We start from the raw sequence: 72,089 nt of genomic DNA, 5'->3' as shown, positions 1-72,089 counted from the left end.
TCCCCTTCCTGTGTCCAAGTGTTCTCATTGTTCACTTCCTACCTATGAGTGAGAACATGTGGTGTTTGGTTTTCTGTTCTTGTGATAGTTTGCTGAGAATGATGGTTTCCAGCTGCATCCATGTCCCTACAAAGGACATGAACTCATCCTTTTCTATGGCTGTACAGTATTCTATGGTGTATATGTGCCACATTTTCTTAATCCAGTCTATCACTGATGGACATTTGGGTTGGTTCCAAGTCTTTGCTATTGTGAATAGTGTCACAGTAAACATACATGTGCATGTGTATTTATAGCAGCATGATTTATAATCCTTTGGGTATACACCCAGTAATGGGATGGCTGGGTCAAATGGTATTTCTAGTTCTAGATCCTTGAGGAATCGCCACACTGTCTTCCACAATGGTTGAACTAGTTTACAGTCCCCCCAACAATGTAAAAGTGTTCCTATTTCTCCACGTCCTCTCCAGCACCTGCTCTTTCCTGACTTTTTAATGATCGCCTTCTAACTGGTATAAGATGGTATCTCATTGTGGTTTTGATTTGCATTTCTCTGATGGCCAGTGATGGTGAGTGTTTTTTCATGTGTCTGTTGGCTGCATAAATGTCTTCCTTTGAGAAGTGTCTGTTCATATCCTTTGCCATTTTTTGATGGGGTTGCTTGTTTTTTTTCTTGTAAATTTGTTTAAGTTTTTTGTACATTCTGGATATTAGCCCTTTGTCAGATGAGTAGATTGCAAAAATTTTCTCCCATTCCATAGATTGCCTGTTCACTCTGATGGTAGTTTCTTTTGCTGTGCAGAAGCTCTTTAGTTTAATTAGATGCCATTTGTCAATTTTGGCTTTCATTGCCATTACTTTTGGTGTTTTAGACATGAAGTCCTTGCCCATGCCTGTGTCTTGAATGGTATTGCCTACGTTTTCTTCTAGGGTTTTTATGGTTTTAGGTCTAACATTTAAGTCTCTAATCCATCTTGAATTAATTTTTGTGTAAGGTGTAAGGAAGGGATCCAGTTTCAGCTTTCTACATATGGCTAGCCAGTTTTCCCAGCACCATTTATTAAATAGGGAATCCTTTCCCCATTTCTTGTTTTTGTCAGGTTTGTCAAAAGTCAGATGGTTGTAGATGTGTGGTATTATTTCTGAGGGCTCTACAGCTCCAGGCTACAGCTCCCAGTGTGAGCGACACAGAAGATGGGTGATTTCTGCATTTCCAATGGAGGTACCAGGTTCATCTCACTGGGGCGTGTCAGACAGTGGGTGCAGCCCACTGAGTGAGAGCCGAAGCAGGGCAAGGCATCACCTCACCCCGGAAGTGCAAGGGGTAAGGGAATTCCTTTTCCTAGCCAAGGGAAACCATGACACACAGCACCTGGAAAATCGGGTCACTCCCATCCTAATACTGCGCTTTTCCAGGGGTCTCAGCAAACAGCACACCAGGAGATTATATCCCGTGCTTGGCTTGGAGGGTCCCACACCCACAGAGCCTCCCTCATTGCTAGCACAGCAGTCTGAGATCTAACTGCAAGGTGGCAGCGAGGCTGGGGGAGGGGCGCCTGCCATTGCTGAGGCTTGAGTAGGTAAACAAAATAGCAGGAAGCTCGAGCTGGGTGAAGCCCACCACAGCTCAAGGAGGCCTGCCTGCCTCTGTACACTCCACATCTGGGTACAGGGCATAGCCAAACAAAATGCAGCAGAAACCTCTGCAGATTTAAATGTCCCTATCTGACAGCTTTGAAGAGAGTAGTGGTTCTCCCAGCATGGAGTTTGAGATCTGAGAATGGACAGACTGCCTCCTCAAGTGGGTCCCTGACGCTGAGTATTCTAACTGGGAAGCACCCCCCAGTAGGGGCAGACTGACACCTCACACAGTTGGGTACCCCTCTGAGACAAAGCTTCCAGAGGAACAATCAGGCAGCATTATTTGCTGTTCAGCAATATTCACTCTTCTGCAGCCTCCGCTGCTGATACCCAGGCAAACAAGATCTTGAGTGGACCTCCAGCAAACTCCAACAGACCTGCAGCTGAGGGTCCTGACTGTTAGAAGGAAAACTAACAAACAGAAAGGACATCCACACCAAAACCCTATCTATACATTACCATCATCAAAGACCAAAAGTAGATAAAACCACAAAGATGGGGAAAAAAACAGAGCAGAAAAGCTGAAAATTCTAAAAATCAGAGTGCCTCCCCCGCCTCCGCAAAGGAACACAGCTCCTCACCAGCAATGGAACAAAGCTGGACGGAGAATGACTTTGACAAGTTGAGAGAAGAAGGCTTCAGATGATCAAACTTCTCCAAGCTAAAGGAGGAAGTTTGAACCCATTGCAAAGAAGCTAAAAACCTTGAAAAAAGATTAGACAAATGGCTAACTAGAATAACCAATATAGAGAAGTCCTTAGATGACCTGATGGAGCTGAAAACCATGGCACAAGAACTACATGACAAATGCAAAAGCTTCGGTAACTGATTCGATCAACTGGAAGAAAGAGGATCAGTGATTGAAGATCAAATGAATGAAATGAAGTGAGAAGTTTAGAGATAAAAGAGTAAAAAGAAATGCACAAAGCCTCCAAGAAATATGGAGCTATGTGAAAAGAGCAAATCTACATCTGATTGGTGTACCTGAAAGTGACAGGGAGAATGGATCCAAGTTCGAAAACACTCTGCAGGTTATTATCCAGGAGAACTCCCCCAACCTAGCAAGGCAGGCCAACATTCAAATTCAGGAAATACAAAGAATGCCACAAAGATACTCCTCAAGAAGAGCAACCAAGACACATAATTGTCAGATTCACCAAAGTTGAAATGAAGGAAAAAATGTTAAGGTCAGCCAGAGAGAAAGGTCAGGTTATCCACAAAGGGAAGTTTATCAGACTAACAGCGGATTTCTCAGTAGAAACTTGACAAGTCAGAAGAGAGTGAGGGCCAATATTCAACATTTTTAAAGGAAAGAATTTTCAACCCAGAATTTCATATCCAGCCAAACTAAGTTTCATAAGTGAAGGAGGAATAAAATCCTTTACAGACAAGCAAATTCTCAGAGATTTTGTCACCACCAGGCCTACCCTACAAGAGCTCCTGAAGGAAGCACTAACCATGGAAAGGAACAACTGGTACCAGCCACTGCAAAAACATGCCGAATGTAAAGACCATCGATGCTAGGAAGAAACCGCATCAACTAACAAACAAAATAACCAGCTAACATCATAATGACAGGATCAAATTCACACATAACAATATGAACCATAAATGTAAATGGGCTAAATGCTCCAATTAAAAGACACAGACTGGCAAATTGGATAAAGAGTCAAGACCCATCAGTGTGCTGTATTCAGGAGACCCATCTCACATGCAGAGACACACATAGGCTCAAAATAAAGGGATGGAGGAAGATCCACCAAGCAAATGGAAAACAAAAAAAAGGCAGAGATTGCAATCCTAGTCTCTGATAAAACAGACTTTAAATCAACAAAGATGAAAAAAAGACAAAGAAGGCCATTACATAATGGCAAAGGGATCAATTCCACAAGAACAGCTAAGTATCCTAAATATTTTTACACACAATACAGGTGTACCCAGATTCATAAAGCAAGTCCTTAGAGACTTACAAAGAGACTTAGACTCCCATACAATAATAATGGGAGACTTTAACACTCCACTGTCAACATTAGACAGATCAACGAGACAGAAAGTTAACAAAGATATCCAGGAATTGAACTCAACTCTACACCAAGTAGACCTAATAGACATCTGCAGAACTCTCCACTCCAAATCAACAGAATACACATTCTTCTCAGCACCACATCGCACTTATTCCAAAATTCACCACATAGTTGGAAGTAAAGCATTCCTCAGCAAATGTAAAAGAACAGAAATTATAAGAAACTGTCTCTCAGACCACAGTGCAATCAAACTAGAATTCAGGATTAAGAAACTCACACTAAAATGCTCAACTACATGGAAACTGAACAACCTGCTCCTGAATGACTACTGGGTACATAAGGAAATGAAGGCAGAAATAAAGGTGTTCTTTGAAACCAATGAGAACAAAGATACAACACACCAGAATCTCTGGGACACATTTAAAGCAGTGTGTAGAGGGAAATTTATAGCACTAAATGCTCACAAGAGAAAGCAGGAAAGATCTAAAATTGATACCCTAACATCACAATTAAAAGAACTAGAGAAGCAAGAGCAAACACATTCAAAAGCTAGCAGAAGGCAAGAAATAACTAAGATCAGAGCAGAACTGAAGGAGGTAGAGACACGAAAAAAACCTTCAAAACAATCAATGAATCTGGGAGCTGATTTTTTGAAAAGAGCAACAAAATTGATAGATCACTAGCAAGACTAATAAAGAAGAAAAGAGAGAAGAATCAAATAGACACAATAAAAAATGATAAAGGGGATATCACCACCGACCCCACAGAAATACAAACTACCATCAGAGAATACTATAAACACCTCTATGCAAATAAACTAGAAAACCTAGAAGAAATGGATAAATTCCTGGACACATACACACTCCCAAGACTAAACCAGGAAGAAGTTGAATCCCAAATAGACCAATAACAGGCTCTGAAATTGAGGCAATAATTAATAGCCTACCAACCAATAAAAGTCCAGGACCAGATGGATTCACAGCCAAATTCTACAAGAGGTACAAGGAGGAGCTGGTACCATTCCTTCTGAAACTATTCCAATGAATAGAAAAGGAGGGAATTCTCCCTAACTCATTTTATGAGGCCAACATCATCCTGATACCAAAGCCTGGCAGAGACACAACAAAAAAAGAGAATTTTAGAACAATATTCCTGATGAATATCGACGCAAAAATCCTCAATAAAATACTGGCAAACCGAATCCAGCAGCACATCAAAAAGCTTACCCACCATGATCAAGTGGGCTTACTCCCTGGGATTAAGGCTGGTTCAACATATGCAAATCAATAAATGTAATCCAACATATGAACAGAACCAAAGACAAAAACCACATGATTATCTCAATAGATGCAGAAAAGGTCTTTGACAAAATTCAACAGCCCTTCATGCTAAAAACTCTCAATAAATTTGGTATTGATTGAATGTATCTCAAAATAATAAGATCTATTTATGACAAACCCACAGTCAATATCATACTGAATGGGCAAAAACTGGAAGCATTCCCTCTGAAAACTGGCACAAGACAGGGATGCCCTCTCTCACCACTCCTATTCAACATAGTGTTGGAAGTGCTGGCCAGGAAAATCAGGCAGGAGAAATAAAGGGTATTCATTTAGGAAAAGAGGAAGTCAAATCATCCCTGTTTGCAGATGACATGATTGCATATTTAGAAAACCCCATCATCTCAGCCCAAAATCTCCTTAAGCTGATAAGCAACTTCAGCAAAGTCTCAGGATACAAAATCAATGTGCAAAACTCACAAGCATTCTTACACACCAATAACAGACAAACAGAGAGCCGAATCATGAGTGAACTCCCATTCTCAATTGCTTCAAAAAGAATAAAATACCTAGGAATCCAACTTACAAGGGATGTGAAGGATCTCTTCAAGGATAACTGCTCAGTGAAATAAAAGAGGACACAAGCAATGGAAGAACATTCCATGCTCATAGATAGGAAGAATCAATGTCATGAAAATGGCCATATTGCCCAGGGTAATTTATAGATTCAATGCCATCCCCATTAAGCTACCAGTGACTTTCTTCACAGAATTGGAAAAAAACTACTTTAAAGTTTATATGGAGCCAAAAAAGAGCCCGCATTGCCAAGACAATCCTAAGCCAAAAGAACAAAGCTGGAGGCATCACGCTACCTGACTTCAAACTATACTACAAGGCTACAGTAACCAAAACAGCATGGTACTAGTACCAAAACAGAGATATAGACCAACGGAACAGAACAGAGCCCTCAGAAATATTGTAGTTATTTTTAAAGGTACAATTATTATTGACTATATTCACTCTGCTTTGCTATCAAATACTATGTCTTATTCATTCTTTCTATTATCTGTACCCATTAATCATCTCCACTCCCCTCACCTAACCCCCACTACTCTTCCCAGGTGATTATCCTCCTTCTATCTCCATGAGTTCAATTGTTTTAATTTTTAGCTCCCACAAGTAAGTGAGAACATGTGAAGTTTTTCTTCCTGTGCCTGGCTTCTTTCACTTAAAATTATGATCTCCATTTCCATCCATTCTCTTGCAAATGACTGAATCTTGTTTTGTTGTTGTTGTTGTTGTTTTCCATGTTATTGGGGTACAGGTGGTATTTGGTTACATGAGTAAGTTTTTTAGTGGTGATTTGTGAGATTCTCCACATTGTTTCCCATTGTGACTATACTAGTTTACATTCCCACCAGCAGTGTAGAGATGTTCGCTGATCACTGCATCCACCCCAACATATACTGTTTTTTGATATTTTGATTATGGCCATTCTTGCAGGAATAAGGTGGTATCACACTGTGGTTTTGATTTGCATTTCCCTGATCATTAGTGATATTGAGCATTTTTTCACGTGTTTGTTGGCCATTTGTATATCTTCTTTTGAGAATTGTCTATTCATGTCCTTAGCCTACTTTTTGATGGGATTGTTTGTTTTTCTTCTTACTGATTTGTTTGAATTCGTTGTAGATTCTGGATATTAGTCCTTGTTCAGATGTATAGATTGTGAAGATTTTTCTCCCACTCTGTGGGTTGTCTGTTTACTCTGCTGACTATTCCTTTTGCCATGCAAACGCTCTTTAGTTTAATTAGGTCCTAGCTATTTATCTTTGTTTTTATTGCATTTGCTTTGAGTTCTTGGTCATGAAATCTTTGCCTAAGCCAATGTCTAGAAGGGTTTTTCTCAGTGTTATCATCTAGATTTTTTATAGTTTCAGGTCTTAGGTTTAACTCCTTAATCCATTTTGAGTTGATTTTTGTATAAGGTGAGAGACGAGGATCCAGTTTCATTCTCCTACTTGTGGCTTTGTTGAAGATTAATTGACTGTAAATATTCAGGCTTATTTCTGGGTTCTCTATTCTGTTCCATTGGCCTATGTGCATATTTTTATACCAGTACCATGCTATTTTGGTAACTATGGCCTTATAGTATAGGTTGAAATCAGGTAGTGTGATGCCTCCAGAGTTGTTCATTTTGCTTAGTCTTGCTTTGGCTATGCGGGCTCCATATGAATTTTAGAATTGTTTTTTCTAACTCTGTGAAGAATGATGGTGCTATTTTGATGGGGATTGCATTGAATTTGTAAATTGCTTTTGCCAGTATGGTCATTTTCACTATATTGATTTTATCCATCCACGAGCATGGGATGTGTTTTCATTTGTTTGTGTCATCTATGTAAGAACAACTGTTCAATAAAGATTTTTGTAATAGTGACAGCTAGTGGCATCTGTTTGTCATGAAATGATTTTACTGACAATACCCTCTAGTATAAAAGAGGTAGTTCCTTTAAACTTGGATGGTTTGCCCAGAATGACAGTAATGTGGGCTGCTGTATCTAATAAAGCTAGAAAATGTTATCTATTTGTAGAGTTCCAATGAACCACCAGAGTCATACAGAGGCAATCGTCACCGGGTGGTGGTGGGACAAGGCACAGGGATTGCCTGAATCCCTATTTGAGAGGCCATGGTGATTACCAGTTTCAGGGGTCTGGGAATTAGCCAGAGGCATAATTAGTTGGATTTGGAGGAGTGGTCTCAAGAGATCCCAGATCTGTGGGCAAGTGATGAGGACTTTTTAACATAATTTTCTTTAGTTGTTGCAATTTGGGTGTGGCCTGTCTAGTAATTCTTCACGAGGCACACAGGGACCTCTAAATTGCCAATAAACAGGATGAACTACATCACCCAGAGGTAATGGGGTAATCTGAGAGCTGGAAAAGAAAGGGAGGGCTGAATAGTCCACTTGAGGGATTCCCGTGCACTAGGAGGCAAGGTTTGTTAGGTCAGAATTGTGAGTCAGGATGGACCGAACCCTCACATTGTGCCAGCAGACCAATTTCATTCATGGCACTTAGGATGGTATAGGACATGTGAACAAGGTTAAGCAACATGATCCTGTAGTTGGATGGGGGCACCTTCAAGACCTCTCAGGAGTTATGTCTTAAAATTAGCAATGTGTTTAGTCTTCCTTCTCTGAATATTCAAAGAAATAATAGACCCATTAAACCATACCAAATTCATGGAGGAGCATGCAGGTCTTCTCAATAGTTTTCCATTGGACTTCCTTAGCAGCAGTGACCACATGGAAGAGTCAGTCAGACTCTAAGCCTTGAAAATCAGTCAGTAAGGAAAGGGCTCTGGAGTTCTTAGTGGTGGTAGAAGTTTTGGGTTCCTTATTTGAGATTTCCATAACCTCCTCAAAAGTGTTGGTCTCTTTATCAAGCCTGCGCTTGTGTTTTGGATGCCCTTTACCCTCTTTGGGTAACTCTGGCTCCAAAATATTATATAAAAACTAAGCTTGAAAGCAAAAGGATCTTTAAGTGAATTATGCGTCTCAGGATCTTAAGTAATGTTGATGAGCAGCCTCATCTCTGGGGTGATGACAAAAGCTTCACGCCTGTGTTAAACACTCTCAGTAACTAACTGGCTCCTTTCTTTTTATCTTTTGAGAAAAAATTGAGAATAATTTGAATTCCTAGACTTGTGATTTTGGGGTTTCAGCTTTTAGTTCCTGATGATCTCTCATGCTTTTTCTGGTTCTTTTTGTTGTATCTATTGAAGGTGTGCAACTCTCACCTTTTCTGTTTAACAATAAGCAATCAGATAAGAAAAGGAAATGAACGGCATCCAAATAGAAAAGACAGAAGTAAAATTACTGCTGTTTGCAGGTGACATAATCCTATATGTAGAAAACAAACTCCAAAAAGAGGACTCAAAAAAAAATCTTTAGAACTGTGAAAGCTGCTGATGCCAAGACGAAATCACTTAAATCAAACCCAAATCGAAGTAGAGCCAGCAGATCATAAGGGAGGGGATCTCGTGCTTGTACATCTGAGATAACAACTATAACAAAGACACTTTGATGGTCCTTCTGCACATATGACTATGATAACAAATATTACAAGAACTATCTGACAGCACAAAAATTCTATGTATTTCTATGAAGACATCTCCCCAGCAACAGTGTCATCAACAAGTAACTGCTTGCTCCTGCAGTGAGCCTCTGTAACTAGTAAACTTTGATTTTTTTCATCATTCCCTTTTATTTTATCAGCTTTGTAAGAATTATATTTGACTCATGGATGTTCTCTGCCTGGCTTATTTCACTTAACATAATGACCTCTGGTTCTATCCATGTTGTTGCAAATGACAGGATCTCATTCTTACTTATGGCTGGATAGTACTCCATTGTGTCTAAGTATGGCATTTTGTTTATCCACTCATCTGTTGACACTTGGGTTGCTTCCAAATCTTGCCTATTGTGAACAGTTGCTACAACAAACATGGGAATGCAGATGAGTCTTTGATATACTGATTTATTTCTTTTGGGCATACATTCAGATGTGAGATTGCTGGATCCTATCATAGCTCTATTTTTGTTTTCTTGGGGAACCTCCAAACTGTTCTCCATAGTGATTGTACTAACTTACATTCCCACCAACAGTGTATGAGGGTTCCCTTTTCTTCATATCCTCACCAACAATTGTTCTTGCATGTCTTTTGTATAAAAGCAGGTCATTTGTAACTCTTCTTTTGAGAAATGTCTATTCAAATCTTTTGCACATTTTTAAAATTAGATTATTAGAGTTTTTACTATGGAGCTGTTTGAACTCCCTATATATTCTGGTTATTAATCCCTTGTCAGAGAGGTAGTTTGCAAATATTTTCTCTTATTCTGGGGGTTATCTCTTCATTGTGTCATTTCCTTTGCTGTGCAGAAGCTTTTTTTTTTTTGAGAGGGAGTCTGGCTCTGTCGCCCAGGCTGGAGTGCAGTGGCCGGATCTCAGCTCACTGCAAGCTCCGCCTCCCGGGTTCACGCCATTCTCCTGCCTCAGCCTCCCCAGTAGCTGGGACCACAGGCGCCCGCCACCTAGCCCGGCCAGTTTTTTGTGTTTTTTAGTAGAGACGGGGTTTCACCGTGTTAGCCAGGATGGTCTTGATCTTGTGACCTCGTGATCGGCATGATCCGCCCATCTGGGCTTCCCAAAATGCTGGGATTACAGGCTTGAGCCACCGTGCCCGGCCATGCAGAAGCTTTTTAACGTGATGTGATCCCATTTGTCTATTTTTGCTTTCATTGCTTGTGATTATGGGGTATTACTCAAGAAATCTTTGTCCAGACTGAAGCCTTGAAGAGTTTCCCCAATGTTTTCTTTTAGTAGTTTCATAGTTTGAGGTCTTAGATTTAAGTCTTTAATACATTTTGATTTGATATTTGAATATGATGAGAGATAAGGGTCTAGTTTCATTCTTTTGCATATGCATATACAGTTTCCCAGTATTGTATGAGTGTCTGAAGACACAGTCATTTCCCCAGTATATGTTCTTGACACTTTTTTTGCAAATAAATTCACTGTAGATTGTGGATTCGCTGTAGGTGTGTGGATTTGTTTCTGGGTTTTTTATTCTGTTTCATTGATCTATGTGTCTATTTTATACCAGTATCACACTGTTTTGGTTACTATAGCTCGTAGTATAATTTGAAGTCAGGTAATATGATTCTTCCAGTTTTATTATTTTTGCTCAGGATGCTATTCTGGGTCTTTTGCAGTTGCATTTTTGGATTGTTTTTTCTATTTCGGTGAAAAATGTTATTGGTATTTTGATAGGAATTGCATTGAATCTGTAGATTGCCTTGCAGAGTATGGACATTTTAACAATATTGATTCTTACAATCCATGAATATGGAATATCTTCCCATTTTCTGGTGTCCTCTCCAATTTCTCTCATCAATGTTTTATGGTTCATTGCAGAGATCTTTCACTTCTTTGGTTAATTCCTAGACATCTAATTTTATTTGTGGCTATTGTAAATGGGATTACTTTTTTCCACATTGTTCATTGTTGGTGTATAGAAATGCTACTGATTTTTATATGTTGATTTTGTATCCTGAAACTTTACTGCATTTACCAGTTCTAGTAGTTTTTTGATGGAGTTTTTAAGTTTTTCCAAATATAAGATTGTATCATCTGGAAACAAAGATAATTTGACTTCTTTTTTTTTTTCCGATTTGGGTGCCCTTTATTTCTTTCTCTTGTCTAATTGCTATAGTTATGACTTTCCTTGCTATATTGAATAACAGTGGTGAGTGTGGACATTCTTGTCATGTTCCAAATCTTAGAGGAAAGACTTTCAGTTATTCCCCATTCAGTTTGATATTAGTGTGGGTCTGTCATATATGGCTTTTATTATGTTGAGGTATGTTTCTTTTATACCTAGCATTCTGAGAGTGTTTCATCATAAAGAGATCTTGAATTTTACCAAATCCTTTTTCAGCATCAATTGAAATGATTATATGGTTGTTGTCCTTCATTCTGTTGATATGATGTGTCACATTGATTGATTTGTGTATGCTAAACCATTTGTACATTCCTGGGATAAATCCCGCTTGGTCATAATGAATAATCTTTTTAATGTAATGTTGAATTTGGTTTTCCTGGTATATTGTTGAAGATTTTTGCATCAACATTCATCAGAGATATTGGTTTGTAGTTTTATTTTGTAACGTTTCTTTGTCGGGTTTTGGAATTAGGGTAATACTGGCCTTGTAGAATGAGTTCGGAGGTATTTCCTCCTCCTATCTTTTGGAATAGTTTGAGTATAACTGGTATTAGTACTTCTCTATGCTTGGTAGAATTCAGCAGTGAAGCCATCAGGTCCAGGGCTTTTCTTTACTGACAGACGTTTGCTTGGTTGGTTGGTTGGTTGGTTGGTTGGTTGGTTGGTTGGTTGGGTTTTTGTTTTTGTTTTTGAGTTTCCATTGGCATGAAATACCTTTTTCTATCCCTTTATTTTCAGTCTATGTGTCTCTTTATAGGTGAAGTGTATTTCTTGTAGGTAACAGATTACTGAGTCTTGTTTTTCCATTCATTCAGCCAGTCTATGTCTTTTGATTGGAGAGCTTAGTCCATTTACATTCAATGTTACTGTTGATAAGCAGGGATTTACTCATGCCATTTTGTTAATTGTTTTCTGCTTTTTTTGTGTTATTCTCTTCTTTCTTGTCTTCTTTTAAGTGAAGGTAGTTTTCCCTGGTGGTATAATTTTATCTTGCTTTTTGTTTTTGTGTATATGTTGTATGTTTTTTTATTTGAGGTTACCATCAGGCTTGCAAATACTATCTGGTAACCCATTATTTTAAACTGATGACAGCTTAACACTTATTGCATAAACAAACAAACATGCAAAAAGAAAACTAATACAAACTCTACACTTTAATTTCATACTCCCACTTTTTAACTTTTTGTTGTTTCTCATTATGTCTTATTATATTTTCTATGACTTGAAAAGTTGTAGTTATTTTTCATTGGTTAATGATTTAGTTTTTCTACTTAAAAGTAATTTGCAACCACAGTTACAGTGTTATACTGTTCTGCATTTTTCTATTTGCTTACTATTACTAGTGAGTTTTGTACCTTAAGAGGATTTCTTTTTTCTTTTTCTTTTTCTTTCCTTTTTTCTTTTTTCTTTTCTTTTCTTTTTTTTTTGACGGAGTCTTGCTCTGTCGCCCAGGCTGGAGTGCAGTGGCGCCATCCCCGGTTCACTGCAAGCTCTGCCTCCTGGGTTCACACCGTTTTTCTGCCTCAGCCTCCTGAGTACCTGGGACTACAGGCGCCCGCCACCACGCCCGACTGTTTTTGTTTTTGTTTTTGTATTTTTAGTAGAGATGGGGTTTCACCGTGTTAGCCAGGATGGTCTTGATCTCCTGACCTCATGATCCAACCACTTCGGTCTCTCAAAGTGCTGGGATTACAGGTGTGAGACACGGTGCCCTGCCTACCTTAAGAGAATTTCTAATGTCCTTTGCTTTCTGATTGAAGTACTCCCCTTAGCGTTTCTTGTGGGACAGGTCTGGTGTTGATGAAATCCCTCAGCTTTGTTTGTCTGGAAAAGTCTTTATATCCTCTTCATGTTTGAAAAATATTTTTGGTGAATATACTATTCTAGGGTAAGTTGTTTTTTTTTTTTTTCCCCTTAAGCACTTTGAATATGTCATGTGATTCTTTTTTGGCCTGTAAGGTTTCCATGGAAAAGTCTGCTGCCAGACATATTGACACTCCGTTGTATGTTATTTGTTCTTTTCTTTTGCTGCTTTTTTCTTTATCTTTGACCTTTAGAAGTTTGATAATTAGATGCCTTGAGGCAGTCTTCTTTGGGGTGAATATACTTGGTGTTTGATATGGTTTGGCTGTGTTCCCACCAAAATCTCATCTTGAATTGAAACTCCCACAATTCCCACGTGTCACTGGAGAAACCTAGTGGGAGGTGATTGAATTATGGGGGTGGGTCTTTCCTGTGCTGTTCTCTTGATAGTGCATGAGTCTCATGAGATCTGATGGTTTTAAAAATGGGAGTTCCCCTGCACAAGCTCTCTCTTTTGCCTGCCACCATCCACGTAAGACATGACTTTCTCCTCCTTGCTCCTCCTTACCTCCCACCATGATTGTGAGGCCTCCCCAGCCACCTGGAACTGTAGGTCCATAAAACTTCTTTTTCTTCCCAGTCTTGGATATGTCTTTATCAGCAGCATGAAAACAGACGAATACAATGTTCTATAATCTTCTCATATATGGATATTGATATATTTCTCTAGGATTTCTCTATTATTATCCCTTTGAATAGGCTTTTTATTCCTTTCTCTCTCTCTACCTCCTCTTTAAGGCCAATAACTTAAATTTGCCCTTTTGAGGCTATTTTGTAGATCCTATAGGCATGCTTTATTATTTGTTATGCTTTTTTCTTTTATCTGTCTCCTCTGACAGTATTTTCAAATAGCTTGTCTTCAGGCTCACTAATTCTTTCTTCTGCCTGATCAATTCTGCTATTAAAAGACTCTGATGGATTCTTCAGTATGCCATTTGCATTTTTTTTTTCAGACAGAGTCTCACTCTCTCACCCAAGCTGGAGTGCAATGGCATGATCTTGGCTCACTGCAACCTCTGCCTCCTAGGTTGAAGCAATTCTCCTGCCTCAGTCTCCCAAGTAGCTGGGATTACAGGTGCTTGCTATCATGCCTGGCTAATTTTTTGTAATTTTTAGTAGAGATGGGGTTTTGCCATGTTGGACAGACTGGTCTCAAACTCCTGACCTCAGGTGATCCACCCGCCTTGACCTCCCAAAGTGCTGGGATTACAGATATGAGCCACTGTGGCCAGCCTGCCATTTGCAATTTTTTTTTTTTTTTTTTTTTTTTTTTGACGGAGCCTTGCTCTGTCTTCAGGCTGGCGTGTAGTGGCACGGTCTTGGCTCACTGCAACCTCCGACTCCTGATTCAAGTGATTTTCTCCTGCCTTAGCCTCCTGAGTAACTGGGTTTACAGGCACGTGCCATTACGCACAGCTATTTTTTGTATTTTTAGTAGAGACCGGGTTTCACCATGTTGGCCAGCATGGTGACCTCAGGTGATCCGCCCATCTCAGCCTCCCACAGTGCTGGGTTTACAGGCATTAGTCACTGTGGCAGCCATTTGCATTTTTTAGCTCCAGAATTTCTGCTAATAAATGTGATTTTAAAAAATTATTTCAATCTCTTTGTTAAATTTATCTGATAAAATTCTGAATTCCTTCTCTGTGTTACATTGAATTTCTTTGAGTTTCCTGAAAACAGCTATTTTGAATTCTGTCTGAAGGGTCACATATCTCTATTTCTTCAGGATTGGTCCTTGGTACCTTATCAAGTTAGTTTGGTGAGGTCATGTTTTCCTGGCTATCTTTATGTTTGTAAATATTCATCAGTGTCTGGGCATTGAAGAGTTAAGTATTTATTGTAGTCTTTGCAGTCTGGGCATGTTTGTGCCCATCCTGTTTGAGAAAGTTTTCCAGGTATTCAAAGGGACTTGGGCCCTAAGTCCAGTAATACTCTTGTTTATGAAGACTTGCAGAGGTACTGCCTTAGTGGTCTTGGATAATATCCAGAATAATTATCTATATTACCAGGCAGAGACTCTTGTTCTTTTCCCTTCCTTTCTCCCAAATAAACAGAATCTCTGTGTGTACTGAGCTGCCTGAAACTAAGGCGGTGGTAATGTAAGCCCTCTGTGGCCACCCATCACTGGGGCTGTACTGGGTCAGACCTTGATATGGTTTAGGTGTGTCCCCAACCAAATCACATCTTAAGTTGTAACTCCCATAATCCCCACATGTCATGGGAGGGATGCATTGGGAGGTAATTTGATCCTCGAGGTGGGTTTTCCCATGCCGTTCTCATGATAGTGAATAAGTTTCATGAGATCTGATGGTTTTATAAATGGGAGGTCCCCTGTACATGCTGTCTTGCCTGCCACCATATAAGATGTGGCTTTGCTCCTCTTTTGCCTTTCGACATGATTGTGAGGCCATTACTGGGTATATACCCAAATAATTATAAATCATTCTACTATAATGACACATGCACACGTATGTTTATTGCAGCACTATTTACAATAGCAAAGACTTGGAACCAACCCAAATGCCCATCAATTATTGAATTTAAAAAATGTGGCACATATACACCATGAAATACTATGCAGCCATAAAAAAGAATGAGTTCATGTTCTTTGCAGGGACACAGATGAAGCTGGAAGCCATCATTCTAGCAAAGTAACACAGGAACAGAAAACCAAACCCTGCATGTTCTCACTCATAAGTGGGAGCTGGACAATGAGAACACATGGACACAGGGAGAAGAACATCACACCCTGGGACCTGTTGGGAGGTAGGGGGCAAGGGGAGGGAGAGCATTAGGACAAATACCTAATGCATGTGGAGCTTAAAACCTAGATAACAGGTTGATAAGTGCAGCAAATCACCATGACACATGTATATCTTTGTAACAAACGTGCATGTTCTGCACATATATCCCAGAACTTAAAGTAAAATAAAGAAAAATAATTAAAATAAATGTGGTGTTCCTGTGAGGGTAATTAATGATGTAAGATTCTATTCTGCCATCTTGCTCCACCCTCTTCTAAACTTTGTTTTAAGACAGTTTACATAAACTTTTACCTTTAGTAACTTCTCCTTTGCATAATTAACCTCCTCACATATGCCTATGATCAATGATAGCATGCATATCCCACATTATAACCTCCTGCTTATTTCCAAATAAATGTTTTCTTTGGAGAGCCACTCTCTCTGATGTTACTTTAGGTTAACATAGTGGGGTGTCAGAAGTGAGATCCAAGCAAGCTCACCTTGCAAGAAATTGGCAGCCCCTGGAATTGTGTACAGTATCCACCTGAGCTTCTTAGGCTCTCTGCATCTGTTGAGTTGCCTTCTCACCTTAGTGAATCTCCTCTGGGATTCTTGAACTTCCTCCTTTTAATTAAGTTTTTTTCTTTATTTGGTATCTGATTGAGATAAGGCTGCTTTAGTAAAGGACCTTAAATCCCTCTTGGGACTATAAAGACTTTTATGTCTTTTCTGGTAAATCTCTTCTAGTATAAAGTTGGCTTATCTTTCTGGTAAGTACACTTGGTTTAAGTTTTGGTTACTTATGCATGTTTGTAAATTATTTTGTCCTTTTACTTTTCTTCTCTCTCTCCTCACATGTTTCTGAACATCTTTCAAAAGCGAAGATAAGCATATTAAGCTGATAAGATTTTGTTTTGGCACATGAGTGATTAATAAGAAATGAAATGAGATTCTTCAATTCTAAAGCATACAACACTTTCAGGAACTCCAACTGGTTATATGTTCAAACATTATGGCCCTTCTTAGTGCACATTTGTAACGCAATGAACAAATTTCACCAAAAATAACAGAGAATTCCCATGTCCATATCATCCAATCATTCAAACTTTTCAAAATTGTTTTTCTTAGCGCTATATTAGAAAATTATGTCTATAAAGTTAAACAGTCCAAATGAGATGCCCATTCTTAATTGTCATCCTGAGGCTTCAAAATGCATTTAGAACACAAGCATTACTTCACTGCAGAATACTGTCTCAAAGCTGACTGAGTCTCTTTCTTCTCCAAAGACTTCCTCTTCTCTTCCTACAACTCCTCCTCTTCTTTATTCTTCTCTGGCAGAACGTTTATTTTTTTCAAAACTTCTCAGGTACTAACACAATTCTCTTCACAGCCACCAACTCAGATTTTTATACGTGAAATTTCTAAGATGTTAAAATATGCTATTCTGGCATATTGACTATTTAAGTTAAAGACACTTGAGGGCTGGGTGTAGTGACTCGTGCCTGTAATCCCAGTACTTGGGAAGTCAAGGTGGGAGGATCACTTGGACCCAGGAGTTCAAGACCAGCCAGGGCAACATGGAGAGACCCTATCTCTATTAAAAAAAGAGAGAGAGAGACTTGAAAAATAGTAGGCACATAAAGATCACTTTGACCTTCATTCTTTTTTTAAAAAAGCAGAAGATAAACTTCCCATGTGGAAGTCAGCCTCCCTATACTGGAAGAAAAGGCACATCCTTATCTTCAAGAACAACACATATACACCTTATTAGAATAACACAACTTTTAGGCCTCCTAGTAGTATTTAGTCACATTTTTAGAGTTTACTATTCTTTGTCCAATCCAGCATATTAGTAACTGACTCTAACTGCTTCTTTGGGGCCTTTACTTCTTTATGTGCTCCCATGCTACATAAAATTTGTATTGAGTTTTTCTCCTGTTAATGTATCCTATGTTAATTTAATTTTTGGACCTAATTGTGACCCTAAAGGCTGGGACATTTCACTTACTCTAGAGCCTTCAGATGAGACTCAGGAGCCAGTTACAGAGGCTCATACTTGGCTCACTCTTTCTAGACTTTCTCCAAGCTACTCAGAAGACTGAAGCAGGGGGATCACTTGAGGCCAGGAATTCAAGATCAGCCTGAGCAACATAGTGAAACCCTATCTCTAAAAATACCAAAAACAATAAAAATAAAAAAGATGTGAACCTACGAAAAGTAAGAATTCAGCTTTCTTAAATCTTTATCTAGAATGCCTGGTTGAGAGAAAAAAAATGTTTAAAATTTTGTCTTTATTTTTCTAAATTTGGACTAAGAATAAAGAAATACATTTGTATAATTTTTTAAAATTTTAACTGTTATTAATATGATTTCAGGTGCCCATTAGTTATTGATCCACAGCCTCCCAGACATAGTCCTTGTTTTCCTTGTCTCTATTTTTTGTGTGATTTTTTTCTAAAGAAAAATTATAGTATACCTATTACCATATTGTAGCCCCGTTTATTGTCTTTGAGTTTTTGTTATTTTACAATCTGGACTAAATCTCAAACTCTTCTAGTTTTCTCTAATTTCTCACTACCATAGGTTTCCATGGCCATTCAATTTGTTTAGTTGGTTGCCTGTAAACCTAGATCCATAGCTGAGAACCATTATACAAACTTGAGTTATCATGTTGTGGTTGTATTATTCTTTTAAAACTTTGTACCTGTTGTTGGTCAAATTTCTACAGACATACAACACCTATCAGAATAATGTCAAGCACTTCAAAAGAATACTTCCAAAAACTATGGAATTGACAAAATTGAACTTGCCAGTGAACTCCAGGAAAACTTAGCCTGACAGCCACTCCTTATAGACCTCCTTGTTGCTCAAATGTGGCCAGAAGAATCTTGACATTGACTCAGAATTGTTAGCTATCATCCTTCCCTTCCAATGTGGGACCAGACCAACCAGGACAGGTCGATTCCAGCACTGAAGGACAATTAAAACCTAACTACAGATTGATTTAGCAGCAACACTTTCAGAGAAAGGTCTTGATCAAAAGGGGAAAATATAAAAGCTGCCTATGGCAAAATTGAGTCACTTATGTCACACCCAAGGCTGCAGAGCTGGCAGATCATGAAGGAGGGGCCTCATGCTTGTATGTCTGAGCTAAGAACTATTACCAAGACTCTCTAAAGGCCTTATGCACATATGCCCATGGTAACAACTATTATAAGAACTCTTTGAAAGCATAAAAAATTCCAGATAAATTGCTTCTATGAAGACATCTTCCCAACGGCAATTAGTGTTACCAATGAGTAATCACCAGTCCCTGCAATGGGCTTCTGTGACTGATCAACTTTGTTTTAAGACAGCTTGCATGAATTTCCCCTTTTTGCCTTAATAGCTTCTTCTTGTCCTAACATCTTTGAATATGCCTATGATCTGTTCTAGCAATTGTATCCCAGATTATAATTCCCTGCTCATTCCTGAATAAATGTATGTCTTTGAAGAGCCACTCTTTCTGTTGCTTTTAGGTAGACAAAACTTATAAATGAATTCAGTAAAGTTTCAGGATACAAAATTAATGTTAAAATATCACTTGGATTTCTTGCATCAATAACACACTATCTGAAAAAGAAATCAAGAAACAAACCTATTCATGAAAGCATTAAAAAGAATAAAATAGCTAGGAATACATTTAACCAAGGAAGTGAAACACCTACATACTGAAAAAATTCATAAATATCCAGTGTTTATGGATTAGGAGAATTAAAATTGTCAAAACGTCTATACTACCCAAAAAGGTCTACAGATTCAACACAATCTTTATCAAAATTCCAAATGCATTTTTTTGAGAAACAAGTCTAAAACTTTTATGGAATCATAAGAGACCTAGAGTAGTCAAAATAATCAAGAGAAAGAAAAACTTGGTTGGAGAAATCATACTTCTTGATTTCAAATTATATTATAAAGCAATAGTAATCAAAACAGTATGGTTCTGGCACAAAAACAGACACATAGCCCAATGAAACAGAATAAACAGTGCAGATATAAATTCAAAACTTATAGGTCAACTAATTTTCAACAAAGGCAGCTCTTCCTGATTGGTGCTTTTATCAGTATGTGGTACTAAAATCCATAGTTTCAGTACTGCACATTAAGATCACGAGTTTCTAGCTTTCATTTTTTTCTTTATTTATCTGAAGATATTTTCTGAGGAATTATTCCAAGTGTAGCAGAAATTGGCCCATGGTGTTTACTGCTGCCTGCTTTATGAGTATATTCTTGCTTAATAGAAGAATGATTAGAAATTTTGTCAGGTCTGTGATGTAATCCTGAATGCAGTAATATAGAAGTCCCTGTTGTAAATCAATGTAGTACTGCCTACTAGACAAAAATGTCTCCTACTTCTGTGAATATATCTGTTCTGTCCTTGCTGATTCTTGATGTTGAGGCTGTTCCTTGTGTGATGGCAAATGTATGAGATATTTGACATTCCTATTGCTAACATTGACAAATTATCAGTATATGACTGTCTTTTACAGAAATATTGCCTGAATTTAGAAGTACTGGCCTATCCTGACCCTGACCCATCCTTCCTCACTGGGCAGGGCCTCCCTGCAGGAACTCCACCAACTCCAGCCAGAGGCTCAGGAACAAAACCCTAATCTCCCAGGGCCTGAGTCCCTAAGGGGAGTGGTGGCCACAGTCTCTGCAGAGTAGCAGACTTAGCCTTTCCTGCTGGTAGTTCTGAGAAATCCAGGCAGCCCAGATGAGTGGGTTTCCCCTCAGCGAAGCATGCCCCCTCCACCAAGGGACAGTCAAAGTGCTTCATTAAATGGGTCCCATTCACCCTGCACCCAGCTGGGTGAGACCCTCCAACAGGGATTATCAGACACCCTATACAGAAGCAATCCTACTGGCATCAGGTTGGTGCCCCTTGAGGTCAGAGATCCCAGAAGAAGGAGAGGCACCATTTTTGCTGTTATCCAGCCTCCTTGAGTGACAACTCCAGGTGTGGGAGTGAACCAGATGAATAGGGCCTAAAGTGAACCCCCAGCAAATTGCAGCAGCCCTACAGAAAAGGGACCTGACCATTGAAAGAAAAACAAACAGAAAGCAACAACAACAGCATCAACAAAACAAAACATCTCCACAAAAACCCCATCCAATGGTCAGCAGCCTCAAAGATCAAAACTAGACGGACTTATGTAGATGGGAAACAATCAATGAAAAAATGCTGAAAACCCAGAGGCCAGAGTACCTCTTCTGCTCCAAACAATCACCACACCTCTCCAGCAAGGGCACAGAACTGGATGGAGGATGAGATGGATGAATTGACAAAGGTAGGCTTCAGAAGACGGTAATAAAAAAAACTTTGGTGAGCTAACGGAGCATGTTCTAATCCAATGCAAAGAAGCTAAGAACCTTGATAAAAGGTTAGAGGAGCTGCTAGCTAGAATAACCAGCTTAGAGGGGGACATAAATGACCTGACAGAGCTGAAAAACACAGCATGAGAACTTCGTGAAGCATACACGATTATCAGTAGCCAAATCGACTAAGCAGAAGAAAATATATCAGAATTTGAAGACCACTTTGAGTTGGAAACAAAACATACAGACAAGGTTAGAGAAAAAAGAATGACAAACAAGCGAACAAACAAAGCCTCCAAGAAATATGCAACTACGTAGAAAGACCAAATCTATGATTGATTGGAGTACCTGAAGAAGACAGGGAGAATGGGAACAAGCTGGAAAACACACTTCAGGATATTACCCGAAACAACTTCCCCAACCTAGCAAGATGGCCAACACAAATTCATGAAATACAGAGGACACCACCACTAAGATACTCTATGAGAAGGACAACCCCAAGACATATAATCATCAGATTCTCCAAGGGCAAAATGAAAGAAAAGGTGTTAAGGGCAGCCAGAGAGAAAGGCCAGGTCACCACCCACAAAGGGAAGCCCATCAGACTAATAGTGGACCTCTCAGCAGAAACTCTACACCCCAGAAGAGATTAAGGGTCAATATTCAACATTCTTAAAGAAAAGAATTTTCAACCCAGAATTTCATATCCCACCAAACTAAGCTTCATAAGCAGAGGAGAAATAAAATCCTTTTCAGACGAGCAGATGCTGAGGGATTTTGTCACCACTAGACCTGTCTTGCAAGGGCTCTTGAAGGAAGCACTAAATATAGAAAGGAAAATCTGGTACCTGTCACTGCAAAAATACGCCAAAATGTAGAGACCAATGACACTATGAAGAAACTGTATCAACTAGTGTGCAAAATAACAGATAGCATCACGATGACAGGATCAAACTCACACATAACAATACCTTAAATGTAAATGGGATAAATACCCCAGTTAAAAGACACAGACTGGCAAATTGGATAAAAAATCAAGACCCATCAGTGTGCTATATTCAGGAGATTCATCTCACGTGCAAAGACACACATAGGCTCAAAATAAAGGGATGAAGGAAAATTTACCAAGCAAATAAAAAGCAAAAAACAAACAAACAAACAAACAAGCAAAACCATGTGGTTCAATCCTAGTCCCTGACAAAACAGACTTTAAACCAACAAATTTCAAAAAAGACAAAGAAGGGCATTGCATAATGGCAAAGGGATCAATTCAATGAGAAGAGCTAACTATCCTAAATATACAGACATCAGATACAGGAGGATCCAGATTCATAAAACAAGTTCTTAGAGACCTACAAAGACACGTAGACTCCCACACAATAGTAGTGAGACACTTTAGCACCCCACTGTCAATGTTAGACAGATCAAAGGACAGGAGATTAACAAGAATATTCAGGACTTGAACTCAGCTCTGGATCAAGTGGACCTAATAGACATCTACAGAACTCTCCATCCCAAATCAACAGAATACACATTCCTATCAGTGCCACATAGCACTTATTCTAAAATCGACCACATAATTGGAAGTAAAACACTCCTCAGCAAGTGCAAAAGAACTAAATCATAACAAAGAGTCTCTCAGACCACAGTGCAATCAAATTAGAACTCGGGATTAAGGAACTCACTCAAAACCACATGATTACATGCAAATTGAAAAACCTGCTCCTAAATGACTTCTGGGTAAATAATGGAATTAAGGCAGAGATCAAGAAGTTCTTTGAAACCAATGAGAGCAAAGAAACAATGTACCGAAATCTCTGGGATACAGCTAAAACAGTGTGTAGAGAAAAACTTATAGCACTAAATACTCACATCAGAAAGCCAGAAATATCTCAAATTGACACCCTAACATCACTATTAGAAGAGCTAGAGAAACAAGAGCAAACTAATCCAAAAGCTAGCAAAAGACAAGAAATAACTAAGTGTAGAACAGAATTAAAGGAGATAGAGACACAAAAAACTCACCAAAAAATCACTGAATCCAGAAGCTGGTTTTTTTTGAAAAAATCAACAGAATAGATAGACTATTAGCTAGACTAATAAAGAAGAAAAGAGAGAAAAATTAAATGACAGAATAAAAAGTAATAAAGGAGATATCACCACTGACCCTAGAGAAACACAAACTACCATCAGAGAATACTATAAACATCTATATGCAAATAAACTAGAAAATCTAGGAAAAATGGATAAATTCCTGGACACATACAGCCTCCTAAGACTAAACCAGGAAGAAGTCAAATCCCTAAATAGATCAACAAAAAGTTCTGAAATTGAGGCAGCAATTAATAGCCTACCAACCAAAAAATATCCCAGGACCAGATGGATTCACAGCTGAATTCTACCAGAGGTACAAAGAGGTGATAATACCATTCCTTCTGAAACTATTCCAAACAATTGAAAAGGAGGTACTCCTCCCTAACTCATTTTATGAAGCCAGAATCATCCTGATATCAAAATCTGCCAGAAACACAACAACAACAAAAAAGAAAACTTTAGGCCAATATCCCTAATGAGCATCAACGTGAAAATTGTCAATAAAATACCTGCAGATCAAATCCAGCAGCACATCAAAGAACTTATCTATCATAATCAAGTAGGCTTCATGCCTGTGATGCAAGTCTGGGTCATCACATGCAAATAAATAAACGTAACCCATCACATAAACAGAACCAAAGACAAAACCACACGATTGTCTCAATAGATGCAGAAAAGGCCTTCAATAAAATTCACCATCCCTTTATGCTAAAAACTCTCAATAAACTAGGTATTGATGGAACATGTCTCAAAATAATAACAGCCATTTATGACAAACCCACAGCCAGTAGCATATTGAACGGGCAAAAGTTGCTTTCCCTTGGAAAACAATTACAAGACAAGGATGCCCTCTCTCACCACCCCTATTCAACATATTATTGGAAGTTCTGGCCAGAGCAATCAGGCGAGAGAAATAAATAAAGGGTATTCAAACAGAAAGAGAGGAAGTCAAATTGTCTCTGTTTGCAGATGACATGGTTATATATTTAGAAAACCCCATTATGTCAGCCCAAAACTCCTTAAGCTGATAAGCAACTTCAGCAAATTCTCAGGACACAAAATCAGTGTGCAAAAATCACAAGTATTCCTTGACACCAACAGTAGACAAGCAGAGAGACAAATCATGAATGAACTCCCACTCACAATTGCTACAAAGAGAAGTAAATACCTAGAAATACAGCTAACAAGGGATGTGAAGGACCTCTTCAAAGAGAACTACAAACCACTGCTCAAGGAAATGAGAGGACACAAACAAAAGGAAAAACATTCCATCCTCATGGATAGGAAGAATCAATATCATTAAAATGTCATATTGCCCAAAGTAATTTATAGATTCAATGGTATTGAATTGAATGCATCAAACTATCATTGATATTCTTCACAGAATTAGAAAAAAAAACTTCTTTGAATTTCATATGGAATCAAAGAAGACCCCATATAGCCAAGACAATCCTAAGCAAAAAGAACAAAGCTGGAGGTATCATACTACCTGACTTCAAACTATACTACAAGGCTACAATAACCAAAACAGCATGGTACTTGTACCAAAACTGACATATAGACCAATGGAACAAAACAGAGACCTCAGAAGTAATACCACACATCTAAAACCATCTGATCTTTGACAAAAAAAGAAGCAACGGGGAAAGAATCTCTTATTCAATACATGGGGTAAATGGTGCTGGAAAAACTGGCTAGCCATATGCAGAAACTGGACCCCTTCCTTACACCTTATACAAAAATTAACTCGAGATGGATTAAAGATTTAAATATAAACCCAAAACCATAAAAACCCTAGAAGAAAACCTAGGCAACACCATTCAGGACATAAGCTTGGGCAAGACTTCATGAATAAAACACCAAAAGCAGTTGCAACAAAAGCAAAAATCAACAAATGGGATCTAATTAAACTAAAGAGCTTCTGCACAGCCAAAGGAAGTATCATACCTGCAGAATGGGGGAAAAATTTTGCAATCTACCCATCTGACAAAGGTCTAATGTCCAGAATTTACAAGGAACTTAAACAAATTTTCAAGAAAAAAAAAACAAACAAACAATCCTATCGAAATGTGGGCAAAGGATATGAAAAGATACTTCTCAAAAGAAGACATTTATGTGGCCAAAAAAACAGAAAAAAAAGCTCAATATCACTGATCACTAGAGAAATACAAATCAAAACCGCAATGATATACAATCTCACACCAATCAGAATGGTGATTATTAAAATGTCAAGAAACAATAGATACTGGTGAAACTGTGGAGGGAATGTAAATTAGTTCAACCATTGTGGAAGACAGTATGGTGATTCCTCAAGGATCTAGAACCAGAAATACCATTTAACCCAACAATCCCATTACTGGGTATATAACCAAAGGAACATAAATCATTCTACCGTAAAGATACATGCACACATATGTTTGTTGCAGCACTATTTACAATAGAAAAGTCATGGAACCAACCCAAATGTCCATCAATGATAGACTGGATAAAGAAAATGTAGTACATACACACTGTGGAATACTATGCAGTCATAAAGAAGAATGAGATCATGTCCTTTGGAGTGACGTGGATGAAACTGGAAGACATCATCCTCAGCAAGATAACACAGGAAGAGAAAACCAAACACCACATGTTCTCACTCATAAGTGGGAGTTGAACAATGAGAACACATGGACACAGGGAGGGGAACAACACATCCCAGAGCCTGCTGAGGGATTGGGGGTGAGATGAGGGAATTTAGAGGATGAATCAATAGACGCAGCAAATCATCATGGCATGTGTACACCTACGTAACAAACCTGCACATTCTGCACATGTATCCCACAACTTAAAGTAAAATAAAATAAATTTACAAATTTTTAAGAAAAAAAATGTGTGATACCAGCTCAGGGGGGCATGCCCAAGATGGCCAAATAGGAATAGCTCCAGCCTCCAGCTCCCAGTGTGAACAACAAAGAAGACAGGTGATTTCTGCATTTTCAACTGAGGTACTGGTTTCATCTCACTGGGGCATGTCTGACAGTTGGTACTGGTCTATGGATGCAGCCAGACCAGTGAGAGCTGAAGCAGGGTGAGGCATCGTCTCACCTGGGAAGCGCAAGGGGGAAGGGAATTCCTTTTCCTAGCCAAAGGAAATTGAGACACACAGCACCTGGAAAATCGGGTAACTCCCACCCTAATACTGCCCATTACCAAGGGTCTTAGCAAATGGCACACCAGGAGATTATATCCCACACCTGGCTGGGAGGGTCCCATGCCCACAGAGCCTCCCTCATTGCTAGCACAGCAGTCTGAGATCTAACTGCAAGGTGGCAGTGAGGCTGGGGGAGGGGCGCCATCATTGCTGAGGCTTAAGTAGGTAAACAAAGCCACCTGGAAGCTCGAATTGAGTGGAGCCCATCGCAGCTCAAGAAGGCCTGCCTGCCTCTGTACACTCCACCTCTGGGGATAGGGCATAGCTAAACAGAAAGCTGCAGAAACCTCTGCAGAGGCAAATGTCCCTGTCTGACAGCTTTGAAGAGAGCAGTGGTTCTCCCAGCACGGAGGTTGAGATCTGAGAATGGACAGACTGCCTGCTCAAGTGGGTCCCTGACCCCTGAGTAGCCAAACTGGGAGACATCCCCCACTAGGTGCCGACTGACACCTCACACCTCACACGATTAGGTACACCCCTGAGATGAAGCTTCCAGAGCAAGAATCAGACAGCAACACTCGCTGTTCAGCATTCTGCAGCCTCCGCTGCTGATACCCAGGCAAAGAGGGTCTGGAGTGGACCTCAAGCAAACTCCAACAGACCTGCAGCTGAGGGTCCTGACTGTTAGAAGGAAAACTAACAAATAGAAAGGACAATCATACCAAAACCCCATCGGTACATCACCATCATCAAAGACCAAAGGCAGATAAAACCACGAAGATGGGGAAAAAGCAATGCAGAAAAGGTGGAAATTCAAAGTCAGAGTGCAACTCCCCCTCCAAAGGAACGCAGCTCAACGCCAGCAACAGAGCAAAGCTGGACAGAGAATGACTTTGACAAGTCGAGAGAAGAAGACTCCAGTTGATCAAACTTCTCAGAGCTAAAGGAGGAACTATGTAACCAGTGCAAAGAAACTAAAAACCTTGAAAAAAGAATGGATGAATAGATAACTAGAATAATCAATGCAGAGAAGACCTTAAAAGAACTGATAGAGATGAAAATCATGACACGAGAACTACGTGACAAATGCACAAGCTTCAGTAACCAACTCAATCAACTGGAAGAAAGAGTATCTAGAGATTGAAGATCAAATGAATGAAATGAAGCAAGAAGAGAAGTGTAGAGAAAAAAGAGTAAAAAGAAATGAACAAAGCCTCCAAGAAATATGGGATTATGTGAAAAGACCAAATCTATATCTGATTGGTGTGCCTAAAAGTGATGGGGAAAATGGAACCAAGTTGGAAAACACTCTTCAGGATATCATCCAGGAGAACTTCCCCAACCTAGTAAGGCAGGCCAACATTCAAGTTCAGGAAATACAGAGAACACCACAAAGATACTCCTCGAGAAGAACAACTCCAAGACATGTAATTGTCAGATTCACCAAAGTTGAAATGAAGGAAAACATGTTAAGGGCAGCCAGAGAGAAAGGTCGGGTTACCCACAAAGGGAAGCCCATCAGACTAATAGCAGACCTCTGGCAGAAACTTGACAAGCCAGAAGAGAGTAGGGGCCAATATTCAACATTCTTAAAGAAAAGAATTTTAAACCCAGAATTTCATATCCAGCCAAACTAAGTTTCATAAGTGAAGGAGAAATAAAATCCTTTACAGACAAGCAAATGCTGAGAGATTTTGTCACCACCAGACCTGCCCTACAAGAAATCCTGAAGGAAGCATAAACATAGAAAGGAACAACCGGTACCAGCCGTTGCAAAAACATGCCAAAATGTAAAGTCCACTGATGCTAGGAAGAAACTGCATCAACTAACGAGCAAAATAACCAGCTAATATCATAATGACAGGATCAAGTTCACAAGTAACAATATTAACCTTAAATGTAAATGGACTAAATTGTCAAATTAAAAGACAGAGACTGGCAAATTGGATAAAGAGTCAAGACCCATCAGTCTGCTGTATTCAGAAGACCCATCTCACATGCAGAGACACACATAGGCTCAAAATAAAGGGATGGAAGAAGATCTACCAAGCACATGGAAAACAAAAAAAAGCAGGGGTTGCAATCCTAGTCTCTGATAAAACAGACTTTAAACCATCAAAGATAAAAAGAGACAAAGAGGGCCATTACATAATGGTAAAAGGATCAATTCATCAGGAAGAGCTAACTCTCCTAAATATATATGCACCCAATACAGGAGCACCCAGATTCATAAAGCAAGTCCTTAGAGACTTACAAAGAGACTTAGACTCCCATACAATAATAATGGGAGATTTTAACACCCCACTGTCAACATTAGACAGATCAACAAGACAGAAAGTTAACAAAGATATCCAGGAATTGAACTCAACTCTGCACCAAGTGGACCTAATAGACATCTACAGAACTCTCCACTCCAAATCAACAGAATACACATTCTTTTCAGCACCACATCACACTTATTCCAAAATTCACCACATAGTTGGAAGTACAGCATTCCTCAGCAAATGTAAAAGAACAGAAATTATAAGAAACTGTCTCTCAGACCACAGTGCAATCAAACTAGAACTCAGGATTAAGAAACACACACTAAAATGTTCAACTACATGGAAACTGAACAACCTGCTCCTGAATGACTACTGGGTACATAAGGAAATGAAGGCAGAAATAAAGGTGTTCTTTGAAACCAATGAGAACAAAGATACAACATACCAGAATCTCTGGGACACATTTAAAGCAGTGTGTAGAGGGAAATTTATAGCACTAAATGCTCACAAGAGAAAGCAGGAAAGATCTAAAATTGATACCCTAACATCACAATTAAAAGAACTAGAGGAGCAAGAGCAAACACATTCAAAAGCTAGCAGAAGGCAAGAAATAACTAAGATCAGAGCAGAACTGAAGGAGGTAGAGACACGAAAAAAACCTTCAAAACAATCAATGAATCTGGGAGCTGATTTTTTGAAAAGAGCAACAAAATTGATAGATCACTAGCAAGACTAATAAAGAAGAAAAGAGAGAAGAATCAAATAGACACAATAAAAAATGATAAATGGGATATCACCACCGACCCCACAGAAATACAAACTACCATCAGAGAATACTATAAACACCTCTACACAAATAAACTAAAAACCCTAGAAGAAATGGATAAATTCCTGGACACATACACACTCCCAAGACTAAACCAGGAAGAAGTTGAATCCCTAAATAGACCAATAACAGGCTCTGAAATTGAGGCAATAATTAATAGCCTACCAACCAATAAAAGTCCAGGACCAGATGGATTCACAGCCGAATTCTACAAGAGGTACAAGGAGGAGCTGGTACCATTCCTTCTGAAACTATTCCCATCAATAGAAAAGGAGGGAATTCTCCCTAACTCATTTTAGGAGGCCAACAGCATCCTGATACCAAAGCCTGGCAGAGACACAACAAAAAAAGAGAATTTTAGAACAATATCCCTGATGAATATCGATGCAAAAATCCTCAATAAAATACTGGCAAACCGAATCCAGCAGCACATCAAAAAGCTTATCCACCATGATCAAGTGGGCTTACTCCCTGGGATTAAGGCTGGTTCAACTTATGCAAATTAATAAATGTAATCCAACATATGAACAGAACCAAAGACAAAAACCACATGATTATCTCAATAGATGCAGAAAAGGTCTTTGACAAAATTCAACAGCCCTTCATGCTAAAAACTCTCAATAAATTCGGTATTGATTGAACGTATCTTTAAATAATAAGAGCTATTTGTGACAAACCCACAGCCAATATCATACTGAATGGGCAAAAACTGGAAGCATTCCCTCTGAAAACTGGCACAAGACAGGGATGCCCTCTCTCACCACTCCTATTCAACATAGTGTTGGAAGTGCTGGCCAGGAAAATCAGGCAGGAGAAATAAAGGGTATTCATTTAGGAAAAGAGGAAGTCAAATCATCCCTGTTTGCAGATGACATGATTGCATATTTAGAAAACCCCATCATCTCAGCCCAAAATCTCCTTAAGCTGATAAGCAACTTCAGCAAAGTCTCAGGATACAAAATCAATGTGCAAAAATCACAAGCATTCTTACACACCAATGACAGACAAACAGAGAGCCAAATCATGAGTGAACTTCCATTCACAATAGCTTCAAAGAGAATAAAATATCTAGGAATCTAACTTACAAAGGATGTAAAGGACCTCTTCAAGGAGAACTACAAACCACTGCTCAGTGAAATAAAAGAGGACACAAACAAATGGAAGAACATACCATGCTCATGAATAGGAAAAATCAATATTGTGAAAATGGCCATACTGCCCAAGGTAATTTATAGATTCAATGCCATCCCCAGTAAGCTACCAATGACTTTCTTCACAGAATTGGAAAAAAACTGCTTTAAAGTTCATATGGAACCAAAAAAGAGCCCACATGGCCAAGACAATCCTAAGCCAAAAGAACAAAGCTGGAGGCATCACGCTACCTGACTTCAAACTATACTACAAGGCTACAGTAATCAAAACAGCATGGTACTAGTACCAAAACAGAGATATAGACCAATGAAACAGAAGAGAGCCCTCAGAAATAATACCACACATCTACAGCCATCTGATCTTTGACAAACCTGACAAAAACAAGAAATAAGGAAAGGATTCCCTATTTAATAAATGGTGCTGGGAAAATTGGCTAACCATAAGTAGAAAGCTGAAAGTGGATGCTTTCCTTACTCCTTATACAAAAATTAATTCAAGATGGATTACAGACTTAAACGTTAGACCTAAAACCATAAAAACCCTAGAAGAAAACCTAAGCAATACCATTCAGGACACAGACATGGGCAAGGACTTCATGTCTAAAACACCAAAAGCAACGGCAACAAAAGCCAAAATTGACAAACAGGATCTAATTAAATTAAAGAGCGTCTGCACAGCAAAAGAAACTACCATCAGAGTAAACAGGCAACCTACAGAATGGGAGAAAATGTTTGCAATCTATTCATCTGACAAAGGGCTAATATCCAGAACCCACAAAGAACTCAAACAAATTTACAAGAAAAAAACAAACAACCCCATCAAAAAGTGGGCAAAGGAAATGAACAGAGACATCTCAAAAGAAGACATTCATACAGCCAACAGACACATGAAAAAATGCTTATCATCACTCGCCATCAGAGAAATGCAAATCAAAACCACAATGAGATACCATCTCACATCAGTTAGAAGGGCAATCATTAAAAAATCAGGAAACAACAGGTGTTGGAGAGGATGTGGAGAAATAGGAACACTTTTACACTGTTGGTGGGACTGTAAACTAGTTCGACCATTGTGGAAAACAGTGTGGTGATTCATCAAGGATCTAGAACTAGAAATACTATTTGACCCAACCATCCCATTACTGGGTATGTACCCAAAGGATTATAAATCATGCTGCTATAAAGACACATGCACACATATGTTGATTGGAGCACTATTCACAATAGCAAAGACTTGGAATCAACCCAAATGTCCATCAGTGACAGACTGGATTAAGAAAATGTGGCAGATATACACAATGGAATACTATGCAACCATAAGAAAGGATGAGTTCATGTCCTTTGTAGGGACATGGATGCAGCTGGAAACCATCATTCTCAGCAAACTGTCGCAAGAACAGAAAACCAAACACCACGTGTTCTCACTCATAAGTGGGAACTGAACAATGAGATCACTTGGACACAGGAAGGGGAACATCACACACTGGGGCTTATTGTGGGGAGGGGAGATGGGGGAGGGATAGCATTAGGAGATAAACCTAATGTAAATGACAAGTTAATGGGTGCAGCACATCAACATGACACATGTATACATATGTAACAAATCTGCACGTTGTGCATATGTACCCTAGAGCTTAAAGTATAATAATAATTTTTAAAAAAAGAAAATATGGTACATAAACACCATGGAATACTATGCAGCTATGAAAAAGAATGAGTTTCTGTCCTTTACAGGGACATGGATGAAGCTGGAAGCCATCATCCTCAGCAAACTAACATAGAAACAAAAACCAAACACCACATGATCTCACTCATAAGTGGGAGTTGATCAATGAAAACACGTGGACACAGTAAGGGAAACAATGCACACCAGGGCCTGTTACAGGGTGGGGAGGGTGAGGGAACGGAACTTAAACGAGGGGTCAATAGGTGCAGCAAACCACCATGGCACACGTATACCTACCTGCATGTTCTACACATGTATTCTGACACTTAATTAAAAAAAAAAAGAAAGAAAAGAAGTAGTGGCCTAGGGAATGCCAACGTAGATCATTTCTGAAAACTTGGATTTATAGGCACATCTGTGATACTCTCTATTAAAATGGAATTCTGGACCAAAGATAAAGAAGTGGTGTCTCTGATAAATACCATCTATTTTTGGTTTATTAAATGACCGATTGGCCTTCCAGTTTCTGATCCTTTTCAACTTAACAGGTGTTTTCTCTAATATTTTTAGAAACTCATATTTTAGCTCATCTAATAATTCTGGAGTAACTGTAGAATCCACATATTACCACCAACGCTTTCCATCAATGAGCACAGGAATCTCTCAATTGGATCATTTGCAAGTCAAATGAATGTATACATGTGCTATCACTGTTGGTTTGTACTGAAGAGAGAAGGTTATGTGATGCAGACTGTTTTTAGCCATGAAATAAGATGTCTGTGTCAAATCCTTGCTTGCTTTTACTAACTTGGTACATTTTACCACATCTGGTTGTAGATGTTCAATGCTGATCTCAGAATCTGGTGTCTGTAGGGTTACGGCTTCAATTAAAACCAGTTCTTGAGTCTGTTGAAAGTAAGTACCACATCTAGTATCCAGCACTCTAGGGAGTGAAGACAAGCATGTGCTATTTTAATAACATGTTCAAGTTTTTGAGCCTGTTCCTCCCCTTTCACTGCCAAAAAATTACAGGTTGACAATATTATCCACACTCCTCACAGAATTATTTCTGTTTCCTCTAAAGAGAGCTGAGTTTTCATCTTCCTTTAGTGCAACACTAATACCCAGCACTCTTCCAAAGTTTCTGGTGAAATCCACTAATTCATTCACGTTACCTCCTCATCAGTCTGCAGACATTTTACTCCAAGGATTCCTATTGAATCTGGTGAAAGAATAGTACATGTAAACAATTGCAGTGTTTACTGTAAGCTGAGAGACATTGAGATGCTGTCCCACATCTTGGATGAGGTTGGCCATCTGCTGGCACTAGGAGATCTCTTTATCGACCTGCACTCCACAGTGGCTACTTGGCCTGTCATCCAGCTGTTCCCTAGTAAGAGCCAATGAGAAGAAGCTCCACGTCTGGCACCATGACACTTCCTCCTCCACCCACTCCCCACAAATTATATTTTTTTCTTTCCATTGGCATACAATAATTGTACACATTCATGGGGTACATAGTGATATTTCAATACATATAATGTATAGTGAGCAGATAAAGGTAATTAGCATATTCATCATCTTGAACATTTATTATTTCTTGAACATTCAGTTCTTGAACATCTTGAACATTCACTTTTTTTCATTCTAGTTATTTGAAACTATATAGTGTATTATTGTTAACTCTATAGTAATTCTACAGGGCTATAGAACTCTAGAATTGATTCCTCCTATCTAACTACAATTTCATATCTTTTAAGAAATTTTCCCTGTTTTCCTCTTTCCCTTACCTTTACCAACTGCTAGTATCTTCTGCTGTACTTTTCACTTCTATGAGATAAGCATTTTTAGCTTCCATTATATGAGTAAGAATATGCAGTGTTTTACTTTCTATTCCTAGATTACTTCACTTAATATAATGTCTTCTAGTTCCATACTTGTCATGGCAAATGATGGAATTTTATTCTTGTATGACTGAATAATATTTCATTGTGTGTATATATACCACATTTGCTTTATCCATTAATCTTTTGTTGGAAATCTAGGTTGATTTCATATATTGGTTATTGTGAATAGTGCCACAATAAACATGGGGGTGCAAATGTCTCTTCAATATTCTGATTTCCCTTCCTTTGGATAAATGCCCAGTAGTGAGATTGCTAGATCATGTGGTAGTTCTATTTGTAGTTGTTTGAGAAACCACCATACTGTTCTTCATGGAAGCTGTAGTAGTTCACATCCCCACCAATAGTGTATAAGAGTTCTATTTTTTTCTGCATCTTCACCAGCATTTGTTATTTTTTGTTTTTTTGGTAACAGCCATCCTAACTGGGGTGAGCTGATACCTCAGTGTATTTTTGTTTTTCTTTCCCTGAGATGGAGTCTCGCTCTGCCACCCAGGCTGGAGTGCAGTTTGGCACAATCTGAGCTCACTGTAGCCCCCGCCTCTTGGGTTCAAGTGATTCTCCTGTCTCAGTTTCCAAGTAGCTTGGACTACAGGCATGCACCATGATGCCCAGTTAATTTCTTTTTATATTTTTAGTAGAGATGAGGTTTCACCATGTTGGCCAGGCTGGTCATGAACTCCTGACCTCAGTGGATCCACCCTCCTTGACCTCCCAAAGTGCTGGGATTGCGGGCGGGAGCCGCGGGCGGGAGCCACCGCACCCAGCCCTCACTGTGGTTTTGAATTGCATTTCTCTGATGCTTAGTGATGTTGAGTATTTTTGTATATAGATTTATTAGCCATTTGTATGTCTTCTTTTGAGAAATGTCTGTTCATATTAGTTGTCCCCTTTTTATTGAATTGTTCCTTTGCTGTTGAGATATTTGAGTTTCTTGTGTATTCTGGATATTAATCCCCTATTGGGTGAGTAGTTTGAAAACATTTTCTCCCATTTTGTAGGCTGTTTTTTCTTTATGTTGATTATTTTCTTTGTTATACAGAACTTTTTAGTTTTATATAGCCCCATTTGTTTTTGCTTTTGTTGCCTATGTGTTTGAAGTCTTATTTATAAAATCTTTTCCCAGACCAGTGTCCTGAAGTGTTTCTACTATTGTTTTTTCTAGTGCTCTTATAGTTTGAGGTCTTAGATTTAGTTATTTGTCCTATTTGGAGCTCTTTTTTTTTTTTTTTTTTTTTTTTTGAGACGGAGTCTTGCTCTGTCGCCGGGGCTGGAGTGCAGTGGCCGGATCTGAGCTCACTGCAAGCTCTGCCTCCCGGGTTTAAGCCATTCTCCTGCCTCAGCCTCCCGAGTAGCTGGGACTACAGGCGCCCGCCACCTCGCCCGGCTAGTTTTTTTTTTTTTTTTTTTTGTATTTTTTAGTAGAGACGGGGTTTCACCGTGTTAGCCAGGATAGTCTGGATCTTCTGACCTGTGATCCGCCCCTCTCGGCCTCCCAAAGTGCTGGGATTACAGGCTTGACCACCGCACCCAGCCTGGAGCTCATTGTTGAATAGGGTGAGAAGTGGGAGTTTAGTTTCATTCTTCTGCACATAGATAACCAGTTTTCCCAGCACCATATATTAAAGAGACTATCCTTTCTCCAATGAGTGTTCTTGGTGCCTTTAATTCAAAATTCAAAAATCAATTGGCTGGAGATACACGGATTACTTTCTGAATTCTCCGTTCTGTTACATTAGCCTATGTATCTGTTTATATGCTGATACCATGCTCTTTTTTGTTGTTCTTGTTACTACAGCTTTGTAGTAAATTTTGAAGGCTGGTAGTGTGGCACCTACAGCTTTGTTCTTTTTGCTCAGTGTTCCTTTAGCTATTTGAGGTCTTTTGTGATTCCATACAATTTTTTTTTTTATTTTCTAATTATGTGAAGAATGTCATTAGTATTTTGATATGGATTGCATTGAATCTATAGATTGCTTTGGGTAGCATGGTCATTTTAACAGGATTAATTACTTTGATCCATGAGCATGGAATAAGTGTTTTGTAGTTTTCCTTGTAGAGGTCTTGTATCTGCTTGGTTACATTTATTTCTAGGTCTTTTTCTTTTGTAAATATTATATGTGAGATTTCCTTCTTGACTTCTTTTTCAAGTAGTTTGTTGTTCATGTATTGAAACATTACTGAGTTTTGTATATTTATTGTGTATTCTGCAAGATTACTGAATTCATTTATTACTTATAAGAGTTTTTTCATAAAGTCTGTAGGTTTTTCTATATATAAAATCATGCTCTCTGAAAACAAGGACATATTGATATCTTCCTTTCCAATTTGGATGCCCTTTATTTCTCTCTCTTGCCTAATTGCTCTGGCTAGGACTCCCAGGACTATGTTGAATAAAAATAGTGACAGTTGGCACCTTTGTCTTATTCCAGTGCTTAGAGCAAAAGCTCTCAGCTTTTCCCCATTTACTATGATGTTAGCTGTGGGTTTGTCACATGGCCTTTATTGTGTTGAGTTACTTTCCCTCTATACACAATTTATTGAGAGTTTTTATCATGAAGGGGTGTTGAATTTTATCAAATGCTTTTTTTAATTCTATTTCTGTGACAAATGTCTTTGGTATTTTGAAAGGGATCATATGGGTTGGTCATTCATTTTGTTGATATGATGTATCCTGTTTATTGATTTTCATATGCTGAACCATCTTTGCATCCATGGGATAAATCCCACTTGATCATAGTGCATTATCTTTTTTGATGTATTGTTGGAATCAGTTTGTTAGTACTTTCTCAAGGATTTTTGCATCTATGTTCATCGGGGCATTGGCCTGCAGTTTCCTTATTTTTATTGGGCCCTTGTATCTCACTGAGTTTCCTGAAGATTGCTATTTCAAATTCTTTTTCTGGCATTTTATATATTTCCTTATGATTGGGGTCTGTTATTGGAGAATTGTTACGTTACTTTGGAAGTGTCATGTTTCCTTTTTTCACATTTTACCTATTCCTATGTTGATAACTATGCATCTGATGAAACAGTCACCACTTCCAATTTTATGAAATAGGTTTTATAGAGAAATATTTATTTGTTTAGGTAGGTCTTGAGGTGTTGATTCTGTAAGGTGCACTGGCTTTGGTTCTAGGTGGATGTAGTAGTGTGGTCTCTGTGCGATTTCTTTAGCTGTAACCCGTGTTAGTGACATTTACAAGTGTCTCAGTGACCCATGCTGAAATGAGTGTGGCAATGGTGGTGTGGCTTTGCTAGGGGTGGACTCATTGGTCTGTTTCTCAGGTTAGGGGTGCATGCATGTACACAGCAGATTGGTCAACTTGATGTCTGGCTCACTGGGGTTGGAACCACGTGACTATTACTCTAGTCAGGGGCACCATGTGTGATTCCTCATCTGGCCTGGGGACATGTCTGCCAGGGATGGCCCTCAGGGCTGTTTCTCAGGCCCAGAACATGGGCACATAACTGCTTGGTGGCCTAGGGAAATATCTGCTGAAGGTGGCCCATGGGGCAATTTCGCAGGCCTGGGACATGGCCACATGCCTTTTTGGCAGGCCTGGGTGTGTATCTGTTGGGGTTGGCCCTTAGGGCTGTTTCTCAGGTCTGGGATGGAGGAGCCCATACTCAAAAAATATTGAAAGGGCTTAACTGCACAGGTGAATAGGCTGGTGTGAGACCTCGCTGTGTCTCCTTCCACAAGGTCAGTCCAGTAAGGGTGTAGCATCAGAGGGGGCTCCCCCAAAGCCTATCAGCAGACCTGGTAAGGGAGTTACCTCTCTCATCCTTAATCCACAGTACACAACTGCAAATGCAAAGATACACAAAGGAACCATGTGACTGAGTAAGAGCTTATCTACTGCTCATTGCTGTCAACTGCCATCTACTAAAACGCAGCCCAAATTACAAAGTCAAAAATCACTTTACTAAATTTACCCCCTATGAAACCAAGAACAAGAATTCTACAACAAAGAAAGACCCTGTACAGAGCCTTAGTCCTCAGAAAACTTCCAGAAATGAAGTCAACAGATGAAACTCAATTTATACCTCAATTAAAAGAGTATCAGCCCTCCCAGATGAGCAAGAATCAGCACAAGAACTCTGGCAATTTAAAAAGCCAGAGTGTTCCCTTACCTCCAAATGAGCCCACTGGCACCCCAGCAATGGTTCTTAACCAGTTTGAATCATCTGAAATGACAGACAAGGAATTCTGAACCTGGATGGCAAGGAAGTTCATTGAGATTGAGGAGAAAATTGAAACTCAATCCAAGGAAGCTAAGCAATCCAGTAAACCAATTCAAGGCTGACAGATAAAATTCCCATTTTAAGACTAACCCAAACTGAGCATGAGCTGAAATATTGGCTACAAGAATTTCATAATACAATTGGAAGTATTGACAGCATAATAGACCAAGCTGAGAAAAGAATCTCAGAGCTAAAGTATGAGTTATTTGAACCAGCACAGTCACACAAAAATAAAGAAAAATAAATAAGAAAAATGAAAAAATTATCTGATAAATATGGGATTATGTAAAGAGATCAAATGACTTAGCATCATTTCTGAGACAGAAAGAGAGAGAATAAGCTACATGGAAAATATATTTTAGGACATAGTTCATAAAAATTTCCCTGCTCTCACTAGAGAAGTCAATATGCAAATCTAAGAAATACAGAGAACCTCAGCCAGATACAAGATGACCATTCCCAAGGCCCATAGTCATTAGATTCACCAAGGTCAATACAAAACAAAAAAGTTTAAAAACAACTAGAGAGTATGGGGCAGGTCACCTACAGAAAAAAAATCCCATCAGGCTAGCAGCAGATTTCTCAGCAGAAATCTTACAAACCAGATAAGATTAGAGGTCTATTTTTAGTGTCCTTAAAGTAAAGAAATTCCAACCAAGAATTTCATGTCCTGCCAAACTAAACTTCATAAGTTAAAGAGAAGTAAAATCTTTCTGTAACAAGCACATGCTGAGGGAATACATTTCGACCAGACCAACTGTACAAGAGGTCCTTAAGGGAATACTAAATATGGATTCAAAAGAATGATACCTGCTATCACAGAAGCACACCTAAGCCCATAGCCCACAGGCACTATAAGGTAACTATGCAATCAAGTCTATATAACAATCAGCTAACAACACCATGATAGGATCAAAATCACACATATCAATACTAATCTTGAATGTGAATGGGCTAAATGTCTCACTTAAAAGATACAGACTGGCAATCTGGATTAAAAGACAAGACCCAACCATCTGTTGTTTTCAAGAGATCCATGTCACATGTGGCAATACCCACCAGCACAAAGTAAAAGGATGGAGTAAGATCTACCCTGAAAATAGAAAACAAACAAACAAAAACAGGAGTCATTATTTTTACATCAGATGAAACAGACTTTAATAAAAATTACAGACAATGAAGGGCTTACATAATGATAAAGGATACACTCCAACAAAAAGTTTAACTACCCTAAATATATATACATCCAATATTGGAGCACCCAGATTCATAAAGCAACTTCTTTTAGACCTACAAAAATACTTACACAACTACACAACAATAGTGGGAGACTTCAACACCCCACTGTCAGCATTAGATGGATCACATCAAAACAAAAATCTAAAATAGAAACTCTGAGGTTGGGCACAGTGGTTCACAGTTGTAATCTCAGCCCTTCAGAAGGCTGAGGTGGATGGATCATTTGAGCCCAGGAGTTTGAGACCAACCTGGACAACATAACAAATCATGTCTCTATAAAAAATACAAAAATTAGCAGGGCATGGTGGCATGCACCTGTAATCCCAGCTCTTCAGGAGGCTGAGGCAGGAGGATCAATTGAGCCTGGGAGGCCAAACCTTCAGTGAACTGTGATCAGGCCACTACACTACCGCCTGGGCAAAAGAGTGACACCCCAGCTCAAAAATAAATATATAAATAAATAAAATAAATAAATAAATAAGAAACTTTGGATTTAAACTCAACACTTGCCCAATTGGATCTAATAGACATATACAGAATACTCCACCCAAAAAACACAGAATATATAGTCTTCTCATCTGCACATTGAATATGTCTTAAGATTGACCACATGCCTGGTCAGAAAGCAAGCCTCAATAAATTCAAAAAAATTGAAATCATACAAAGCACACTCTCAGACCACAGTGCAATAAAAATAGAAATCAATGCCAAGAATATTTCTCAAAACTACACAAATACATGGAAATTAAACAACTTACTAATGAATTACTCATGGGGAAACATTAAAATTAAGAAAGAAATAAAAGATTATTTTGAATCAATGAAAATAAGGACACAACAATACAAAAATCTGCGGAATGCAGCCAAAGCTGTGGTAACAGGAAAGTTTATAGACCTAAACACCTTCATCAAGAAGTTAGAAAGGTCTCAAATTAGCAATCTAACTTTGCACCTAAAGGAAATATTAAAAAAAAAAAAAAAGAACAAACCAATCCCAAAACTAGCAGAAGAAAGGAAATAACTAAAATTAGATAATAATGTAATGAAATTAAGATGCAAAAATCCATACAAAAGATCAATGAAACCAACTGTTGGGTCTTGAAAAAATAAATAATATCAATAAACCCCTAACTAGACCAACAAAGAAAAAGAAAATCCAAATAAGCACAATCAGAAGTGACAAATGTGATATTATAATTTATCCCACAAAAATACAAAAGATCCTCAGAGAAACAATGAACCACTCTATGAAGACTAATTAGAAAATCTAGAGAAAATAAATAAATTCCTTGAGGCACACAATCTCCCAAGATTGAATCTGGAAGATATTGAAACCCTGATTAGACCAAAGTCAACCTTTGAAATTGAATCAGTAACAAAGAACATGACAACAACAACAAAAAGCCCCATACTGGATGGATCCACAACCAAATTCCATCAGATGTACAAAGAAGAACTGATACCAGTTATACTAAAACTATTTCAAAAGATTGAGGAGAAGGTCCTCCTCCCTAGTTTATTCTATGAAGCCAGCATCATTCTGATACCAAAATCTGGCAGAGATGCAATGAAAAAATAAAACTCTAGACCAACATCCTTCAGGAACATAGACACAAAAATCCTCATTAAAATACTAGTCAGTCAAATTCAGCAGCACATTAAAAAGTTAACCCAGCACAATAAAATGGCTTTATTCCTGGGACACAAGCTAGTTTAATATATACAAATCAATAAATGTCATTTACCACATAAACAGAATCAAAAACAAAAGCTACATGATCATCTCGATAGAAGCAGAGAAAGCTCTTGATAATATCCAACATCTCTTTATGATAAAAACCCTCAATAAACTAGACATTGACAGAACATACATCAAAACACTAAGAGCAGTCTATAACAAACCCACAGCCAACATTATCCTGAATGAGCAAAAGTTCAAATCATTCTCCTAGAGAACTGGAACAAGACAATGATGCCCAATCTCACCACTCCTATTTAACATATTACTGAAAGTCCTAGTCAGAGCAATCAGACAAAAGAAAGAAAGACAAAGCATCCAATTAGGAAAAGAAGAAGTCGAACTATCTCTCTTCACTGATATTATTATATACCTAGAAAATCCTAAAGACTCTACCAAAAAGCTTCTAGAATTGATAAACAACCTTAGTAAAGTTTCAGGATACAAAATCAATGTACAAAAATTAGTAGCATTCCTATATACCAACAACACCCAGACTGAGAGCCAAATCAAGGACAAAACTTCACTTGCAATAGCCACACAAAAAAGAAATACCTAGAAATACAGCTAACAAAGGGGGTGAAAGATCTCTAAAAGGAGAACTACAAAACACTCATGAAAGAAATCAGAGATAATGCAAATAAATGGAATAACATTTCATGCTCATAGATTGGAAGAATCAATATCATTAAAATGGCCATACTGCCCAAAGCAATTTACAGATTCAATGATATTCTTATTAAACTACCAATAAGATTCTTGACAAAATTAGAAAAAACTATTCTAAAATTTATATGGATCCACAAGAGCCTAAATAGACAAAGCAATCCTAAGCAAAAAGAGCAAAGCCAGAGATATAACATTACCTGATTTTAACTATAAATATAAAGCCACAGTTACCAAAACTGCTTGGTACTAGTACAAAAACAGACATAATGGGACAAAATAGAAAATGATAAATAATGCTGCACACCTACAGTTATCTGACCTTCAACAAGGCAAACGAAAACAAGCAAAGGGGAAGGGACTCCAAGTCAATAAATAGTGCTTGGATAACTGCTTAGCAGAAGATTGAAAATGGATCCATATCTTTTCCCTTTCACCAGATACAAAAATTAATTAAAAGTAGATTAAGAATTTAAATGTAAGACCTCAAACCATAAAAATCCTGAAGAAAATCTAGGAAATACTCTTTTCAACATCAGCATTGGGAAAGAATTTCTGGCTAAGTCCCCAAAAGCTATTGCAACAAAATAAAACAAAAAAGACAAGTGGAACTTAATTAAACTAAAGAGCCTTTTCACATAGAAAGAAACTATAAACAGAGTAAAAAGACAATCTGCAGAATGAGAGAAAATATTTGCAAGCTATGCATCCAATTAAGGTTTAATGTGTAGAATCTGTAAGGAACTTAACAACTGAGAAAAACAAATTAATCCCATTAGAAAGTGGGCAAAGGACATTAACAGACACCTCAAAAGTGGCCATGAAACATGAAAAAAATGCTCAGCATCACTAGCCACCAGAAAAAAAATGCAAATCAAAACCACAAGAGATACCATCTCACACCAGTAGAATAACTATTATTAAAGAGGCAAAAAATAACAGGTCTTGTTAAGGTTGCAGGGAAAAGGGAACACTTACACACTGCTGTTAGGAATGTATATTAGTTCAACCATTGTGGAAAGCAGTGTGGTGATTTTTCACAGAACATAAAACCATTGAATATAAAACCACAGAACATAAAACCAATGAATGCATTACCATTCAATGCAGCAATCACATTATTGGGCATATACCCAAAGGTATACATAAATTGTTCTACCATAAAGATACATGCACCCATATGTTAATTGCTGCAACATTCATAATAGCAAAGACATGGAATCGACCCAGATGCTCATCAATGGTAGACTGGATAAAGAAAATGTGGTAAAAGACATAGGGTGGGGTGAGATGGTGAAATAGAAGCCTCCACTGACAATCACCCTGTAGGAACACCATAAACAACCATCTACACAAAAAAAGCACCCTTCATAAGAACAAAAAATCAGGTGAGTACTCACAGTACTTGATTTTAACTTCCCGTCATTAAAGGCACTGAAGATGGTAAACAGGTAGTCTTGAATTGTCCATTCCACCCCTCCCCCACTCCTCCTGCAGAGGTCGCATGTCATGAAGAAAACTGTGCATGGGGGAGATAGAGAGTGCAGTAATCGAGACTTTGCATTCAACTAAGTGCTGCCCTGTCACAGGGGAAAGCAAAACCATGCTGACTTCAGCTGATACCTACCTATGGAGAAAGAACTTAAACCAGCTCTAGCCAGGGGGAAATCATCCATCCCAGGAGTCAGAACTTAAATTCTGGCAGGCCTCACCACCATGGACTGAAGTGCTCTGGGGCTGTAAATAAACTTAAAGGGCAGTCTATGGCACAAAAATTGCAATTCCTGGGCAAGTCGTACTGCAGAGAAAAACTCAAAGCCAGTGGACTTCTGGGGCATACGATTTACTGAGACACCAGAGAGAACAGCTAAAGTGCTTTCACTACTCATCCCCACAACCCAGGCAGCACAGCTCATGGCTCCAAAGAGAAGGGTCCAATTCAACAAGAAAAGCTAACTATCCTAAATATATATGCACCCAATACAAGAGCAGTCAGATTCATAGAGCAAATTCTTAGATACCTACAAAGAGACTTAGACTCCTACACAATAATAGTGGGGGATTTTAACACCCCACTATCAATATTAGACAGGTAATTGAGACAGAAACTTAACAAAGATATCAAGGCCCGAACTCAGCTCTGGATCAAGTGAACCTGACAGGTATCTACAGAACTCTTCACCCAAAAATGACAAAATATACATTCCTCTCATCACCACATGGCATTTACTCTAAAACTGATCACATAATCAGAAGTAAAACACTCCTCAGCAAATGCAAAAGAACTGAAATCATAACAAATAGTCCCTCAGACCACAGCACAATAAAATTAGAACTCAAAATTAAGAAATTCACTCAAAACCACACAACTACATGGAAATTGAGCAATCTGCTCCTGAATGACTATTGGGTAAACAATGAAATGAAGGTAGAAATCAAGTTCTTTGATACTAATAAGAACAAAGAGAAAACATATCAGAATCACTGGGACACAGCTAAAGCAGTGTTAAGGAGAAAATTTATAGCACTAAATGCCCATCACAAAGCTAAAAAGATCTCAAGTTAACAACCTAACATCACAACTAAAATAACTAGAGAACAAAGAGCAAACAAACCCAAAGCCAGCAGAAGTCAAGAAATAACCAAGATTAGAGTTCAACTGAACAAGATGGAGACACAAAAAGCCCTTCAAAAAAATCAACAAATCAAGGAGTTGTTTAATAAGTTTAAAAATTAATAAAATAGACTGCTAGCTAGACTAATAAAGAAGACAAGAGAGAATGATCAAATAAACACAATCAGAAATGATAAAGGGGATAGAACCACTGACCCCACAGAAATACAAACAACCATCAGAGAATGAAGTAAACACCTCTATGAACATAAACTAGAAAATCTAGGAGAAATGGATGAATTCCTGAACACAAACTCTCCCAAGACTGAACCAGGAAGAAATTTAATCCCTGCATAGACCAATAATGAGTTCTGAAGTTGAGGCAGTAATAAATAACCTGCCAACCAAAAAAGCCCAAGACCAGACAGATTCACAGCAGAATCTACCAGAGGTACAAAGAAGAGCTGGTAGTATTTCTTCTGAAACTATTCCAAAAACTTGAAAAGGAGTGACTCCTCCCTAACTCATTCTATGAGGTGAGCATCATCCTGATGTCAAAACCTGGCAAAGATATGACAACAGCAAAAGAAAACTTGAGGCCAATATCCCTGATGAATATTTACGCAAAAATCCTTAGTAAAATACTGGCAAACTTAATCCAGCAGTACATCAAAAGGGTTATCCACCATGATCAAATTGGCTTTATCCCTGGGATGCGAGGTTGGTTCAGTATACGCAAATTAATAAATGTGATTCATCACATTAACAGAACTAAAGAAAAAAAAACACATGACTGTTTCAACAGATGCAGAAAAGGCATTCAGTAACATTCAACATCCCTTCATGTTAAAACTCTCAATAAACTAGGTATTGAAGAAACATACCCCAAAATAACAAAAGTCATATATGCCAAACCCACAGCCAATATCATACTGAATGGGCAAAAGCTGGAAGCATTCCCCTTGAAAACTGGCACAAGATAAGGATGCCCTTTCTTACCACTGCTATTCAACATAGTATTGGAAGTTCCGCCCAGGACAATCAGGCAAGAGGAATAAATAAAAGTGTTCAAATAGAAAGAGAAGAAGTCAAATTATCTTTGTTTGCAGATGACATGACCTACATGATATGGTTTGGCTGTGTCTCCACCCAAATCTCATCTCGTAGCTCCCATAATTCCCACATGTTATGGGAGGGACCTGCTAGGAGATGACTGAATTATGGGGGCAGGTCTTTCCCATGCTGTTCTCCAGATAGTGAATGGGTCTCATGAGATCTGATGGTTTTAAAAAACGGCAGTTGCCCTGCACAAACTTTCTCTTTGCCTGCCACCATCCATGTAAGACATGACTTGCTCCTCCTTGCCTTCCACCATGATTGTAAGGTCTTTCCAGCCATGTGGAACTGTAAGTCCAATTAATACAGGAGTTATTAAGAAATAATTTTTAGGCAGCTAGAAAGGGTAAAGGTTCTTGGTGGAAATTTTCCTATGATAAGAACCTCCAAACCATTTATTTTCTAACAGAAAGGTGGCCTAAAGAGTTCGGCTGATAAGCTTTGATATGCAAATGCCAGCTATTAAAAACTGAGTTCACTCAATATGGTGATTCCTGCCTTCTTGTCACCAGGTGTGCCAAGTGTTGTGGCCACCTCCAGATAACACCATGTGTTCAGAATATCATGGTGGCCTGCATTTGCATATTAAAAGGCTAAGGTGGGAGGGCGAGGGTTTTCATGGGTTACATGAATGACACCCCTAGTCAAACCAATCCCCTGGGCCCTATGTAAATCAGACACTGCCTCCTCCAGCCTCCAACATAACCTACCGTTTTCCTGCCACACATGGGGTTCCCTCTCTTGGCTTGGAGCCCCCGTCCTTCTGTCTCTGTACAGGGGAGCTTCTTCATTCTTTCTTGCCTATTAAACAGTCTCCACTCCTTAAAACCACTCCACATGTGTCCATGCCATTTTATCTAAATCGGTGCAAGTTCAAGAGCCCTGGTATTCCTCTAGTCATTGGAGCTGTATCATTTTGATGCATTGGCTGGGAATTCATTCATCAGAGCAGTGAGTATTAGGTGTGAATCTTAACCTCAAATCTGTCCTTTACTCTTGAGCCTGTCTTCCTGCTATCTTGTTGCCAAACTTTCTCTTTCTGTCTGTGGTCTCTTATTCTCTCTGTATGAAATGTTTGGAAATTTTTACAGTTCAGGGAAACAGGAAAGATGGCAAATTGTGGCAGGTAGTAACTCAATAAGCATCTCTCTCTCTATGGTTTCTCTGTCAAGAACATGGTATTTCTAAGCCAACAGTGCCTAAATGAATTCATTAGTAAGGGGATTTTAAGTATGGAACTTAACCAGAACCATGTTTCTAAGGGTAAATGCTTTAGCATGGGCCATAATAAGTAGCCAGTCTAGCACACTGCCCCATTAAAGTAACCTTGCCCAAAAGTGACACGGTCTCTCTAGAGATCTGGTTTTCAGGGAGTCAGGCAGATCACACAGGTTTAGGAATTCAAAGGGGAATCACACAAGGCAGATAAACTAAGGCTGCATGGGTAAAGTGTGGTTAGTCCCATCACTTAGTCCATCCAGTCCCATGGCTTGGAGGACCACGACTTCAATCATGCCAGCACATTTAACATGGTGCTAGAATCCAGGAACCAGGGAGGGAAAACAGTTGGAGAATGCTCCCACAGTCTTCTTCTCTACCCTGGGTTGTATGGAAAGGAAGGAGACTAAGAGGACACTTTTATTCTCGATTCTTTTTCTGGATGGGTAACAGATTATCTTCAGCTTGCACCCCTCTGGAGTGTACTCTGAAACACTGTAACTTCCTTAACATCAGGACTTTGAAGAGAAAAGCAACTCATTTTCTTTTGCACAAGGACATGGTATGTTTACTAAATCTTTGCAAGCACTGTAAGATCAACCCAGCTCTTTTAGCAATCATATTAGGCAGACCTGGGGAAAATAGTTCCCCAAAAGTTAGGGAAGCAACTTTCTGGGGAGCCATCTAAAGATCCCCCTTATTTGGGGCCCCTTCAAGTTCCCTTCTCATTACAGAACCTTAGGCAAATAAAGCAAAACTTAGGCTGATTTTCTGGTGACTCCAGTAGGTATATAGAAGTTTTCCAAAATTTAATTCAGGTGGCAATATATCTCTTATAATATACCAAAAAGAAAGAAAGCAGATGGGGAAAGCAAAGAGAAAGCACGAACACCATTCCCAATTGAGAGAGAAGCAGTTCCCCTTAACAACCCTAACTGGAATCCCAATAACTCAGGAGATGAATGGAAAAGGAAGTACCTTTAATATGAATTCCAGAAGGCCTACAAAAAACCAGGGCCAACCTCTCAATTATTCTAAACTGTCTATAATAAACCAAAAGCCAGATGAGAATACTGTAGCCTTTATGGAAAGGCTGAGAGAGGCACTAATGGAGCACACCTCTTAACCCCTGATTCAGTTGAGGGACAGCTCATCCTGAAGGACAAGTTTATTACACAGGCAGCTCCTGATATTAGGAAGAAACGACAGAAGCAAGCTATAGGACCAAATAGCACCTTAGAAAACCTCCTGAAGGTGGCCATTACAGTCTTTTATAATAGGGACCAGGAGGAGACCCAAAAGAAAAAGAGAAAGCTCAGGAGAAGGACAAAGTCTCTGGCAGCAGCTTTGCAGGCCTGCAAAGTCCAGGACTCCCAAGGTGCATCCACCGGTTGATATCATCGTGACAGCCCAGGGCATTTTAAAAAAGAATGCCCAGATAGCAAGATGAAGCCACCTCAATGCTGTCCAGCCTGTAATGGAAACCACTGGAGATGGAACTGTCCCCAGAGATGGAGGTCACTGGGTGCAGGACCAGTCTCACAGATGATCCAGCAGAACTGATGGGTCCTGGGGCTCAAACCCCAGGTCCAGTAGCTCAAACTGCCATTATAACACAGGAGCACTGGGTGATTCTGGAAATTAAAGGAAGGGAAGTAACCCTCCTGCTAAACTCTAGAGCCAATCTCTCTCTTTTCTCCTCTATAATCAGGCCTCCACTCTTCCCACAGCACGACCATAAGGAGAATCTCAGGAATAACTCTAATCCAATATTTTTCTCAACCTTAGTTGCAGTTAGGAGGACTTATTGTTTACACATGCTTCGAAGCCATTGTCATGATAGCTTTACTAGTCAGAAAATCCTCCAAGTCAACCCTAGGAAATAATTTCACTGTTTACACTCTACATGATGTGGCAGAATCACTGTCCTCTAAGGGGAGCTCTTAGCAAACAGCCAGTAGAGCTAGAAGTACATAAGGCAGGATAAGTAGTAAGTCACTTTCTCCAAACACAGTGCTCAATTAGCTGGGCTAATAGCTCTTACAAGACCACATGAATTAAGCAAGGGAAAGAGAGTTAACATTTATACTAACTCCAAGTATGCTTTCTAAGTTCTCCATACTCATGCTGCTATTTAAAAGAAAAAATATTTTCTTACCACCAATGGATCTCCTATAAAATATCACCAGAAAATTAACAGGTTATTATCCTCAGTTTTTGTTCCATGACAGGTAGCAGGGATGCATTGTAAGGAACATCAAAAGGGAACCAATGAGGTAGCCAAAGAAAATAGATTAGGCTAACCAGGCAGCTAAGTTAAAGGCAAGGAAGCCTTAAGGCTTCAACACACTGCAAGCTCCTTCTAATCTAGGAAGGCTCCATAAGAGAAATTAAAGCTCAGTATTTCCCTGCAAAAATAAAATAGGCCACTTGTCGAGGGCATTCTTCCCAGCCATTAGAATGGCTACAGTCAAAGGATACCAAACTCCATTTGCCAGCCTCCAGCCAATGATAACTTAAAATCCTTCACCAAGCTTTTCACTTGGGAAAGGACAAAACTTATCAATGTGTTCAAAGGTTGTTTTCAGGCAGGAAATCTCCAAATTGGTTAAGCATGTAACCTCTCTACCTCACTTGCAACAGGAATTAGCACAACTGGCAGAAGTCCAACCCCAGGAAATAGAATAACCTTTATTTAATCCTGAAAATTTGGTATTAAGAAAAATTATCATCTCCATCTCCTTCCCTAAGCCAAGCTGGGAAGGGCCCTACACTGTTCTTCTTTCAACTCCCTAGGCAGTAAAAGTTACAGGAATCAACTCCTGGATATATCACACTCAAGTCAAAGCCCGAAGAGCTAAGGGAACAACCCCTGACGGCCCAGAGGAATGTCCTGAATATCAATGTTAAGAAATAGAAGATCTTAAGTTGAAAATTATAAAAGGTAAGTAACTGAGTGAGGTCTACTCATCTTATTCAGTCCCACTCCTACCTCACCAGATACCTTTTATTATTTCTACCCTTTCCTCTCAAAATTTGCCACTAAATAGTAAGACTTCTTTTTAATTCATATTTGCAGGGAGATTTAATTATACATGGAATTGCTTTTGTAACTTTGTAGATCCCCAAAGGGAAATGTTATATCTTGGCAAGTAAAGTTTTCAACAGAAATTATTTACTATGCCACTTTTGTGGTATAGTAGGATTAATAATTGCAAGAAAAATTTAGTAAAGGTTGTTTTGCTTATAGCAGGAGTAATAGTTATGGATAATAAGCAAGCATAAAAGTTTTGCTATCATTAAGTTTAATAAGACTTTTTATTGAAAATTATAATATAATGCACTCTAAATTATGGAAAGAAGGTTATAAAGAAAAAGATTTTATATAGGAAATGATTTTGTATGGTAGACACTTGTCCTAAAAGGAAATAACTGGTAGTTTAAAGGATGGATGTTTAGGACAAGTCAAAAAGTTTAAGTGTGTTGTTAGAGGGTCTGTGAAAGTCATAAAAGATTTTAATAATTAAAGGAAAGGAATTGTCAAGATTAACGCTAAAGATATTTTAGCGACCCAATAATGTATCTCTCCCAAGCATATTGCAAGTTATAAAAATGGCTAAGCCTAAAGTTATTCTCTAATGGTAAGCCAAGGAGAAATGTATGCTTTTCTCAAGGAAAATGTTACTTTTATGTTAACGTTTCTGGTAATGTACAGGGACATCTAGTGGAGGCAAACCGGTATTGCAATTCATTGGTGCAACTATACAGGTGTCAAATTCTACTGTCAGTTATGGCCTATGGGACACCCACTAGCAGCGGTCATCTTAATGCTCATATTCTAACCCTATATTTTAAACCTTCTTGTAAAATTTATCTCTTTTTGCCCAGAAGCAATAAAAATTCAAACAGTGCTGCAAGCAGAGCCATACATGGACATGCCATTCTTTCAAAAACTCTTAAATCAACCTAGGAGAAGGCCCGACTGCTGTTCCCCCACATGACACCCCTTTTCAGCAGGACGTAGCCAGAAAGAATCATCACCCAACACCCCCTAAAAGCAATTAGGTTTGCTTCTCTTGAGGGAGGGAATAAGACAGGAGTAATTAAGAAATAATTTTTAGGCAGGTAGAAAGGGAAAAGATCCTTGGTGGAAATTTTCCTGTAATAAGAAGTGACCTCCAAACGATTTCTTTTCTAACAGAAAGGCAGCTTAAAGAGCTAGGCTGGCAAGCTTTGATATGCAAATGCTAACCATTAAAAAACTGGGTTCACTCAATATGGCCATTCCTGCCTTTTTCTTCTTGTCACCAGATGTGCCAAGTGTCATGGCCACCTCCAGATAACACTATGTGTTCAAAACATCATGGGCCTCTGCATTTGCATATTAAAAGTCTGAGGTGGGAGGGCCAGGTTTTTCCACGGGCTACATAAATGACACACCTAGTCAAACCAATCCCCTGGGCCCTATGCAAATCAGGCACTGCCTCCTCACGCCTCCAATAGAACCGACAATTTTCCAACACAGGGTTCCCTCTCTTAGCTTGGAGATCCCCTCCTTCTGTCTCTGTACAGGGGAGCTGCTTTATTCTATCTTGCCTATTGAACACTCTCCACTCTTTAAAACCACTCCACGTGTGTCCGTGTCATTTTATCTAAATCAGTGCAAGACCAAGAACCCGGGGTGTTCCTCCAGTCATCAGAGCCATATCACAATTGAACTGCTTTCTTTTGTAAATGGCCCGGTCTGAGGTATGTCTTTATCAGTAGTGTGAAAATGGACTAATAAGTAAACCAGTACCAGTAGAGTGGGTTGTTGCTGAAAAGATACCTGAAAATGTGGCAGTGACTTTAGAACTGGGCAACAGGCAGAAGTTGGAACAGTTTGGAGGGCTCAGAAGAAGACAGAAAAATATGGGAAAGTCTGGAACTTTCTAGAGGCTTGTTGAATGGCTTTGACAAAAATCCTGGCAGTGATATGAACAATAAGGTCCAGGCTGAGGTGGTCTCAGGTGGAGATGAGAAACTTATTGGAAACTGGAGCAAAGGTGACTCTTGTTACATTTTAGCAAAGAGATTGACAGAATTTTGCCCCTCCCTTAGAGATCTGTAGAATTTTGAATTTGAGAGAGATGATTTAGGTTATCTGGCAGAAGAAATTTCTAAGCAGCAAAGCATTTCAGAGATGACTTGGGTACTGTTTAAGGCATTCAGATTTAAAAGGGAAAGAGAGCATTAAAGTTTGAAAAATTAGCAGCCTGACAATGCAATAGAAAAGAAAATCCCATTTTCTGAGGAGAAATTCAATCTCCTGCAAAAATTTGCGTAAGTAACAAGGAGCCAAATGTTAATCACTAAGACAATGGGAAAAATATCTCCAGGTCATGTCAGAGACCTTTGCGGCAGACCCCTCCATCACAGGTCCATTGGTTTAACAGGAAAAAAGTGGTTTCATAGACTGAGTCCAAGGTCCCTGTGCTGTGTGCAGCCTGGGGATTTGGTGCCCTGTGTCACAACCACTCCAGGCATGGCTGAATAAGGCTGATGCAGAGCTTGGGCCATGGCTTCACAGGGTGCAAGCCTCAAGCCTTGGCACCTTCCATGTGATGTTGAGCCTATGAGTGCACAGAAGTCAAAAATTGAGGTTTGAGAACCTCTGCCTAGGTTTCAGAAGATGTATGGGAATGCCTGGATGCCCAGGCAGAAGTTTGCTGTAGGGGTGGGGTCCTCATGGAGAACCTCTGCTAGGGCAGTGCAGAAGGGAAACGTGGGGTGGGAAATCCCACACAGAGTCCCTACTGGGGGACCACCTAGCGGAGCTGTGAGAAGAGGGCCACCGTCCTCCAGATCCCAGAATGCTAGATCCACTGACAGCTTGCACTGTGTGCCTGGAAAAGACGCAGACACTTAACACCAGCCCATGAAGGCAGCAGGGAGGGAGGCTGTACCCTGCAAAACCAGGGCTGGAGCTGTCCAAGACTATGGGAACCTACTTCTTGCATCAGTGTGACCTGGATGTGAGACGTGGAGTCAAAGGAGATCATTTTGGAGCTTTAAGATTTGACTGCCCTGCAGGATTTCAAACTTGCATGGGGCCTGTAGTCCCTTTGTTTTGACCAGTTTCTCCCATTTGGAATGCCTGTATCTACCCAATACCTGCACCCCCATTGTAACTAAAAAGCAAGTAACTTGCTTTTGATTTTACAGGCTCATAGGTGGAAGGGACTTGCCTTGTCTTGGATGAGACTTTGGACTGTGGGCTTTTGAGTTAATGACTTTGGGGGACTGTTGAGAAGGCATGATTGGTTTTGAAATGTGAAGATATGAGATTTGGGAGGGGTCGGGTGGAATGATATGGTTGGGCTCTGTGTTCCCACCCAAATCTCATCTTGTAGCTCCCATAATTCCCACATGTTGTGGAAGGGACCTGGTGGGAGATGATTGAATTATGGGGCAGGTCTTTCCCGTGTTGTTCTCATGATAGTAAATGGGTCTCATGAGGTCTAGTGGTTTTAAAAAATGAGAGTTGCCCTGCACAAGTTTTCTCTTTGCCTGCTGCCATCCATGTAAGACGTGACTCACTTCTCCTTGCCTTCTGCCATGATTGTGAGGCCTCCCCAGCCACGTGGAATTGCAAGTCCAATTAAACCTCTTTCTTTTGTAAATTGCCCAGTCTTGGGCATGTCTTTATCAGCAGCATGAAAACAGACTAATACACTATATCTAGAAAACCTTATAGTCTCAGCCCAAAAGCTTCTTAAGCTGATAAGCAACTTCAGCAATCTCAGGATACAAAGTCAATGTACAAAAATTGCCAGTGTTCCTATATGCCAACAACAGGCAAGCAGGAAGCCAAATCATGAATGAACTTCCATTCACAATTGCTACAAAAAGAATAAAATACCTAGGAATACAGTTAAAAGGGAAGTGAAGGACCTCTTCAAGGAAAACTACAAATCATTGCACAAAGAAATCAGAGAGGACATGAACAAATGGAAAAACATTCCAGGCTCATGGATAGGAGGAATTAATATTGTGAAAATGGCCATAATGCTTAAAGTAATTTATAGATTCAATACTATTCCTATCAAATTACTGATTACATTCTTCACAGAATTAGAAAAAAAGTATTTAAAAATTCACATGGAACAAACAAATAGCCCAAATAGCCAAAACAATCTTAAGCCAAAAAGAACAAAGCTGGAGGCATCATGTTATTCAACTTCAAACTATACTACAAGGCTACAGCAACCAGAAGAGCATGGTACTGGTACAAGAACAGACACACTGACCAATGGAACAAAATAGAGAATTCAGAAATAAGACCAAACACTTACTGCCATCTGATCTCGGACAAACCTGACAAAAATAAGCAATGGGGAAAGGGTGCCGTATTTAGTAAATAGTGCTGGGATAACTGGCTAGCCATATGCAGAAAATTGAAACTGGATCCCCTTCTTACACCATATACAAAAATTAACACAAGATGGATTAAAGACTTAAATGTAAAACCCAAAATTATAAAAGCTCTAAGAGTAAATATGGGCAATACAATTCAGGACATAGGCACGGGCAAAGATTTCATGACAAAAAATGCCAAAAGCAATTGTAACACAAGTAAAAACTGACAAATGGGATCTAATTAAATTTAAAAGCTCCTGCATAGCAAAAGAAACTATCACAGTGAACAGACAACCTACAGCATGGGAGAAAATTTTTGCAATCTGTTCATCTGACCAAAGTCTAATATCCAGAGCCTAAAAGGAAATTAAATAAATATACAAGAAAAAAATAAACCCATTAAGAAGTGGGCAAATGACTAGAACAGACACTTCTCAAAAGAAGATATACATGCAGCCAACAATCATATGAAAAAAAAGTCCAACATCATTGATCATTATTTGCAAACCAAAATCACAATGAGATACCATCTCATGCCAGTCAGAATGGTGATTATTGAAAAGTCAAAAGCAACAGATGCTGGTGAGGTTATGCAGAAAAAGGAAGCTTTAATGCTGTTGGTGGGAGTGTACATTAGTTTAACCATTGTGAAAGACAGTGTGGTGATTCCTCAAAGAAATAGAGGCAGAAATACCATTTGACCGAGCAATCATCCCATTACTGGGCATATACCCAAAGGAATATAAATCATTTGATTATAAAAATACATGCACATGTATGTTCATTGCAGCACTATTCACAATAGCAAAGACATGGTATCTACCCAAATGTCCGTTAATAATAGACTGAATAAAGAAAATGTGGTACATATATACCATGAAATACTATGCAGTCATAAAAAGGAATGAGTTTATGTCCTTTGCAGGAACATGGATGGAGCTGAAAACCATTATCCTCAGCAAACTAATGCAGGAATAGAAAACCAAACACTGCATGTTCTCACCTATAAGTGGGAACTGAATGATGAGAACACATGGAGACATAGAGGGGAACAACTCACACTGGGGTCTGTCTGGGTGGGGAGGGTTGGGGAAGGAAGAACATCAGGAAGAATAGCTAATGGATGCTGGACTTAATACCTGGGTGAAGGGATGATCTGTGCAGCAAACCACCATGGCACACATTGACCTGTGTAACAAACCTTCACATCCTGCCCCTATACCGCTGAACTTAAAATAAAAGTTGAAGAAAAAAAGAAAGAAAGAAAGTGTACATATGCACAATGGAGTGCTATTCAGCCATAAAAAATAATGAGATCTGTCATTTATCACAAAAGAATGAAACTGAAGGTCATTTTGTTAGGTGAAATAAGCTAGGCACAGAAAGACAAACTTCATGTTCTCACTTAAGTGTGGAAGCTAAAAATTAAAGCAATTGAGCTCACGGAGGTAGAGAGTAGAATAGTTACCAGAGGCTGGGAAGAGTAGGGGAGGTAAGGGTGGAGGTATAATGACTAATGAACACAAAATTAGTTAGAAAGAATAAATAATACCTAGTATTTGCTAGCACAACAGTGTGATTATTGTCAAAAATAATTTAGGCTGGGCACAGTGGCTCATGCCTGTAATCCCAGCACTTTGGGAGGTCGAGGTGGGCAGATCACAAGGTCAGGAGTTCGAGACCAGCCTGGCCAACATGGTGAAATCCTGTCTCTACTAAAAATACAAAAATGAGCCAGGCGTGGTGGCAGGCACCTGTAATCCCAGCTACTCGGGAGGCTGAGGCAGGAGAATCACTTGAAATGGGGAGACGGAGATTGCAGTGAGCCAAGATCATGCCACTGCACTCCAGCCTGGATAACAAGAGTGAGACTCCATCTCAAAAAAGTAATAAATAATAATAATAATTTAAATTCTACATTTAAAAATAATGCAGAGTATATAGAATTGGATTATTTGTAACACAAAGGTACTGCATTTACCCTGATGTGATTAGTATGCATTTCATGCCTATATAAAAATATTTCAAGTAACATACAAATGTCTACACCTACTATGTACCCACAAAAATTATAAATAAAAATAAACTTAAAAAGTTAAGCACACATACAAAGAAAATGTGGTACATATACACCATGGAATACTATGCTGACATAAATAGTATGAAATCATGTCTTTTGCAACAACATGGATGCAGCTGGAGGCCATTATTCTAAGCAAAGTAATGCAGAACGAGAAAACCAAATACCACATCCTCTCACTTATAAGTGGGAACTAAGCATTGTGCACACATGGACATAAATATAGGAGTACTGTGGACTACCAAAGGGTGAAGGGTGGGAGGTGGGTTAAAAAACTATGTATCAAGTACTATGTTCATTGCCAGAATGTCAAGATCAATATCCACACTCTGAACCTCATTATCACACAATATTTTTATGTAACAAATCTGCACACGTATCTCCTATATCTAAAATAAAAGTTGAAAAATGTTAAGAACTACTAGGAAACCTATTTCAACATTATACTAAAAAGATCATTCACCTTAATCAAATGGGATTCATCCCAGACATGTAAGGATGGCTCAACATACACAAATCAATAAACTTGATGCATCTCAAAAATGAAATCAAGGGCAAAAACTATATCATTATTTCAAAAGACTCAGAAAAAGCACTTGATGAAATTCAACATCTTTCATGATAAAAACTCTGAACGCATTAAGTTAAAGATTCCACGGGGTGGGGTTGGGGGGACACTATTAGGGCTAACAAATTCAGTAAAGTTGAAGGGTACACAATCAACATACAAAAATTAGTAGTATTTCTATATGCTAATAGTGCATTATCTGAAAAATAAATTATGAAAACAATCCCACTTTTAATAGTTACCCCAAAATACCTAGTAATAAATTTAACCAAGGAGGTTAAGATACCTACAATGAAAAAGATAAAACATTGATGAAAGGCATTGAGAAGGATACAAATAAATGGAAAGATACAGCATGTTCATGGTTGGAAAAATATTTTTAAAATATCCATACTATCCAAAGTGATCTACAGATTTAATGCAATGTGTATAAAAATACCAATTACATTCTTCACAGAAATTTTAAAAATGTAAAATGTATATGGGACTATAAAAGACCACAAATTGTCAAAATGATCTTAAACAAAAAATACAAAGTCGAGGGCAAAATCTCAAAATATTCTACAAAACTATAGTAATTAAAATAGCATGATACTAGCATATAAACAGACACATGACCACTGGGACAGAATAGAGAACCCAGAAATAAATCCATGCATTCACAGTCAAATAATTTTTGACAAAGGCATCAATAACACACATTGGGGAGAGGGACAGCCTCTTTAATAAATAGTGCTAAGAAAACTGAAGATCTACGTGTAGAAAAATGAAACTAGATGCCTAGCTCTAACTTCATATGAAAAAAGAATTCAAATGTAAAACCAAAAACTATGAAAATACTAGAAGGAAACATAAGGGAATTGCTTCATGACATTGGTCTGGGCAATAATTTTTTTTGGATAAGAACTCAAAATCACTGGCAAAAGCAAAAATAGACAAATGGGATCATACACTAAAAAACTTCTGCACAGCAAAGAAAAAAAATCAACAGAGTGAAGAGACAACCTATAGAATGAGAGAAAATATTTGCAAAGCAAGTTAGTAACTAAAAAACAAAAATCTTGTTACATATGGGCAAAAGATCTGAATAAATATTTCTCAAAAGAAGCACACAAATTGCTAATAGGTTTATTCTTTACGTGTTCAACATCACTATCATCAGAGAAATGCAAAACAATATCAAAAATCACAGTGAGTGTCACCTCACCCCACTTAGAATGGCTAACCAAAAAAACCCACCAAATGCTGGCAAGGATGTGGAGAAAGGACGCACCGTTGGTGGAAACATATCTTAGTACAGCCATTATGAACCACAGTATGGAAGTTCCTAAAAACCACAAATCAAACTACCATATGATCCAGCAATCCCCCTTTTGAGTCACATCCAGAGGAAATGAAATCAGTATGTCAAAAAAAAAAAAAAAAAAAATCTGTAATCTCATGTTTACTGTAGCATTATTCTCAATAGCCAAGATATGTAATAAACCTAAGTGTCCATCAGTGAATAAATGGGTACAAAAAATGTGGTAGTTACACACAGATAAATACTATTTGGCCATAAAAAAAAATAAAATGTTATTTGCAACAACATGGATGAACCTGAAGCCATTATATTAAATGAAATGAGCCAAGCATAGAAGGACAAATACCACATGTTCTCACTCGTATGTGGAATTGAAAAAAGTTGATATTGTACGAGTAGAGAGTAGAATAGTAGTTACTCCGGTCTTGGGAGTGTGAGAGAGGAGGATGAGAAGGGGCTGGTAAATGCATAGAAAGTTGCAGTTAGGTGGAATAAGTTCTAGAGTCCCATTGAACGGTAGGGTGAATATAGTTAACAACATACTGTATATTAAAAATTGCTAGAAGAATTTTTTTTTTTTTTTTGGAGACGGAATCTCCCTCTTTTTGCCCAGGCTGGAGTGCAGTGGCGCGATCTCGGCTCACCGCAACCTCTGCCTCCCGGGATCAAGGGATTTTCCTACTCAGCCTCTAGAGTAGCTGGAATTACAGGCATGCACAACCATACCCAGCTAATTTTGGGGTTTTGGTAGAGATGGGGTTTTTCCATGTTGATTAGGCTGATCTCAAACTTCTGACCTCAAGTGATCCGCCGGCCTCGGGCCTCCCGAAGTGCTGGGATTACAGGTATGAGCCACCGCGACTGGCCGATGATTTTTAAATATTTCACCACAAAGAAATGGCAAATGTTTCAGGTGAGGAAATATGCAATTAATCTGATTTTATCGTTACACAATGTATGCATGTATCAAAACATCACACTTTATTCCATAAATATGTACAATTATTATCAATTAAAAATAAAATAAAACTTTAAAAAGATGTGGCTAGAATAGAAACTCCTTGGTACTCTTTCCCTAGAGGGAAACTTTAGAGGAAAAACTTCACATAAATTGAATCATACAACTATATTATCTCTTGCTTGTTTAACTCAAAATTACTTTGTTAGGTTCACCCTTGTGGTTCCATGTAGCTGTAATTTGTTTTCATTTCTATATAAAAAATTCCATTGTGCAAATTATTGGTAGTATTGGATGGTTTTAAATTTTTTGTTGTTTTATTGTGAGCATTCCTATATCCATGTATGTGTGCAGCACACATATATCCTGCTGCACATGTACATGAGTTTCTCTACATATACAGCTAGGAATAAAATTGCTCAGGTTTAAAATATACATATGTTCAGCTTTACTAAATAATGTCAAACAATTTTTCAAAGTGTTTATACCAATTTCTACTGTGCCAGCAGTGAAAGAATTCTTGTTATTCCACATTACCAACCCTGATATTGTCAGACTTATAATTTTTTAATCCATTGATGTGTAATAATATCTCATTATGGTTTTAACTTTCAAATCTCTGATTACTAATGAGGATGAGCACTTTTAATGCATTTTTGGCCGTTTAAATTCCTATTTTATAAAATGTTCGTTTTTTCTGTTTCTTTCTATTGAGTAGTCTGTATATTTAAAATTGATTTGTAGAAATTCTATGTCAGTGTCATTTGTCAGATATGTGTTGCAGTCTACAGTCATACCACCCTGAACACACCTGACCTTGTCTGACCTAGGAAGCTAAGCAGGGTTGGGCCTCGTTAATCCTTGAACAAGAGATATGTGTTACAAATATATTTTATCATTTCACAACTTACCTTTTTCTTAAATATGTCTTTTAATGAAGTATGTACTTAAAATTAATGTAGTTGACTATATCAGTCTTTTCCTTTATAGTTAATGCCGTTTGTGTGTTATGCAGTAAATTCTTTCCTACCCTGAGGTCTTGAGGATAGTCTTCTATGTTATCTTCTAAAATGTTTGTAGTTATTTTTTCACAGGACTTGGTGAAACCCAAAATTGTATTTTTTTGTATAGTGCGAAGGAAATGTAAATTTCCAAATTATCTATATGAATACTCATCTGCTGTAAAATAATTTATTGAATAAAGAATATTTTTACAGTATTCTGCAATGCCTCCTCCAGCATGCAGCACTAATCCATGTGTTCACATGTCAAATTATAGATCTCTATTTTTTCTTTTGGTCTGTTTTGTTTATTCCTATTTTAATAACACTGCCTTAAATACATAGCTTCATTTAAAATTTTGATATCTGAAATAGCAGATACTAATACATCTTGTTTTTCTTTTTCAAAACATCTTAGTTATTCCTAACTCTTTGTACTTTTACATATATTTTTGGCAAGTTCACAACATACTCTTGACATTTTTATTTGGATAATATTAGCTCTACAAATCAATGGAAGAGGGTCATTGTTTTTACAACATTGTGTCTTCCAATTCAACATGCTATTTCTTTTGATTTATTTAGGCATCTAGTCAGGTTTCACAATTTTTTCCATGAAGATATTTGTATTAGTTCATTCTTGCAGTGCTATAAAAAAATGCCTTCTCGAGACTGAGTAATTTATAAAGAAATTTATTTGGCTCATGGTTCTATAGGCCATACAGAAAGCATAGTAGCTTCTCCTTCAGAGAGACCTCAGGAAGCTTCCAATCACGGTAGAAGGCGGGAGCAGGCATGTTACATGGCCAGAGCAGGAACAAGAGAGAGTGAGAGGGGAGGTGCTACACACTTTTTTGAGACGGAGTTGCACTCTGTCACTCAGGCTGGAGTGCAGTGGCACTATCTCGGCTCACTGCAACTTCTGCCTCCTGGATTCAAGTGATTCTCCTGCCTCAGCCACCTGGTTAGCTGGGATTACAAGTGTACACCACCACGCCTGGCTAATTTTTGTATTTTTAGAAGAGACAGTGTTTCACCATGTTGGCCAGGCTGGTCTCGAACTCCTGGCCTCAAGTGATCCACCTGCCTTGGCCTCCCAAAGTGCTGGGATTACAGGCATGAACCACCATGCCCGGTCGGTGCTACACACTTCTAAACAACCAGATCTCATGAGAACACCACTACATGTTCATGAATGGTGCTAAACTATTCATGAAGAATCCACCCCCATGTTCCAATCACTGCCCATCCTGCCCCACCTCCAACACTGGCATTTACAATTCGGTGTGATATTTAGGTGGGAACATAAATCCAAACCATACCAATATTGAATATTTTGTTTCATTTATTCCTGAGTATTTTTAATTTGCTACTATTAAACAAAAGTGAAATAATTTTTGAATTTGGAAAACTTCCTAAGTTTTTTTTAGTTCTAATGATTTGGCTATAAAGACCTTTGGATTTTCTATTATGATGACATAATTTGTGAATAATGACAGTTTTGAGTCTTTCTAATCCTTAGACCCAACATTCTACTTGTACCAATATGAAGCAGACATTGTTGTTGTCTTGTTCTTGATTTTAAAAGCTTAATGTTTCACCTTTAAATATGTTACAGTTATAGTTCTACTTTTGTTTTTAATACATATCTTGCAATTTTCCACCTGTGGGTTATCCAGGTTCAACTACTCCTTCTTAAAAACTGTGCCACTGTGCTTTGATGAAGACCCATGTGGCTGGCAACAGCTCTTGTCTTTTGTCTCTGGGGTCCTGGTCTGGGTAGGATTCCTGGGTGTTCTGTTGGCTCATTTGGGGCCATCAAGCCACTTTGGACCACTCACTGTCTGCTCTGCCTCCACCAGTGAGAAACCCTTCCCAGGAAGAGTGAAAGCCAAAGCCAAGAGAAGCCTTGTTCCATATTTGGTGATTGAGTGACAGTGGGTGAAATCCTCTCTCAAACAGAACTAGAAAGAATTCAGTGCTTGTACTCTACAGTGAGTAATGTCAGGGCTGACCCATCCTAAAGCCTATCTTGCCAAGCTCTTACAGTGTTGGAGGCTTCTACATTTGGTACTGGCAGTCAGTAAGTTTTAATGATGACTGTATATGGGATGTGAGTTTACAAAGCGATGGAACATAAGAAAAGCAATTGTACTTAGCTATGCCATATGTATGTATCCACTGACCAAAAATAAAACCAACCAACCAAAAAACAAAACAAAACAAAAAACTATCACAGTTAATCCTTAGATTTACTCAAAAGGATATGGACAAGCATCACAGGTTGCCTGATGTTTATCTTCTATGAAAGTAGACCCTACAGCAGTCCCTGCAGTAGTCCCACAGCCACATAGGAGTTATTTTTTTCTGACTCTCCAAGTAACAGATCAGTTTCAAAGTAATAAGATTCACATTGAACAAAATGTGAAAGCTGCCATGGCTTAAAAGCCTCGTTTTCCTTGGAAGCTTAATATAATTCCATAGGCATACCTTCCAGGGTTCCCACAAGGGACTTGCTGAGTTACAAGAATTCCACACAAAGGATATCTGAAAGATATGAATTCTTGTGAGGTATTTCTAGCTCTCCAAGTCCAGATGGAACTTACCAATCAGAGTTCATTTTAACCATAGTAAATATTGCTTAATTACATAATTGATACATGTTAGCTTTATTTCCAGAGCTGTAAGCTAACCGAAGGTAAAAGTCTCATTCGGAAAAGAATTTATCCCCAGTCTACCTTCCCATGACCTTTCATTAACATCTTTAATATAGTAAAACCAAATTAATACATTTTATAATCACCAGAATTTTAATCATTTAATGAGACTTCTTATTTGATATCCCTTCTTGTCCCTTAGCCAATTGGACTTTTCTTTGGCCAGTTAGTTTTCAGAGTGATCAGGGATCTTTGTATCCTCAAGATCAAATGTAAGTTTACTTCAAAAAATACAACAGAACATTTAGTAGAGCAAACATAGTACAGTGTCATTTAAATGTTCCTTTTATATACCATCAGTAAATTAGGAATTCTATTCATTTTGAAAGTACCTTCTTAGTCACTCAAAAATAAGGGTTCGTACATATCCTTTGGCTTAGATTTAAAAATTAAAAAAACTTAGTCAATTGAAGTCTAAGATATGTTTGCATTCCTCTCAGACCAATGATAGCAGGGGACTTTGGTCAGACCCCAGTAGAGGGTTATGCTATACAAACATGCACAGGCTGACTTTATTGGAATGTTGTTCTCAGCCTGGCTATGGTTACCCACTCCCACACATACTGGACATTTTGTAAAGCTTTTTCCTTGTGACTGTGTCGTTAAGGGGCTATCAGTATGTCTTGCCAACACACAGCAAAGGCTACCCTTGCCAGGGGTTTACTCAGAAAGATAAATAACAGGAGACACAGCTGCCAGTGAGATAACCAAATGTATACCTCTTCTGTGTGAGTAGAGCTTGCAGTAGTCCTTGCAGTAGCTCACATTGCCAGATAGGAGCTAGTTTCTCTGGTTCCCCTGGTGTTTGCGCAGGTGTGAAACAAAAGAAAACCAGTCTCGTACCAGGTGTTATCTAGGAACCATCCTAGTTTAAAAACTTCATGCCCTTCAGAGCAAATATCACTTTAGAGATGTCATTTTTTTATTGTAGATATTAAAAATGTATGTTTTCTCTCTCCTTGTTTCCTAAATAAGGCTTGCTAGGTGATTAAACTTTTCAAAGAACAAGCTTTTATTTTTTTCCACTATGTTTCTTTTTTCTGTTCACTAATTTCTGCTCTTGTCTTTATTACCTCCTTTAGTCTATTTTTCTTGGGGTTTAATTGACTTTCTCTCTAGTTTTCTTAAGGTTTAATTCACTTTTTTACTTTTCTTATCTTATTACATATGTACTTAAAGTTTTACATTTCCCTCTTTAGATATGTTCCAGAAATTTTAAAAAATTGTTATATTACATTTAAAATATTTTCTATTTTCTACTATGAGGTCTTCTTGGACTCATGGTCATTAGAGCATGTTGTTTAATTTCCAAATGTTTAAGTATTTTTAGGAGCTTTATTGGGGGTGGCAAAAGGACAAAGACCAAATGCATTTTTTTATTGCACCACAAATTGCTATGGTATTGTAGTGAACATATTCATTTATTTGCTTCCCCTTCTGGACTGTGAACTTCTTGAGGGCAGTTTCTGATATGTTTTTCTCTTTTCCTCCTGATTCACAAAATAGATACTCAAAATTTTTAAATAAACGAGTTACTGCCTGAATGAAGCAAGCAAGTTGCATTTTATTAGCCTACAACATTGCTCAGTAATAAAAATTTGATAGAACTAGACATTTCAGTAAAAAGAAAACTATCATAAATTTGGGGGTACAGATGCAGGTTTGCTATACAGGTAAATTGTGTGTCACAAGAGTTTGGTATACAAATTATTTTGTCACCCAGATGATAAGCATGGTACCTGATAGGTAGTTTTTAGAACCACATCCCCCTTCCACCCTCCACCCTCAGGTAGGCCACAGTGTCTGTTGCTCCCTTTTTTGTACCCACGTATACTCAATGTTAAGTTCCTACTTATAAGTGACAACATGCAATATTTTGTTTTCTGTTTCTGTGCTCGTTCACTTTGGATAATGACCTCCAGTACCACTTATGTTGCTACAAAGGATATAATGTTGTTTTTTATGGCTGTATAGTATTCCATGGTGTATATATTTTATGGTTGATAGTATTTCATGGTGTATTATGGTTGTCCAGTATTCCACAATGTATATATTCCATGGTGTATATTCCATGCTATATAATATTCCATGGTGTATATAGTATTCCATGTAGGTCTATCCAGCCTACTTTTGATGAGCATTTTGGTTGATTCCATGTCTTTTCTAGTGTAAATAGTACCACAATCAACACACACGTGCATTTGTCTTCATGGTAAAACAATTTATATTCCTTTGGTTATATACCCAATAATGGGGCTGCAGGGTTGAAAGGTAATTCTGTTTTAAGTTTCTTGAGAAATTGCCAAACTGCTTTCCAAACTGAATTAACTAATTTACATTGCCACTAGCATTGATTAAATGTTCTTTTTTCTCTGCAACCTCACAAGCATCTGTTATGTCTTGACTGTTCATTTCAATTTCTCTAATGATTAATGATGTTGAGGACTTTTTTATTATTATTATACTTTAAGTTCTGGGGTCCATGTTCAGAGTGTGCAGGTTCGTTACATAGGTACATACGTGCCATGGTGGTTTGCTGCACCCATCAACCCATCATTTACATTAGGTATTTCTCTTAATGCTATCCCTCCCCTAGCCCCTCACCCCCTGACAGGCCCCAGTGTGTGATGTTCACCTCCTTGTGTCCATGTATTTTCATTGTTCAACTCCTACTTATGAGTGAGAACATGAAGTGTTTGGTTTTCTGTTCTTGTGCTAGTTTGCTGAGAATGATGGTTTCCAACTTCTTCCATGTCCCTGCAAAGGACATGAATTTATCCTCTTTTTATGGCTGCATATATTTCATGGTGTGTATGTGTGACATTTTCTTTATCCAGTCTATCATTGATGGGCATTTGGGTTGGTTCCAAGTACTTGCTATTGTGAACAGTGCCTCAGTAAACATACGTGTGCATGTGTTTTTATAGTAGAATGATTTATAATCCTTTGGGGATATACCCCATAATAAGATTGCTGGGTCAAATGGTATTTCTGGTTCTAGATCCTTAAGGAGTTGCCCCACTGTCTTCCATAATGGTTGAACTAATTTACACTCCCACCAACAGTGTAAAAGGATTCCTATTTCTCCACATCCTCTCCAGCGTCTGTTGTTTCCTGACTTTTTAATGATCGCCATTCTAACTGGCGTGAGATGGTATCTCATGTGGTTTTGATTTGCATTTCTCTAATGACTAGTAATGATGAGCTTTTTTCATATGCTTGTTGGCTGCTTAAATGTCTTCTTTCGAGAAGTGTCTGCTCCTATCCTTCACCCTCTTTTTGATGGGGTTGTTTTTTCTTGTAAATTTGTTTAAGTTCTTTGTAGATTCTGGATATTAGCCCTTTGTCAGATGGATAGGTTGCAACAATTTTCTCCCATTCTGTAGGTTGCCTATTCACACTGATGATATTTTCATTTGCTGTGCAGAAGCTCTTTACTTTAATTAGATCCCATTTGTCAATTTTCACTTTTGTTGCCATTGCTTTTGGTGTTTTAGTCATGAAGTCTTTGCCCATGCTTATGTCCTAAATAGTATTGCCGATGTTGAGGATTTTTATCTGCTTTTTGACCACATGTGTGTCTTCTTTTGAGAAGTGTCTGTTCATACTATTTGCCCACTTTTTATGGGGTTGTTTGTTTTCCAGTTATTAAATTGTTTAAGTTCCTTATACATTCTGGATATTAGACCTTTGTCAGATGCATAATTTGCAAATATTTTCTCCCATTCTGTGAATTGTCTGTTTACTCTGTTGGCAGTTTATTTTGCTATGCAAAAGCTCTTTGGATTAGGACTGCCATAGATGGCCCTTATTATTCTGAGGTATGTTTCTTCAATGCCTAATTTGTTGAGTGCTTTTATCACGATGGGTAGTTGACATTTATCAAAAGCATTTCTGCATCTATGCAGTTGATTGTGTGGTTTTTTAGTTTAGTTCTGTTTATGTGATTTCGCATTTATGGATTTGCATATGTTGAACTAAACTTGCATCCAGGGATAAAGCCCACTTGATCTTGGTGGGTTAGCTTTATGATGTGCTGCTGGATTTGGTTTGTTAGCATTTTGCTAAGAATTTTTGCATTTATATTCATCAAGAATATTGGCCTGAAGTTTTCTTCTTTAGTTGTGTCTCTGCCAGATTTTGGTATTGGGCTGACACTGGCCTCATAAAATGAGTTAAGGAGAAGTCCCTTTTTCTCAATGTTTTGAAATATTTTCAGTAGGATTAGTACCAGCTCTTCTTCATACATTTGGTAGAATTTAGCTGTTAATCTATCTAGTGCAGGGCTTTTCCTGGTTGGTAGAATTTTATTACTGATTCAATTTTGGAACTCATTCATTTATTCAGGGTTTCACTTTTTTTGCCTGATTCAATCTTGGGAAGTTGTATGTTTCCAGAATTTATGAATTTCCTGTAGGTTTTCTAATTTGTGTGCACAGAGGTGTTTGTAATCATCTCTGAGGGTTTTTTTTTTTCCTCCTGTGGGGTGAGTGGTAATGTTACCTTTCTTATTTCTGATTGTGCTTATGTGAATCTTCTCTCCTTTTCTCTTTATTAGTCTAGCTAATGGTCTACCAATCTTATTTTACAGAACAAATTTCTGGTTTCATTTATCTTTTGTATGATGATAGGATCAAATCCACACATATTAATATTAACCTTGAACATAAACGGGCTAAATACCCCACTTAAAAAACACATAGTGGCAAGTTGGATAAAGAAGTAAGACCCAACTCTATGTTGTCTTCAAGAGACCCATCTCACATTCAAGGACACACATAGCCTCAAAGTAAAGGTAAAGAGAAAAAAATCTGTTTCAATAATCAGTTCCTTTCAGTTCAGCTCTGATAGTGTTATCTTTTGTCTTCTGCTGGCTTCTGGCTGGTTTGCTCTTGCTTTTCTAGTTCTTGTAGGTGTGATGGTCAGTTATTAATTTGAGATCTTTCTAATTTCTTCATGTGGGCATTTAATGCTATAAACTTCTCTCTTAACACAGCTTTATTTTCCAGGGATTCTGGTATGTTGTGTCTTTGCTTTTATTAATTCCAAAGAATGTCTTGATTTTTGTCTTAATTTCATTATTTACCCAAAAGTCATTCTGGAGCAAGGTTTTAAATTTCTATGTAATTGTATGGTTTTGAGCAAACTTTTTAGCCTTGGTGTTCATTTTTATTGCACTGTGGCCTGCGAGTGTGGTTGGTATGATTTTGGTTTTTCTGAATTTGCTGAGAATTATTATATGGCCAATTGTGTAGTCAATTTTAGAGTATGTGCCATGCACAGATGAGAAGAATGTATATTCTGTTGCTTTTGGATGGAGAGTTCTGTAGATGTCTGTTAGATCCATTTAGTCAAGTGTCAAATTCAGGGACTGAATATCTGTCTCAGTTTTCTGCCTTGATGATTTGTCCAATACTGTCAGTGGGGTGTTGAAGTCTCCCACTATTATTTTGTGGTTATCTAGTCTCATTGAAGGTCTCTAAGAACTTTCTTTATGAATCTGGGTGATCCTGTGTCAGGTGCGTATATATTTAGGATAGCTAAGTCTGAACCCTTTACCATTATATAATACCTTCTTTATTTTTTTTGATTATTGTTGTTTTAAAGTCTGTTTTGACTGAAATTAGAATAGCAACCTGTACTTTCTTTTTTATTTTTCATTTGCTTGGTAGATTTTTCTCCATACCTGTACTTTGAGGCTATGTGTGTCCTTGCAGGTGAGATTGGTCTCTTGAAGACAACATATAGTTGGGTCTTGCTTCTTTATCCAATTGCCACTATGTGGCTTTTAAGTAGGGTATTTAGTCCATTTATGTTCAAGGGTAATAATGATACATGTGGATTCGATCCTGTCATCATGGTGGTATTCAGATTTGTTTGTGTAGTTGCTTTTTACTGTCAGTGGTCTATGTATTTAAGTGTGTTTTTGTGGTGCTCAATAATGGTCTTTTGTTTTCACATTGAGCACTCTCTTAAGAACCTCTTGCAAGCAGGTCTGGTGTTAATGAATTTCCTTAGCATTTGCTTGTCTGAAAAGGATCTTATTTCTCCTTTGCTTATAAAGTTTTGTTTGACTGCATATGAAATTCTTTGTTGGAATTTTTTAAAAAGTACTGAATATAGGCCTCCAGTCTCATCTGGCTTGAAGGGTTTCTGCTGAAAGTTTCCCTGTTAGCCTAATATGGGTCCCTTTGTAGGTGACCTGCCCCTTCTCTCTAGCTGCCTTTAACATTTTTTTCTTTCATTTTGAACTTGGTGAATCTGATGAGTACGTGTCTTGAGGTAGTCTTTCTGTGTAGTATTTCAGAAAAGTTCTCTGCATTCCTGAATTTAAATGTTGGCCTTCCTAATGAGGTTGGGAAAATTTTCATGAACTATATATCCTCAAATATGTTTACCAAGTTGCTTCCTTTCTCTCACTGTCTTGCAAAAATGCCAATGAGTCATAGATTTGGTCTCCTTACATAATCTCATATTTCTCAGAGGTTTTGTTCTTTCTCTTTTTCTTTATTTTTGTCTGACTAAAATGATTCAAAGAATCAGTTTTCAGTCTCTTAGATTATTTTCTCAGCTTGTTTTATTCTGTTATTAATACTTGTGATTGTATTATGAAATTCTTGTAGTGAATGTTTCAGCTCTATAGCCCAGCTTGGTTCTTTCTTAAAATATCAGGACTTTAAGCAAGTCTGAATACATTCAAAGGGCCAAAAATTTGAAAGATATTCACTTTGACAACAGTAAAATTAAGCTATTTGCCATTACTTTCAATGCCAAAAACAGCAATTTATTTTGCACCAGTCTAATAGAAATCAGTGACAAAAAAAAAAACTTTAAACATACTCTAGGTGCACACACCCTTTCACACTGCTGCTGCTGCTGCTAATGCTCCATCTTTCCATCTTTCACATTTCACCTCTCGTATCATTTTATTGAATTCTTAGATTGGGTTTTAACTTCCTTCTGAATCTTGATGATATTTCTTTTTATCAATATTCTGAATTCTATATTTGTCATTTCATAACATAATTCTATGTTTGTCATTCTTAACCAGCCTGGTTAAGAATCATTGCTGGGGAACTATTCTGATCATTTGTAGGTAAGAAGACATCTGACTTGTTTTATTATTATTTTATTTTATTTTAAGTTTGGGGATACATGTGCAGGATGTGCACATGTTTACATAGGTAAACATGTGCCATGGTGGTTTGCGGCACCTATCAACTCATCTCCTAGGTATTAAGCCCCACATGTATTAGCTATTTATCCTGATGCTTTTCCTCCCACTACAGCCCCAACAGGGCTTGGTATGTGTTGTTCTCCTCCCTGTGTCCATGTGTTCTCATCATTCATCTCCCATTTATGAGTAGAACATTTGGTGTTTGGTTTTCTGTTCCTGTGTTAGTTTGCTGAGGATAATGGCTTTCAGCTACATCCATGTCCCTGCAAAGGTTGCACTGAGCTGAGATCACACCAATGCACTCCAGCTTGGGCAACAGAGTGAGACTCCATCTCAAAAAACCAAACAAACAAACAAACAAACAAGCAAAACTGTAGTTTTTATTTCTGATAATACACCATATCTTAAAATCTATTTTCCCTCAAAATAATATTGTCCCACTGGCTTTTCTATAATTAACATTTTTATCAGCATCAGTGTATCCTTTTTTGAAAATCTACGTCCTTATGTCTAAAGTGCATTTTTTAAAAACACAATATAATTGTCTTATATTTTTGATACAAGAAAAAAGTCACAAAATTTTAATAGGTACTTCTATCAATAAATTATGTATATTTCCCCACTTTTTTCTACTAGGATAAATTTTATTAAACATTACAAGAAAAAAGTTTCAAATATGCACATGTTTCTTCACACAATAAAGTACTTTTGCTTTGATGCACAATTTTATATATAATTTTAAATCCTCCCAAAGTTAACATACTTACCAGTATTAAAATTAATTACCTCATACCCTACAATCTCTTTTGAGCTATAAGTGTGTGTGGCTCTGTGTGTGTAATTTAGGCTAAATTCTAAGAGCAGTCAGTAACCCTGATCAGAAATTCACGTTCCCATTGTTGTCAATTCACATTTGATTAGAAAGGTTGCATTCAACAGGCAGCTTCTGCGAGGCTTTAACTATCTTTATCTTAGATAAACACAAAACATTTGTCTAATTAGCATAATGAATAATAGAAGTATTTTTCAAATAATGACTGGTTAGCATAATAGATGATAGAAGTATGGATCAAATGGTAGATCTACTTTTAGTTTTTCAAGGAATCAACATACTGTTTTCCATAGTGACTGTAATAGTTTATATTCCCACCAGCAGTGTAAAAGTGTTCACTTTTCACCATTTCCATGCCAAAATCTATTATTTTTTGAGTTTTTAATTATGGCTATTCTTGCAGGAGTAAGGCAGCATTACATTGTGGTTTTGATTTGCATTTCCCTGATAATTAGTGATGTCAAGCATTTTTTCATGTTTGTTGGCCATGTGTATATCTTCTTTTGAGTATTGTCTATTCATGTTCTTGCCCACTTTTTGATGGGATTGTTTTTTTCTTGCTGATTTATTTGAGTTACTTGTAGATTCTGAATATTATAGTTCTCTGTAGAATGCATAGTTTATGAAAATTTTCTCCCAGTTTATGGGTTGTCTGTTTGCTCTGCTCATATTTACTTTGCTGTGCAGAAATTTTTTAGCTTAATTAAGTCCCATCTATTCATCTTTGTTTTTGTTGCATTTGCTTTTGGGTTCTTGATCATGAAATCTTTGCCTAAGCCAATGTCTACAAGGGTTTTTCTGATGTTATCTTCCAGGATTTTAATGATTTCAGGTGTTAGATTTAAGTCTTTGGTTCATCTTGAGTTGGTTTTTGAGTTGATTTTGCTGAGAGATTAGGGTCCAGTTTCATTCTTTTACATGTGGTTTGCCAACTCTCCCAGCACCATCTGTTGAATAGGGTGTCCTTTCCCTACTTTATGCT

General features: G+C 38.2%; 1 pseudogene; it reads right to left on the bottom strand.

Moving 5' to 3' along the window:
• Window positions 1-19,966: 19,966 nt before the first annotated feature.
• Window positions 19,967-69,997, bottom strand: LOC111556035 (annotated as a pseudogene).
• Window positions 69,998-72,089: the final 2,092 nt, after the last annotated feature.

Source organism: Piliocolobus tephrosceles, chromosome 1 (assembly GCF_002776525.5).
Source record: "Piliocolobus tephrosceles isolate RC106 chromosome 1, ASM277652v3, whole genome shotgun sequence".
In the NCBI taxonomy this organism is placed as follows: Eukaryota; Metazoa; Chordata; class Mammalia; order Primates; family Cercopithecidae; genus Piliocolobus; species Piliocolobus tephrosceles.
The sequence above is the reverse complement of the archived record's forward strand: the minus strand, read 5'-3'. Positions and strand labels throughout refer to the sequence as shown.